Here is a 72,089-nt window from a genome sequence, read left to right as displayed (position 1 = left end):
AATAAATGTCATTCACCATATCAACAGACTAAAAGTTAAGAATCACATGATTATTTCAATAGATGCAGAAAAAGCGTTCGATAAAATACAGCATCCCTTCATGCTCAAAACACTAGAAAAAATTGGGGTAGTGGGATCATTCCTTAACATTGTGAATGCCACCTATGCTAAGCCCATGGCCAATATCATTCTAAATGGTGAAAAACTGAAAACATTCCCCCTAAAAACTGGAACAAGGCAGGGATGCCCTCTTTCACCACTTCTATTCAACATTGTTCTTGAGACTCTAGCCAGAGCAATTAGACAAACCAAAGAAATTAAAGGGATACGAATTGGAAAAGAGGAACTCAAACTATCCTTGTTCGCTGATGACATGATTATATATTTAGAGGAACCTGGAAATCCACCAGAAAACTCTTAGAACTCATAAGTGAATTCAGTAAAGTAGCAGGTTACAAGATCAATGTTCATAAATTCAATGCATTTCTATATGTAAGTGATGAATCTTCAGAAAGAGAAATTAGGAAACTACCCCATTCACAATAGCATCCAAAAAAAAAATAAAATACTTGGGAATCAATCTCACAAAAGAGGTGAAAGACCTCTACAATGAGAACTACAGAACACTAAAGAAAGAAATTAAAGAAAACCTTAGAAGATGGAAAGATCTCCCATGTTCATGGATAGGAAGAATTAATATTGTCAAAATGGACATACTACCAAAAGTGCTATACAGATTCAATGCAATTACAATTAAAATCCCAATGATGTACCTTACAGAAATAGAGCAAGCAATTATGAAATTCATCTGGAAGAATAAGAAACCCAGAATAGCTAAAGCAATCCTCAGTAGAAAGAGTGAAGCAGGGGGTATCGCCATACCAGATCTTCAACTCTATTACAAAGCAATAGTAACAAAAGTGGCATGGTATTGGTACCAAAATAGACAGGTAGATCAATGGTACAGAATAGAGGACACGGACACAAACCCAAATAAATACAATTTTCTCATACTAGACAAAGGGGCCAAAAATATGCAATGGAGAAAAGATAGCCTCTTCAACAAATGGTGCTGGGAAAACTGGAAAACCATAGCAACAGAATGAAATTAAACCCCTATCTCACCCTGCACAAAACTCAACTCACAATGGATCAAGGACCTTGGAATCAGACCAGAGACCCTGCATCTTATAGAAGAAAAAGTAGGTCCAAACCTTCAACTTGTTGGCTTAGGAGCAGACTTCCTTAACAGGACTCCCATAGCACAAGAAATAAAAGCAAAAATCAACAAGTGGGATAGATTCAAACTAAAAAGCTTTCTCTCAGCAAAGGAAACTATCAGTAATGTGAAGAGAGAACCTACAGAGTGGGAGAATATCTTTGCCACTCATACTTCAGATAGAGCACTAATATCCTGAATCTATAAAGAACTCAAAAAACTCTACACCAAGAATACAAATAATCCAATCAACAAATGGGCTAAGGAAATGAACAGACACTTCACAGAAGAAGATGTACAAGCAATCAACAGATATATGAAAAAATGTTGAACATCTCTAGTAATAAGAGAAATGCAAATCAAAACTACCCTACGATTTCATCTCACCCCAATTAGAATGGCGATTATCGAGAACATAAGCAACAATAGGTGTTGGCGAGGATGTGGGGAAAAAGGTACACTCATACATTGCTGGTGGGGTTGCAAACTAGTACAGCCACTCTGGAAAGCAGTATGGAGATTCCTCAGAAAGCTTGGAATGGAACCACCATTTGACCCAGCTATCCCACTCTTTGGCCTATACCCAAAGGACTTAAAATTAGCATACTACAGAGATACAGCCACATCAATGTTCATAGCTGCTCAATTCACTATAGCCAGATTGTGGAACCAACCCAGATGCCCTTCAGTTGATGAATGGATAAAGAAACTGTGGCATATATATACAATGGAATATTACCCCGCCATGAGGAATGACAAAATTATGGCATTCGCAGGCAAATGGATGAAATTGGAGGATATCATGCTAAGTGAGATAAGCCAATCTCAAAAAACTGAAGGACGAATGATCTCGCTGATAAGTGGATGAGAACATGTGGGGGGGGTAGGAGGGGTTAGTGTTAGGGTTAGGGTTAGGTTTAGGGTTAGGGGTAAGGAGGGTGGTAAGAATGGAGGAAGAAAGGAATGTATAGAGGGAAAAGAGGGGTGGGAGGGGAGGGGGGAAGGGAAAAAAATAACAGAATGAATCAAACAACATTGCCCTATGTAAATTTATGATTTTTAATTAAAATAAAAAAAATTGAAACTCTCAAAAAAAAAAAGAATGGAAATCAAAATGATAAAAATGCATACTTATTCTATCAAATTATCATTTCTTATCTTAAACTAATAAAACCTAGTTTTGTCCTGAGTGGAGGGAAATAGGCCTTATCATACATTGTTAATGAAACCATGAATTATTGCATGCTTATGATGGGTAATTTAGCATTATATGTCTGTAATGTTTTATATCAGTTCTGAAGAAGTATTGCTTCTGTCCCATTATCCCTCTTCTCTTCTTCTGGTACTCCAACTATATGTATGTTAGCCAGCATAATCGTAAAGAACACAGCCAAACAATTTACACTGCAAGATCTCAAAAACTACTTTAAAACTCTAGTAATAAAGACAGTGGGTTAAGAGTGCAAGTAAAGAAAAACCATGGTAGGCAGAGATCTTGTTGATGCCTCACAAAGATTCTTATTCACTGTTCACTGTTATTTAATCCAAACTGACCTAAATACTGCTGTGAAGGAACTTGGTTGTTATAACTTCAGTTACTAATCAGCTGACCTTAAAATAAGGAGATTATCTCAGATTATCCTAGTAGGCTCAATGTAATCACATGAACCCTTAAAAGCAAATGAAGACAGAGGAGTTAATCAGAGAGATGCAGCCAATTGGGAGAGAGGAAAGATTCTGAGAGGTGCTTGACTTGCTGTTATTGAAAAATGACCATATGGAAAACATGAAAAGAAATGCACAATGTCTAAGAGTAAAAACTGAACCCCAACTGACAGCCAGCAAGCACATGGCGACTTCAGTTCTGTACCACAAGGAACTGTATTCACCCAACATTCTGAATGACCTTGGAAGCAGATACAGCTCCAGTGCTTCCAGATAGGAGCCCAACCCAGCTGACACCTCGATTTTAGCCTTAAGCAGAGGACCCAGTGTACCCACTGCACCAATCTCTGACTTACAGAACCATGACAGTTAAAAAAATCTTGCTTCAAGCACTAGATTTGTGGTAATTTGTAATAGAAGCAATAGAAATATAAGTTTCAAACCAAGAGAAAAGAGTTATAAACAAATATATACATGTAAAGCAAAAGTGACATCACAGTAGAGTTGAAAAATGTTGTACTTTTCAATATCAGTGTTGGGTCAATTTGATTTCTGGTTTTTTTTTTTTTTTAAATGTGACTATACCACTCTTTATTTTATACACAAAATAAATTCCATATGGATTTCAGGTTTTATTGTGAAAGGAGCTAAAAATGTGTTTAGAGAAAAATATGGAGAATATCTTTGAAACTTAAAGAAACAAAATGTTCTTTGAATAGGACTCAAAGAGTGAAAACTACAATGGAAATTTTTGAAGTTTTGGACTATCTAAAGTTAAATTACTTTCCTTCATCAAAAGACACTAATAGGAAAGTGAAAAGATAGTCCATGGAGTAAGAAAAGATATTCAAAATGCATATGTCTGATGAAGGACTAATATTCCAAATATATAAGGAAATACTGCAAATCAATAAGAATAATAATCAGACAACCCAATAGAAATATGTACAAAAGACCTGCTTATGGTTTGGATAGGAAGTGTCTCCCAAAGGCTTATGCCCTTGAAGGCTTGGTCCCCAATGCAGCAAAGTCCAGAGATGGGGTTTTGGAAAAGTGATTGGATCATGAGGGCTCTGACTTCAACAGTGAATTAACCCAGAGATAGCTGAATGGATTACTGGGAGGTAGTGGAAACTGTAGGCAGGTAGACCATGATTAGAAGAAATAAGTCTAGGTTATTCATGGCACACCCCTGGGGACTATACCTTGTCCCTGGCTCCTTTGGCTTTCTCCTCCCCCCACCTTTCTCTCTCCCTCCTCCCTCCCTTTCTCCTTCCTTCCCTCCTTCCTTTCCAGTTGCCATGAGCTTAGCAGCTTTCTTGCTCCTCACACTTCCAACATGATGTTCTGCCTCACTTCAGGTCCAAAACAATGGAGCCAGCTGACCATGGACTGAAACCTCTGAAACTATGAGCCAAAATATATCTTTCCTTCTCTAAGTTGTTCTTGTCAAGTATTTAGGCCACAGAGACAAAAACCTGACTAACACAAAACTGAATGAACATTTTACAAAACAGGACATGTAAATGGCTTATAAATTTGTAAAATTTACTGAATTTCATTAGTTACCCGGGAAATGCAAATTAAAACACAGTGAGATGCCACTATACACCCACTATAATGACTAAAATGATAACAGATGTGAAGCAGCTGGAACTTTCAAATATTGCTAGTGCAAGTATAAATTGTTATAACTTTGAAAATTATTTAGCAATATCTACTGAAACTAAATATATGCATAGTCTGTCTCAGTAGTTCTACTCCTAACAATACATCCAACAGAAATGTAAATATTTGTCTACCAAAGGATATCTTTCTAGAATAGTCACAGTAGCACTATTGGTAATAGTTAAAACCTAGAAACCACACTTGTTTTCTAGTTATTTTTTTCTCAGCTCTGAAACTACTTTTATGTTCTCTGCTTTGTAATGCTGAGGTTAGAATTCTGCAAACCATACTTCTACTTTGCTAGATAAATCTATGTTAGATTCTACCAATGAGGGAAAGATAGGATGACTTAAAGAGAAAGAGCAAACTGAATTTCTTCCTGTTTTGCTCTGAGTTCTGTCATCTTTGCCCCAGAAGGGATTCTAATTTTTATCTACACTCTAAAAACCAGGCTGCTCATCCACCTTGGAGACATCAGCACCACCTAGGCCCCTTCAAGGTCCTGAAGCCTCAGCACATATTGAGCAGCAATCCCTCCTCAGAGGCCTTGATTCCAGCACTGAAGGACTCCTCCAAATGTCTAGGTTCTGACTGTTTCCACCTCTTCCCTTTATCAACAACCCCACAGGTGCTTCCTGAGCTCCCTTTTCTAATACTTTAATGTTCCCCTTTGCCTTTTAGTCCCCCACCACTTATTTAAACAGTTCTTTATATTAACTTCTGTCATTTAAAATAACTGGTATGCTTATAGTCCATCCACAATATAAAGTATGACATATGTTTAATGTGAAATTTTTTAAAAGGAAGAGAATAAATGATCTGTACCTGATGATACTACAGCATTTCATGAACAGTGATGAATGAAGGAAGCCAAACTAAAACAGTATATGATATATGATCCTATTAACATAAAATATAAAAACAAGTAAAGCTGGGCTGGGGTTGTATGTAGTTCAGTGGTACAGTACTTGCCTCGGACATGTGAGACACTGGGTTTGACACTCAGCACCACATAAAAATAAATAAATAAAATAAAGGAATTGTGTCCACCTACAAAAAAAAAAAGAAAGTAAAGCAGATGCATGATACTTAGAAGTGAGGAAAATATTACCTTTGGTGGAGAACAGAATGGTGGGAGGGTTTCTCAGAGTACAAGGGGTGCTTCTACAACACCAGTAACTTCTGTGTCTTGATATGGCTTTCATGACACAGGAATGTTCATTTTGCCAGAATTAATTAAGTTTTATAATTATAATGCGACTGCTTGTCTACATGTATAACATTCTTCCATAAAAGATTTAAACAATAATAGCTATCAGTTTTAAGGTAAAGTTTGTAGTCCTATTGAACATTATCAGTAGCTTCATTTATGACATGTTTTTATATATTCAAAAAAATTCAGGAATCATGAGTAACTTCTATATTTAAGGTTCAAATGTTTTAAAGTTTAAATACCATACAAAATAAGCACAGTACTTTCTTTTAAGTCTTTTTACTTAATGTGTCACAATGGTGTTCGTACTCTCATTTCATTTCTTTTATAAACTATAGTGTGCTGACTAAAACATCAGTCATGCCTTTATAGCACCCAGCCTGGTTTTATCACCATGGGTCTTTTTTTTTTTTTTTTTAATAAGGATATATGAAAACTGGAAATGATTTAAGAAATGAATCATAAAATATTCTTGAAAACCTGCCAATGCTTTAGATCTTCATTCCCTTTCAGAAGACAGTCCTTAAAATATGAGAACAATCTACAAAGTGCTTTCTTCTACTTTAGTTATAGCTTTTTATATTCATTTCCCACACTTCACCTGCTTGACTGTACTTGTTCCATCTTCAGTTTCCCAGATGCCATTCACACTACAGGGTTGGGCTGCCTGTTTTCTTTGGCAGTGAACTGATTTGCAGACTAGATGTCCCCACAGCATTTCCTGAAGAGTCACCCCTCAGTTTCTTCCCCAAGACCACATTCAAGTCCTGACCCTGTGTGATCTTCCTGCTCCTGCCTTCACATAAACTGTGTCCAAAAATGAAATTTTCATAGCCTGAACACACCTGTGAAATGAAAGTGCAGTTGAAGATACATCACCAGCATGCCTCAGGATGTAGTTCACATAAAATTTGGATGAGACCTATTAAATTCATTTATTCAGTTCTGAGAAATCTCCAGCATGTCCACAAAGCCACAATGCCAGTCGCCCTTCCAGGAACAGGTACTACGATGGAAACTCATGAGACCAAGATTTCAGCTTTAACTCTGCTACTTTCTTAGTATTTGATCTTGAATACATTATCTAATTGTTTTTGAACCTCAATTGCTTTATATGTAAAAACAGACTAAAACATTTCTGAGTTTTCAGAATTATCTAAAGAACATCAAATAAGTCTTATTAAGAAAACATGAGTTAAGCAGGGAAAGACATAGGCTTCCAGATAGAATAGTTAAGTCAACCTGTACCTATTTCTTCTTGTTTCTTAAATTCCATAACAATGAAGGAAAAAAAAAAAAGAACAATTAAAAGAAGATAAAGTATAAGGAAAAAAATGCATGCTATGGTTTGGATGTGAGGTGTCCCGCAAAAGCTCATATGTGAGACAATGCAAGAAGGTTTAGAGGAGAAATGATTGGATTATGAGAACCTTAACTCAATCATTGAATTAATCCCCTCATGGGAATTAACTGAGTGGTAATTAAGGCAGGTAGAGTGTGGCTGGAGGAGGTGGGCATTGGGGGTGTGGCTTTGGGGTATATATTTGTATCTGACCAGTGAGGTCTCTCTATTGCCTGATTATCATGTGAGTTTCCTTCTTCCACTTACACTCCTCTGCCATTATGTTGTGCCTCACCTCAAGCCCACAGAAATGGAGCCAGCGTTCTATGGACTGAGACCTTTGAAACCACAAACCCCCAAATAAACTTTACCTCCCCTAAAATTGTTCTGCTCAGGTCTTTTAGCTACCACACCACACGGACCAATGCACAACAGCAGAGAAGAAATATCTTAATAGAAGAAGATGTAACAGAAATAACTAAGCAATGTAACTTCAGTGTCCATGGAGAAATACTAGTAAAGCTAACTTCTCTAGGGGTGCAGGACCAGGATGTACAAGTTCCCATGAGAGGTGAAGGTGAGGCTCTAGCTAAAATCGGGGCCTCATTGAGTCTGTATGTTTATATATGAAGCAATTGGCAGTCTAGGTCTCCTTCCCACCTCGCCTCACCCACTGACAATCAGAGAAGCACTAAACTCATGAAACCAAAACAGAGCATGGTGGAATGGGAAGCTGAAAATAGAGGAGGCTAGTAAGTGAAAATTTAAATGTACTGAATGCTGAGACTCTCAGTTGCTTCTTTCTACCTTATTTTCAGAACAACAGCAACCATTCCTACATGCCTACTCCTTCCCTATTCATGCCACATGTAAATATATGCAAAACACTATTGAGAGTCATTGTGATATTTGGTAAAAAGAGAAAAAGGATCTTAGAAAACCTGGCAAATGACAAGATAAAAAAAATTGTTAACTGCAGAAAAAGTATGAGTCAGAGATATGGTTTAGTTCACAAGGTGGATTCAGTGCATAATATGTATACGGTCATAAAAATGCAAACATTTATTTAGCCAAAATAAGTGCAAACATTTCATTTAGTCTAAAATGAACTTGTAATTACATTATGAAGGAAGGAAAGTGGTGAGACATAGGAATGCCCTAGGTACTGCCATTTGTCCTTTGGCAATATCCTCACCCTTTTGGTTCTCTTAATCACAGAGACTGAAGTGCTAAAATGACCCCATTTTCCAAAAACTCTTTCTGTTACAGTTCTGGATGCCATTTAACTTACATCAAAACATGCACTCACTTGAAATGTGGAAGGCAGAAGTAAGGCAAAGGCCACTTCCTTGTGGCTGTGACTGCAAGGTATTTGAACAGATAAGAATGTTTGCAGAGGCAGAAATCACATTCCAAGGTGTATTCAGGACTTCATAGGGGTGGAGCGCTGGTTGAGGTGAAAGTGGCACCTTCTCACCCGACCTCTGCATCAACACTACTCTAACTGGTATGTTGCTGGACCAGTGCCTAAGTGCCTCAGGCCCTCTTCAAATATTGCCTATGGACACCAGCCCTAACAATTTGGTAACTGCCTAACTCTTTACACTGAGCCCTCAGAATGGTTACAGTTCCATAAATCAAACACTGACTGATACAGGAAAAAAAAACTAAGTTCCGAATGACAAATTGGGAAACAGATGTAGGAGCACATTTCTTAGAAATCTAGAGTTACCAGGGAAATAAGATAGCAGTGGAGGTAATTAATCTTGGTGAGCAGGCTTAGGGCTAGGTAAAGGTAAATTCAATTTATAAATTATAATGTACATGTCCTAAAAGCATAACTTAGATTTTTCCCTCATTATCTAATCCTGTTGTAATATTAAAGATAACATTACCAAAGGGCAGTATTAAACATTTATTCATAGGTCAATTCTCTGTAAGTTTTCTTGCATCTTTTTAATAGTATTAATACAGTCAAAAGAAGAAGTATATCTGATCATTTTACAATATACCTTGCCATACATGCCTTCATTGACCACTAAAAAAAAATAAATATCAGCTTTTCTCTTGCTTTTTCTCTCCTACTCATTCACTTTCTTTCTCCTCCTTGCTTTTCACACTCTCTCTAGTGCACGCCCTTTCTCTTTCCCTTTCTTTTCCTCTCATTTTCTCTCTTACCCTGCAGGGACACACTCTGTTTGCTTAATAAACTCCCTTATGTGATTAAAAAAAATAAAAATAAATACATAAATAAATAAATATCAGTATGTACTAATACAAGCAGAATGTCTTGATGTTTTCTTTTTAGTCCATATACTTATCCTCAAATTTCTGAAAAAAATTTCAGGAAGCTTATGTTTTTGTGATCACTTTTGGATCTGCTTCAACTGAGTGACCATTTTGCGCCTGCTGGTTCTTATCAGCCTGCACAGATTCACATAAGGAGCTCAGTATCTTTTCTTGCTTTTCTCCTTCCCCCTATAAAAACATGCATGTACACATTTTCACACAGGCTTTTGAAAGAAGTCTCCTTTGCTGAAGTTTTGGAATGATAGCGGGAATTTACTTTGCAGAAATATATACATATTAAAAAGAAAGTTTTAAATTCCTGCTCCCCTACAAATTCCTGTCATCATCTTCACAACTCAGCCTACAAATGCCTGCCATGCTGCTCAGGCTACTAGGTCTTCTCCCTCTTCTGGGTTGGATTCCTTATAGGGGGGGAAATACAAGTCAGATTTCCTTATACAGAAAAACTGAAATCATTCTGAACTTCTGTGCCAAATTCATCTCAGGGCCTCCCAGGACACAAAGAAACTTTGAAGTGATTACTATCAGGTCAGAAACAGCACATTTGCAGAACAAGACCAAAACTTTCTCCATTTTTGGTTCCAAGGTAGGTTGTTGGGAGAAAGGTTTTACTTGAAATTACATGAAGATTAATTTCTCAGTTATCAAAACAATAAAATAATAAAGGGAATTATACTGTGCTATATTTAAAAATATGAAGAGATCTGTAACAATCCCTTCTGGATGAAGTACTCAGGATAAGATGAAGTAAAGAAACCCAATCTTAAAAAATAAAATCCTTACTTGTGTGTGTGTGTGTGTGTGTGTGTGCATATGCATGCATTTCTGTGTATTTCTATTTAATCATGTCTTAATGTTATTAAATGTTTTTCCAGTTCAACAAACATGTCATTGGCAATATCTCTCAAATTTCTTATAGCTAATTTCCACATCAGTAATCATTGTATTATAATATAAACCTAATGTATTTTCACTTAGTAGGCTAGAATATGAAATGGAAAAAGGACTAATTTTCTTTTTTTTTTTTTTTTAGAGTATGCTTCTTCAATGTTTCTTGACCCACTCTTCTCATCAAAGATTGAGGTCAGCAGATGAAAAAAGCTGAAAACTGAAAGGTTAAACCCTCTGAATACCTGCTTATTAATTTCACTTATTAATGAGAAACATATAAATGAACTGGTACCTTTCAGGTTTTTGAAAACAGCTTTAACAATGAGACATAACATACATACATCATAAAATTTACCTGATGTTAGTTGATAATAATCTTTGGTACATTTATACACTTGTGTAACAACCACAATTCAGATTTGAAACACTTCCAGTACTTCCAAAAAGCCCCTGGTGATTGTTGGCACTTTTATTCCTACTCTCAACTCCAGGCTACAACCTATTTGGTTTTTTGTCTCTATAGATTTGCATTTTCTTAAGATTTCTTATCAATGAAATCATAAAATATAAACTCTCTTCTATGTCTGGCTTTTTTAACTTTATATAATGTTTCAGCTTTCACCCACATTGTAGTATGGATCAATAATTATTCCTGTTTATTATTGAAACTGTTTATTGTGTAGATAGATATGCCGCATTTTATCATTCATCAGCTAATGGACATCCTGGGTTGTTTCTATTTTAGAGCTATTATAGATAATTCTGCTATAAACATTCATGTGCAAATTTTTGTGTGGATACACATTTCCAATTTTCTTACATATATACCTAGAAGTGGAATTGCTGGGTCATACAGTAATTCTATATCTAACTTTTTGAAAAATTGCTGAAGTGTTTTACAAAGCAATTGCACCACATTTGCATTCCCGAAGGCACTATAGATTTCCAATTTCTACACATTTTTAAAACTTTGTATTGTCAGTCTTCTTATAGAACCATTTTAGTGAATATGTGATAATAGCTCATTGTGGTTTTATTTGCCCTTCTCTAATGATGCATGACATTGAGCACCTCATCTTGAGTTTATTAGCCATTTGTATACCTTTTGTGTGAAATGCCTGTTCATATTTTGTACATTTTTAATTGTATAGCTTGTCTTCTGATTATCGAGTTGAGTTATATAATCTAGATGCCAAAACTTTACTAGATATATTACTTGTAAATGTGTTCTTCCAAATTCAAGTATTTTTATTTTCTTAAGACTTCTTGGTTTTGAAATAAGAAAAGAATGATGGACTTAATATTATGTGAGAAAGTACTTAAACTAATAATTTGGATCTTTTAAATTCTCAAACTATATAGTTTCTAGGTAATAATACAAATGAAATTTGGGAACTGCAATTAAAATATTCTCTCTAGAAAATAAACTGCATCATAGGAAAAACTTTTTATAATAATACATTTTGATATAACAATAGTGGTTTACAGCTAACTGGCTTAGGAGATTTGCAACAGTTTCAGTTTCCATGATATAAATACTCTCCCATAGACAATCTCAAGATACTGTTCATTCAACAACCAGTTCACAAAGTGTCTGAATATTTGTCTGTGAACTCTACAGAGCCAGAGAAGCTGCTCTACCATACTACTGAAACCCATGATTACACTAGTAATATGAAGTCTTGAGTAATTTCTTTTAAAAAGATACTGCTTCAGATTTACAAAAAAGAAGGCACCAATTCAGAAAGATAGGTATAAAAATACATAAACAAGAAGCCCTACAAAGGATGAAAATGAAATAAAAAAAAAAAAAAACCTTATTCTCTGGAGCAGAAAATGGATGCTATTTGATAACAGTGGTATCACTATCCCTAATCCAGCAAACCTGTTGTGGTAACTATGGAGAGTTCATTCTGTGTGCTTAGAATGTGACAGGCCTTCCCAACTCCCTCCAGAAGCAAATACACCTCTGGTGTACTAGACCAGAGTACTATACCACCTTATCCCTTTGCTCCTCTTTTTTTTTTTTTTTCCCCTTTATTTTGAAATAGTTGTATTTACCCATATTTTTATTTACTTTCCACACTTTTATTGGTACATTATAATTGTACATAATGGTGGGATTTGTTGTTACAGTCATACTTGCACACAATATAACAATATAATTTGGCCAGTATTACTCCCCAGCACTTCCTCCCTCCTGCCCCTCCTCACAGCTCTTCCTTTACTCCTCTTGGTTTAGGTAAAAAGCAAATAATCCCATCCCTCCAGAGGCCTCCCTGGGGCATTTATGGGAAGGAGCAAGAGGCACTTCCTTTTCTCTGGGCTCACTAGGCATGAAGACTATATAAGCCTGGAGTTGTAGTTTTCTCAAGTGATGAATCACTCTTCACTCACTACTTAGCAGTCATGGGGTTTGGGAAGAAAAAATCAATTATACTCTCTTTTTTACAGGGGAAAACATTCCTCTTAGCTACAATGATTGAACCATAAGTAATTCAATCAAGCAATCACGGCAAAGGTCAGGACTTTCAATTAGTGATTAGGAAAAATGTCAACTTTCTTCCCCAGGAAGTGACCCGGTTGCCTCTGGCCACCATGGAAAAAATCATGGAAGATAAATCTATTACGGGGATCATGTCAAAGCCTGCAGAATCCCAGAGAAGGAAGCAGAACCCTGAAGAAGTCATTCTTAAGGATGATTCTACCTGTTCACTTTTTAAAATATGAACAAAAAAATGCTTTTTCTTTAACCAGTTTAAATTCGGTTTTTGCTGCATGAAAACCACTCTATTGTATTCCACTTAATTTCTGTACTGGTGTTGTTTGTTTTGTTTTAACTTTTCTATGTCCTTTGATACTGTCAAAATTTTGTGTTCCTTGTACTTAAACCATTTACTTCTCTTCCACTCTTCAAAGCCAACCAGTGGATCTGCAGTAGCAAGGATGGGCAGACATGAACTATTGTTCACATTGCTGGTGATCCAGGCTCATCTCTCCTTTTTCACCAGCAAAACTCTTCATGCAGGCCTGCATGACCAATTTTGGACTGCTAATCCTCACTCTAACCTTGCATGCCATGAGAATCCTTCATCTGTTAATTGTGCACTGACTCATTATGGGAAACTCTAACACCTCAGATGAGAGACACTGCCTTGGAGCCCAGGCCTGTGAATTGTCCAGGTTAAGCCCTTAGGACACATCTATCAATAGAGGAAATAAGAGAACTACAGAAGCACTTTCTACAGGTTCTTCCATTTTTATTCTGACAACTCCATTTTAATCTTTTTCAAAAACTCTATTGGGGATGGTATAAAATCTCAGAAATAACTATCTTCCAAATTAACAAGTGAATTACAACTCCAGCAGAGAACATGTGGAATGTAGCTTTTGAGGCACCTCTTTAAAAGCTCCCTCTTCCTGCTGATGGGCAGAATCAGTCTCTGGGACAGAAGTCCCCTGGGTTTCTCCTTTGCTAGCAAAGCAATAAACCTTCTTTTTCATTTTTCTAAAAAAAAAAAAAAAAAAAAAAAAAAGGCTATTGGTTCCCTAAACATTTGCATTTACTCAGGTTTAAATGCCACACAGTAATCCTAATTTTAATTCCAGAGAAACTGACTGAGTGCTCTGCCCAAATCCATAGTGGCAAGATCAGGCTTCGAATTCAACTTTCTAAAGTCCAGGAATGTTTGGTTACTTCCTGCAGCAATCAAAACAGTCTCATAATAGCCTTCATTGGATAATCCATGGAGTACTTTATATTTAATTCTGGAGGCAACATTTTAAGCAAAATATTGATATAATATACATTCTAAGAGTGAGGGATCCTCAAAGGTATTCTCAGGTGAGGAAAGTAGAGGAATTAAGAATGTTCTTTCTTGAGAAGAAAACTCTTAGAGAACAGATAACTGTATTAAATATTTAAATGTATTGATTGTATAAAAGAAACCAGATTTATTTCATGTGCTTCATAAGGAAGATTGGGAGCAATGACTAAAAGGAACAAAAAGTCAATCTGGGTTAAATGCATAAGAAAAGAGATTTCCAAAAATTAAAATTGTTCCTAAATGTAACAGATTGACTTGTGAGGTAGTGAACTCCCATCTGTAAAAAATTTCAAGGGGCAGTTAGACACCAAATTATGAGGGAAGTTGGAACCGGAATGGATCAGATAGATTACTTTAAATTCTCAGATCCTTTTTAAATTCTTGAGTATGTCTCAAGTGAAATACAATCAGTAAAATCTTAACTGATGCTTCTCAAACTTCAATTTGCCTAAGAATCACATGAAGAGCAAGTTAAAACACAATTCAGGGTCCCACAACCCAGAGATTCTAATTCAGTAAATCCAAGGAGGAAGAGCAAGAGTTTGCTTTAACAAACTCCCAAATGATGCTGATTCTGCTGATCCAAGGATCATGCTTTCAATATCCCTATAAATCATAATTATTTATTAGGTATTTGTGAAGAGATGAAGGAAAATTAAAAGGCTTTGGCAAGCAAAAAGGGAAATGAAAAATGATGTGTACTTGGCATTCACATAGGAAATAAAACAGTGTAATGACTACTTCGAAGGAAAAGAATCCTTCCAAAACATAGGCCACATCCACCCAACAGTATGAAAACATTTGGAGAGGAAATTAATTGGTACATATGGCTGTGGGTGTTCGTTTCTAACCATCAAAGGCTTTCTTTTAAACATTTGGTTAGTAATTCCTAGGAGGTGATTTCACTTAAACATCTATTTGGGACCCACTGAGTGAGATTCAGGTATCTCTTCTGCTGTATCTAAAGTCATCTTTAGAAAATCTTATTAGACCAGCAACAAAAACCAGGGTGAATTTTCTAGTTAGGAGTAAAGGACAGTTGTTTGGGAAAAATTGTGCAATTCAGTTTATGAATGTTTTCAACTTTGAAAGAGAGATCAGAGGCAATCATCTTAAAAATATAAGATCCCTAGTGGCAAGTTTAAAGGCAATCCCTATCCATTCCTCAAGGTTCCTATCAAATTGCACTCTCTCATTGAGTCTCTCCTGATGCCATGCCATCAGCAGACTATGAACTCCAAATCTTTATCTCACGTTCAGCTCTCTTAACATACTACTTACCATATTCTGACTTGTATATATATATATACATAGAAACATACAAGAAAGCTAGGGCTAAGGGAGGGTAACCAAGAAAGAACAAAGCTGGAAAGGGGCCTCTCCACAAGGCTAGGGAAGATTACCTTATTAAAAAAGATGCAGTTAGTGTCCATTAACCTGTGAATGACTAAACAAAATATAATGGAAGATAGTCAAACCTCCATATTCATAGATTCAACCAACTATGTATGGGTTCCACATCCATGGATTCAACCAACTGTGAATCAAAAATATCTGAGAAAAAATGCATCTGTACTGAACATGTACAGTTTTTGCTCTTGCCACTATTCCTGAAACCACAGTGTAACAACTGTTTATATACCATTTACATTATATTAGGTAATTTAAGTAATTAGAGATGATTTAAGGCATACAGGAGATATGCTTAAGTTATGCATATGCAAAAATTATGCCATTTTATAGTTTACATAATGAACTTAAGCACCTGAGGCTCTTGGTATCCAAGGGTAGAGGTCCTGGAACCAATTCCCCATGGACACCAAGTGACATCTATATCTATATGACCATTAAAAGGAATCAAGAGCTGATACATGCTACTGAATGCATAAACCTTACATTATTCAAACTGAAAGAAGTTACACACAAAAAGGCCACATACTGTGTGATTACATTAATATCAAATGTTCAAAACAGGAAATCTAAACAAAGAGTAGATTAGTGGTTGCCTGTGACTGGGGGTAAGAGAGAACAAGGAATGACTGCTAGTCTTCTTTCCTTATGAAGTATACTTACAGCCAACGAACTTGTAAAGAAGAAATAATTTTTTTTTTCTTGGAACAATTAGGACATAAGGAAAACTGGAACTCACTAATCTTTGACCTCAAGTCTGTCACATTCTTATAAAAATGCCTATTTACCTTCATTTGTTGTTATGAAATTTGAAAACTCATGAAAACAAATGATACAATGAACAGGCTATGGGGCAAAATAACCAGGGGAATAGATGCTGGTCAAATCACCTTGTCTTGCCCTGGGCTTCCAGTTTCTTATCTGTAAGACAGGAAATTTGGAATAGATGACCTCCAGTATCATCATTGTTCTATCATTTGCCCAGAGAGCTTTAGAATTAAAATTTCAAAGACCTTTAATATTATGAATTTTTTAAAATGGTAATAAGAATTATTTCCTGAAAAAAGTATTTACTAAAATGTGAGTGAAATGATATGTATTATCCTTTTGTTTTTTCTTGATAGAGACTGTGCCTTCTTATTACTAGGTTAAAGTATAATTCTGCATATGGTGTGTATTTAAATTACTATCATATTTGAATTTTTATATATTTTTAAGGATTCTTCACCCACTTAACAACTTAGTCCTTCTATTCTATACATACTTGTACATACTTTGATTACATAGATTTCATTTTTCTCTGAATAAAATTAAAATACTGGCAGCTAAAAAAAGCATGAGCTATTTCTGTCAGCCCTCTCCTGGGACTCTGCTCCCTAGTTAGGCAGTTATTTAAAATTGAGCAACTGCACTGTCTTTTTACCTAACAGTTATCATTTTGTAAGCTCCTGGCACTTTTCTTTTAAGAAACAACAGAAAATGAAGCAAACCTTCAAGTGGTCAGTACAGTCCCTTCAAACACAGCAGCAACTCTCCTATCTATATTTGGACTTAAGTATATATTTAGATTCTTCATCCTAGGGAGCTCAGTGCTTTGCACTCTGAAAGCATGTGTTCTTTTATTAGTCATTTTAAGAAGCCTTTTTTTTTTTTTTTCCCTTCCCACTTGTAAAAAAAGCATGGGGACTAAGAAAAAGAAGTAATTTGATTAAGAGCAGGAAGAAAGGATAACTGGTAAGAAAGAATCATGGTAAATCAAGTCCCTTGATTTTGTTATAGTATCTGTCTGCTCACAAAGCTCACCCTGTCTGCCTTCTGTGTACCCATGGCACATTACCGAGGGCTTATTTGACTCGACTGTGCATTTTTTTTTTTTTACTTAAATGTCTGTCTTTCTACTCTCCAAATTCTCCTACAATGGAAAGCGGTGTATATTCCTTGAACAGCTCTTTTTACAATGATTTCATAAAGTGGAATCTCAATACAATCCTTGAATTAGATTCACCTGTGAGATCACACCATTAAACCATAGGAAATGGTTATTTCCTTGGGTCAAAAACTAGCAAGAATTCTATGACCCCAGCTTACAGGAATTTTAGAAGCCCACTGCTCAGTGGTACCATTTTTCATTCTGGTAAACAGGTCCTCCAATCAAGCACCACAACTTCAAGGGCTTTTGTTAACATTTCATAGGGTTTGATTACATAATTTTCACTGCAGAGTTTTAAATTAATGAAAAGCATGTTAATTAGAAAAGCATTCTTCAAAATTAATTTCTTCCTGTCTTTTACAGATTTGATAGAAGAACATAACAGGGAATCAGGGACCGGGAACTTGTGAATGGAATGTTAGGGTGGAGCAATGGTGTTGGGCAGGCCCCCAAATGACTGTAGTTAGGTTCCCTTGCAGAGACTTCTGGAGGATATGTTATGTTTTCAGTGTGTACCAGGGCTGGGAAATGACTATGTTAGGGTTAGTCAAGGCCCAAAACACTGTGATTCAGTGTATAGACTCAAGGTCATAAACATTAACTTGTGTGCATGCTCCCTTTTATGTAACCTGTTGGCAGTGTGCCTTCTTTTGTTTGGCCTGCATATTAAAAGGGCCTATGGAAATGGGCTAAGAAAGGGGCTAAAACTGAACTGGCTGCGGCCAGAAGCTGAAGTTGGGGACTGGCTAATAGCCGAGGCCGAGGCTGTCACTGAATAAAGCATGTCTATTATGCTCACTGCATCTTGCATCCTCTTCCACCTGCTGAACCCCGAATCTGTTTACTGAGTCAGAGCCCCTGCATGACAAATGATTCTTAGTCTTTCCGGATGTTTTGGAACTTTTGAAAATCTGACAGAAAATATGGACACACTTTCCAGAAAAATGTTCACACACATAATCTTGCATATAATCCTGGCCTGTGAATAGATCTTTCCAACCCCACCAAGTCATCAATTAATAATTTCTAGCAGACCCAGAAGATGAAGAAAGTATTGAGCAATTGTCCAGTAATTCCAGCTATTCCCCAATTTTAGAACAAGAAAAAATGTGGTCTATTTTGGGATCTACCCAGTCCACAATTTACCAGATGGTTGCTACTCTGCCTGTGTAAACACAATTAACAGGAAGAGCGCATAATACATTGTCCAAAAAGACACTTTTGAGAGTGAAAAGGGCACTAACAATTATAACAAGACATTGGAACATGATCTATATAATGCCATTAAATATTTGAAAAGTTCATTTTTAAAATGTATCAGAAATTTCTTATCCAATAACTGTCCCATTTCTCTGCTTTGCCTAAGGGACTAACGTCCACCATCACAAAATTAATGATCACATTCTAACTTTTCTTTTAGACTTCAATTTGAAGTAAGCTAGTTAAATTCTGTGTCTCTCAGCTTCCTTATCAATATACCCAACGTGGACTAGATGCTTTCTATCAAGGTTGTTTCAAGTTCTGGCATCCTATAAATCCAATTTTAAAAGAAAGACTTTTATCAGAAACGTTTCTAAGCAAAAAAGTTACTAAGCCATAAGGTTACTTCTTATGGGGACGTGCTTTTAAAATCACAATATTTTTGTAAAAGACAAACAATTGATTAAAAGTCCCTCATAGTTTATAATCAAGGTTACAATTGGCAGTATAAATAATCAGTAATTTGTGTGTATGTGGTACTGGGGATTAAATTCAGTAGTATATTGCATCCGAGTTATATTCCCACTCCTTTTTACTGTATTTATTTAATTTTGAGACAGTGGCTAAGTTTTCAAGGCAGACTTGAACTTGTGATCCACAGGTGCACACCACTGTGTCCTGCTCAGTCTATGATTTTAAGGTGTGAATTTAACTATGCCAAACATCTCGAGTCTTTTCTCATGTCATTACCACCATTAAGTAGGTACCCTAGTCCCATTCTCTAGATAAGGAAAACTTGACTGGGGAACTTGACTGAGGTGCTAATAAATGACAAGACTGGGATCTTCATAGATGAAGTTTACACATTTACCAAGTACTATCTCCATTTTGAACTTGCCTGTCATTATATTTGTAACCCTAACATACTCCAAAATACCACATTTTCTAGACTTCATATGGGACGTCTCTTACATAACCACTTGTGATTATCATAATGAGTGATAGTAGTCACTAGCTTGGTTGAGATAGGGGGAAACTGTGTAGTCAATAAGTGTTAGTACATGTTGAAAATATTAAGTGTGCTGAAACTGATTAGGAATAGTTCATAGTGAACCATGCCTTAGAATATAAAACAGTTACATTTGTAGGGGCAGTCATGATACCTGAAAGAATGTTCAAAACAACAATCCAACAACTACACTTTGCATTTTTACACGTGATGCATAAAACCATCTGCTATAGCTTTTTAAATAAAACCTTAAAATAAAATTGCAAATATGTACACATATTACAGTTAATGTGAAATTGTCAATCACTTTCAGCCTCATGAAAATACATTAGCACAATATACTGGTACTACTATTGCTGCTTTAAAAGATATCACCTTATATTATCTAAATACTACCTTTGGGTGTGTAAGCGTGTGTGCCATATATGTGCACACGCCCATGTGTATGCACACTGCAGATTAAACCCAGAGTTTGTTGCATGCTAAGCAAGTGCTCTAACACTGAGCTATATTCCCAACCCTAAATACTACTTTGGAGAAAATCATAGACCTTTATGGATTTTTAAACCTAACTAATGATAAGTTTAAACATTTTAAACTTAAAACCTAATAATTAAAATTAGTGTGCAAGACCATAATGCTGACTTTCCTAGAGATACATATTTGGAAAAGTAAAGCAAAATTTGATAAAGTAAGCTAGACTTGGTGGTACACTCTTTTAATTGGGAGGCCGAGGCAGGAGGATCATGTGTTCAAGGCCAGCCTGAGCAACTTAGCAAGACCCTGTCACAAAATAAAAACTAAAAAAGACTGGAGATGTGGTAGGGCATCCCCAGTACCATGAGGGGAAAAAAAGCAAAGGATTTCATTAAACAGCCAACATGAATCACTTGACCAACACATCAATAAAAATCGTTGGATCCTGGTGCAAGTTTATACGCTCAGGACAATACAATAACCAGTTAACAAACATAAACAATTGTAGAATATCTGCCTGAAATTGCCCTCATATGAATCAGCCAAATTAGGCCTGAGACAAGACAGAATGAAGATGTTCTCCCAAAATAGAAGTCTCTGGAGATCCTAGAGATGTTCTATCAGCTTATTTTGACATTTTCTCAACTCTAAAATATTTATTCTTGGTTGGATAAATGTTCTATATTTCCTGTTAGACTTTAGAACAAGAGAACAAGGAGGATCTCTGGAATAAGTGTGTTACTAACTAGCAAAAACGCAATAATAATAATAATAGCAGAAGATGTAAATGTTAAATTAGTCTATTCAAATTAATTATTCTTGGTGATTTGAAAGTTATAAACTTCAGGAAATAATTTAGAAAAAACATTGATTTTGTGCTTCTTAACTTAAGATCATATAAATTATGACATTCATCTTCCCACAGAGTGAGAGGATGAATTTCCATTGGGAGATCATTGAAATTGTATCTAATGGCAAACCATTAGATAAATTGTTTCATGAAATACATCAAACTATAGGGTCCAAAACCAAGGGCAGTCTTTATCACAGGCCTGAAATCCTATTAAATCAAAGGCAAAACTTGAAAGTTGTTTCAGCACACCACCCCAAAATTTAAAACGAGCTGGGAACAGGAAAAACAGAGGGATGCTTCTTGAAGGCCGCCCACACAGTGGCTGTGTCCCTGATCTCAGGTCTGCCTGTGGAGATCAGCTTCCACTCAAGCATGAGGAGCACATGGTGCTTCTGGAAAATTGTGAATCAGCCAAATTCCCACCTACACCAGCTCCTCTCCTCAGAGGCCCCAACAACCCACAGAAACTAATGGACTCAAAGTGATGGCCAGAACCCCAGGGCCTGCCTGTCTTATAAATGGATCTTGAGGTACATTGCAAAGACTCAACAGAGTGGTTGAATGAGACACCACTGAATTTTGAAAAGTCAAAGCTGGAAAGGTGCATTCCATCAGGAGAGGAGACTTGAAGCATAAAGAAATGAGGTTGTCCTAATTATAAATGAAGAAAGCTAATATGAGAAATGAAATCCATTTCAGAGAAGTTAGAAAATGAAGAAAAATAATTGAGTAATATAAACCAAATTAAAGCCTTGTCTCTCCAGAATCATTAGTGAGTGAGCTATTACAATATGAAGAGTTTTCTGGAGAGTTAGGAGTTTATCTTTTAGCTAATACACACTTAAACCAAATTAAGGCATCTTGAATGCAAATCTCTCTAAAATCTATTACATGTTGCTTTGACTTTTTCAATATGATTATTCCTAAAGGCACATGTATAAACTCCAGTCCATGAACAGATGCTTAGTTGCATCGTTAGAAGCACATTAGAAATATAAAACTATAGAAAAAATATTCTTATTTTCTAAGAACAGGGGACCAAGGTCTGTGCTTTTTAAACCCTTCTCTGATTCATAGTAGGTTCCAGAAACCAAGAGTATAAGAGGAAGAATACAGGGGGCTGGGTTATGAATCAGTGGTAGAGTGCTTGCCTAGCACATGTGAGGCACTGGGTTCAATCCTCAGCACCACATATAAATAAATAAGTGAAGATAAGAATTCACCAAAAACTAAAGACATTTTTTAAAAGAGAGGAAGAATATTTGCCTAGGCATGACTATTTAAGTATCGTTATGTTTCATAGCTGTGCATGCATTCAACTTATATTTATTGAGCATCTAATATGTCCTATATCAAGCACTAGCTTAGTCTATTTGGAATGCTGTTAACAAAATATCATAGATTGGATGACATACAAACAACAGAAATTTATTTCACGTACACTTCTGGAAGCTTGGTAGTCCAAGCCGTAATCACCAGCAGATCCAATATCTGGTGAAGGCTTGCTTTTTTCTTTTTTTCTGACTCAGAGATAGTCATCTCTCTGTATCCTCACATGGCAGAGAGAATACAGTATCCCTGGTATATCTTTTATAAGGGCACTAATCTCATTCATGAGGTCTCTGCCCTCATGACTGAACCACTTCCCAAAGGCCCCCACCTACAGTACCATCATATTGGGGATTAGATTTCAACATATGAATTTTGAGGGGACACGAATAATCTGTAGTAAGCACCCAATAAGTACTTTGGCATATGAAGATAAATAAAATGTGGTTATCAGAGAGTCTGCATTCAAATAGAGGAACCAAATACCTAATTATAGTACAACGAGACCAATTCAGTATAGGATACAATGAGACTCTAATCTGGACAGAGGAATAACTTCTAACTTACTGTGAGTTTCTTGGAAGAGCTGACATCTGAGGTAAGTCCTAAAAGTTGAGATATTAGTAAAGCAACTTTAGAGAGAGAATGTGAAGGATGAAGAGGACAATGTTCCGAGTTCCCTTCAAATTATACACACAGTCTTAGGAGTTGATGGTAGAAAGAAGATAAAAGAAGGATAAGATTCAGAATTTATTTTGCAGTCAGTGGAAAGCTATGGAAATACAAAGCAATGAATGTCACCATCAGATTATCATTTCAGTCAAATGACTGGCTGAGTATGTAGCATATTAATTTAAGGAGGATAAGAAATGGACAGAAAGCTGGCACTGTGGTGCATGCCTGAAATCCCAGCAAATGCACAGGCTGAGGCAGGAGGATCACAAGTTGGAGGCCAGTCTAAGCAACTTAGCAAGACCCTATGTAAAAGAAATGAAAAGGACTGAAGATGTAGCTCGGTGGTAAAGCAAAGCATCCCTGGGGTCAATCCCCAGTGCCAAAAAAAAGAATAGAAATAAACTATGAGTTAGGAATACACAGAAGAATTTCAAGCAAGAAGTATTGATGGTCTGATAAAAGGCAGTGGAAATTGAACAAAAGGGAAGATAAATTTGAGGAATGGAGGCAAAAGGACAAAGTGATAGATTGGAAGGGAAAGGGGATTATAAAGGGTGAAAGGTGACAGAGAAAAGCAAAAAGAACAGAGCATTTGTCTAGTATACATGAATCCCAGGGTTCAATCCCCAGCAAAAAAAAAATAAAAAAAGAAAGAAAAGTGGGGGGGGGGGGGGGGGTGTCAAGGATGACAGCCCCCCTACCAGATTATCTTAGGTAAGTCATTTATCCTTTCTAAGTGTCATTAGTAAAATTGAAGCCTAGAGGGCCTCTAAGAGAACCTCTAACTCGAAAAACTTATGAATCTTTACAATGCTGATCATTATTCAGTGTTGACCTCAAAGTCTTTTGAAGTTTTCCCTTACACTAAGAGGCCCTAGGACTTCGGTTCAGGTACTATTCTAAAGAATGGCCAAGTTCTCTTTCTCTCTCTCTCTCTCTCTCTCTCTCTCTCTCTCTCTCTCTCTCTCTCTTTTAATGGTACACAGCAACAGATTTATTTTATTGTTTGTTAACACTTTTTATTTTGCAAATAAAAAATGATACATACATATATACATATATATGTATATGTATATTTTTGTACCATAGGCAATCTCTTAGGTATCCCATTATGGTTTTAATGTGGCTCTCTTTAACAAGAAATAAAGCTTATTTTTTCATGTGCTTATTAGCCATGTGATTATCCTCTTCAGTGAAATACCTGTTTATGGGTTTTGTTAATTTTTAATTGCATTTTATGATGATTGTTGAGTTTTCCAGTCTTTGTATATTTGGGGTTTTTTGTTGTTGTTGTTTTGTTTTTTTGGTCAAGTTTTCTCTCGATGCTAACTTGTCAACTATAATAGCAGTTGCTCACAGCATGCCTGCCTATAGCAATACTCTTTTGTAATTATATCAGAATGAATTCTCCTGTTATATATAACTAAAAAGAACCAATAAGAAAAGGTGTCAGAAGCACATGTTAAAAAAAAAAAAATTCTCCCCTCTTCTGAATTTGCAATTTCAGATGTAGATATAGAGTACTTTCTCTCTCTTTTGAACTAGAGAGCACTTCACCTGTGAAGTCTCTATGAGACTTTCCTCATTCCACACTGTTTTACTCTTAGATGTAAATGGCTTTATGTGTCCTATGGGAATTTTAAAAACTAAAAATAAGAAAAGCCCCTTAACACTCTTTGTGCATAAATCTCCCCACATTATGCCTTGCATACACCACTTAAACCATTTTGTACCAGTGTCCCAGATATCATATTTGCCCAATGTCCCATTTATATGATAACTTATGCACATAAAATATAACTTATTGTCCCAGTGTCTTATTTATAGGACAATCTATTTTCATTCTTATTGATAATAAAGGACATACATATAAGCTATAGATTATGATTTCCAACCTATTTTAGTATACCTATGTCAATTTGATTGAAATATTTACAGTATTGAAAAGCTGGAACTGAAGAGGTTAAACAATATTTCATGTCTGTCTCCACCAAGATTGTTAGAATTGTGTCTAAATCATGAATACACAAACCACCTGTGAAGATCTGAGGAACATTTTCTTTTCCTGAGTAGATGAAAAAGTTTAGGCAATTCAACAGTCACTCAGAGGGCCTTAGCTTAGTTCCTTGTTCTTAGCTGTTCTAGGAAGCAGAAATATGGAAGAACAAGACATTGTTAAAGCTTGAAAAACCAAAGATAACTCAACTTGAGAAAAGAGTCAACTATCAAAGAAAATAAATATAAGTCGTCCTCCACATTTTCATATGACGGATTTTGGGAAATCTATGTGACAGTCATATATGTACATTCTCAGAAAGCTAAAAACTATAAAATCCTTTAGATAATCTTACAGGTCTAACTTAGCAATTTGTCTAACAATTTGTATCAATTCTTTGTTATCTTCCCAGATAATTAAACCACATGGCTAAGCAAATTAAATAGTGCATTGTTGATGAAAAATTGTGCCATTAGGGACATCCCTAATAATTTTGACCTTTGCACAACTGTGATGAAGTTTATGAGGCTTGCATCTCTTATATATGTTTCAAAAGAGTTTTTTTTCTAGTACATTGCCTTTTGTATCTATAAATATTTATAACAGAATTCAATAGCTAAATTGTCACAATTGTTCTGAAAAAGAAAGCAATAAGGCCCCTTCTAATGGTTCAGAATAATCATTCTGCACCTGCTGAATACAATAGTACCCATTTTATTTAGAAGTGTCAATGATGTGGAAAGTGTAAGTTGGACAAAATTTCAGAAATTGAGAATTAAGTACTAACTAGAATTTAAATATTTAAAAAGACAAGAAATCAGAGTTTTGATTTTGTTTTTCAGTTGTTTAAGAGATATTATATAAATGGGTTTCAGAGCAGAAAGGAGTTGGTTAATCTTCACTGATGACCTAAAATTTGCTTTCAGGGTCTTCATGTCCCTATTTTGTACCTAAACTCTGTCCTCCATGAGTTCTGAAAAAAGCTGAGCCATCATGGGCTTACTGCTCCTTCTGTGTATTAATTAAATTTCAGAAAATATCTATTTGCTTTTATTTATGATAATATTGAAAATTTCCAAAGATACCTTTAATAAGAAATTAAGAAAAGCAAGGGCCTTCAAAATAAGCATAGAAATAGTGTGAATTTTATAGGGTAAGGACTTTCAGCTTAAGCCAAATCAAAATTTAGTTATAGCTAAATAAGTTCCAACATTGATTATGTATCTATCATATACTTAGCATTTGTAAAATGTAAGAATAGTGAATTTCTTCCCTCCAGAAATTCACAGTCTTATTGGAGCAAGGGATATAAAAACAAAGTTATTATAAGATAATCAATGACATGACAAAAGTTTATACTCATTACTACTTTTCTTTTTTTTCCAGTTTACTATTTTATTGACAATGAATTTTCTAAGCCAAAAAATAATCTATTTTATGCTGCCTTGCTTCCACACAGTATTTCTTCTTTTTTTTAACTTATTTTTATTGTAAACAAATGAGATACATCTTGTTTCTCTGTTTGTACATGAAGTAGAGGCATACCATTTGTGTAATCATACATTTACCTAGGGTAATAGTTTTTGATTCATTCTGTTATTTTTTCCTTCCCCTCACCCCTCTCACCCCTCTTTTCCCTCTATACAGTCCCTCTTTCCTCTATTCTTGCCCCCCTCCAACCCCCCATTATGTATCATCATCTGCCTATCAGCGAGATCATTCGTCCTTTGGTTTTTTGAGATTGGCTTATCTCACTTAGCATGATATTCTCCAATTTCATCCATTTGCCTACAAATGCCATAATTTTATTATTCTTTATGGCTGAGTATCATTACTACTTTTCTAACAGGATTGATGAAGTACTTTATATCAATCTACTTTATTTTCTCCCTCCTTTTAGCTTTGACAGATTTATCAGCCAATTGTTTACTCGGGTTTGCTCTTCACGCCTGAAGTTTGCCTTTTTTGCCACTCATACCTAGATCAGAATTGGCAAATGCGTGTGTCTTAGTCCATTTGTGTTGTTATAATAAAATACCTGAGACTTGGTAATTCACAAATAATATAAATTTATCTCTCACAGTTCTGAAGCTAGAAAACCTAAGATCAAGGCCCAACAGGTTCATCTTCTGGTGACGGTTTAGTTTCTGCTCCCAAGATGGTAAAATCAAACACTATGTCCTCACATAGCAGAAAAAATGGAAGGACAAAGGGGGAGGAATGCTGTGTCCTCACATGGCAGAAGAGAAGAAAATGATCTTAGTCCCTTAAACCCTTTTATAAGAGCTCTAATCCCATCCATGAGGGCTCTGCTCTCTTGACCTCCTGTCCTATAAACCTTACCTTCTAATACTATTGCGTTTGTCATTGAGTTTCAACATATGAATTGATGTGGGCAGGGGGATGACATCTCCAGATCATAGTAATACTGCACTGTTCTGTCACTCATATCTCCCAGGTTGTGACAGTCATTTTTCCTAGTAAGTTCTCCCAAGTCTTCTTCTATACCAGAGAGCCACTGCCAGTAATTGGCACATGAGATGAAACCCATCTGCCTCCCTGGATCTAGGCTTACATCCGCTAGAACTGTGCTGGAAGATGCTATTTGGGGTCTGATTTCTTGCCCAGCTAGAAATACACATTTCTTAATTTCTGTTCCAGTGTTTTACATTCTCTTTTAAGCCAACTACTAATTTATTTCCTATGAGTGGAAATTGAAGATCCAAGCTCATTAGCAGAACAGAGATAACTAAGTTTTCCCTTATGCAATGAAAAATCAAGCTGACCTCATGTTATCAGTTTCACTCACATAATATTTGTGCTGATATATTTTGAGTGTAAATTTGAGTACCAATAATATTCTGTATTTTGCAAATATGGAAAGTGAGAATTAGAGAGAGCCGAGACTGGAAATCAGGCAGAATCAAGACTTAAAATTGGTAACCACTACACCATACCATCTCTGCTTCTTCGGATCCTACTAAATATTCACAAGGAAAAGTAGCACTCTTTTCAGAATTTCTTAATTTGTCTTCATGCATGCTATTTTTAAAAATCATTGAGAGTTACAGACATAGGAGACCCACATACTGGAAAACAAATACAGCAAATATTAACGAGGTAATCTAGGTAGTAGTTCTATAGATGTTTATTATACTATTCTTGCTACTTTTCTGAAGGTGTGAAAGTTTTCAAAGTAAAAATTTGAATGCAGAAGTGTTACAGACCTACTTTTCACTGAGGAAAAGGGGGTGATTTCATTAGTCTTAAAAGTATAGATTCTTTAGAATTAAATGCAACAATTTATATCCAAAAAACTTTAAAAGATCCTTTTCTCTTGGCAGTGTAGGGGAGGATGGAGAAAATAACCTTAGATAATTTGATTATGAGTGAAAAGGAAGACACAGCATGAGAAAATTGCCTCTATCCCTTTGCTTTTAAGAATTAACCTCTCTAATCAGAACAACTTGTCTAAGTGGAATAAATGTTAGGACAATAATCAAGACCAAAGGTTAGAACTGGAAGGAAAGTCAAATAGAAATCACAGAATTTTAAAACAGGAAGAGGCTTTTCAAATTGCCTAGTTCAACCTGCTAATTAACTGATGATAAAAGTCAGAAACAGAAACTTTAAATGAACTACCCAAGCTTCTGCAGGCAGACAGTAGTAGAACTATTCATTGCTCTGTATCATTCTTACTTCTTTAGTAAGTGATGAAAAGCCAACCTAACTTATGAGGGGCAAAAAGGAGGGTGCAGTCTTATGATGATAGATTTACTGGCTACCATAACTTTAAAAAAGCATACAGGGATAGCTGTAAGTTTTTGGAGTAGCCATCCAAAAAAGTTCACTCCTCAATCTTGTATTCTGTTGAACTGACTTCATTCTTAGGCTTTATGAGGTGGTCAACCTGCAATAAAATAAATCCAACATTTATCCATAAGTAACAATTGAAATTTTTGTCTACAAGTGTAGACAAAAATACCTTTTAAAAAAATTCCAAGGACTGTTTTGAGAGGAAAAAATATATTAATCTTTCCTCTTATACTTCAGGAATGAATTAGGACCAATGAGCAAAATAGAGATACAGATTTAATTCAGTAGATGGAAAGACTTTCTAACAATTATTGTGATTCAATAGTTGAACAGGGGGTATCATGAAGTAGTGAGTGGCCCACATTTGGACAGCTTCAAGCAGGAGGAGGGTAATCGTGTGTCAGAAATGTTGTAAAAGGGACTGCTACATTGGGTGGGAGTTTGTGCTAAACTGCCTCTTAAGATTCCTTTCCAAGTCTATGATTCTAAATTATTGAGACCAGCATAAATAAAAGATCCAAACCCATTCAAGAACTAAATTATTCAACAAAAGGTAATAGAACTTTCAGCTATGAAGTTGAATCAACCAGACTTTGGGTGGCAGCAATCCCATTTTATAAAGAAAATAGATACAGATCTATTAAAATGATTTATTTTTAAATTACATTACAATTAATTTTGGAAGGAAACACATTGCCCATAATCGTGTTGTTCAAGAAACCATTTCAAACATTTGTATTCCAAATTTGATCTACTTGCTCATACAATTTTACATGTGTAAGATATAATCCCTAAGCTGAGCAAAGCTGTCACGTTACTCTTTTTTCTGCCTAGACCCCGGGAAACAGGATAAAGGAGTGGCTCTGCTACTTTTATTCTGTACTTTTTACTTAACATTATATTAAAAATTTTATCATGTTAATTCAAAATTTTGTTACCATTGAAAGACCGTACACATTTATGTTGGTATTCTACAGTCTACTGAACCATCTCGGTACTGAAGCACATTAGACTACTTCCAGTTTTTCACTATAATCTACCTTGAAAATCTTTATATGAACAATTTTTCCTTCTTTTTCTAATTTTTTAATTGACAAATAATAATTATACATATTTATGGGGCACAATGTCATATTTGAATGTATGTATACATTGTGAAATGATAGTCAAGTTAATTAGCATATATGTCACCACCCATATTTATCTTTTTTTAACAATGAGAGGATTTTAAATCTACTCTTTGGGTAATTTTGAAGTATATACTACATTATTATTTAATTATGGTCACTACACTGCAAAAGATCTGGAAAACTTATTCCCCTGATTAACTGAAATTTTGTACCCTTTGACCAATCTTCTCCCATATCCCAACCCATACCCTTTTGAACTATTTCCTAGGTCTGAGGTTAGTGAGCCAAAGGATATGGATGTCTTTACAGTGCAGAATATGTCCTGTAAAAAGAATGCTATCAATTTGCAGAACTACTAGCAATGGCAGGTTTTAACTTTTTCTCTATTGTGCACATTAGGTTTTATTCAACATTTTAAAAATTGTTATCAGATACTGAGTGGTTGTTTATAATTGTTTACATTTCCATTTTTCTCTACTAGTGAGTCTGAATAGCCTTCTCAATGATTTTTTTTTAAATGAAAACAACTCTTAATCTACTTTCCTACTGTAAGGAGAGAGAACTCAGAAGTGCATCTGAGTTCCCACTTCTGAAGGTTCTGCTAAATAGGAATCCTTCTTCTTGCAACTTTTTAATTCCTGAGAAAACAGAGGTAAATACAAAAATCAAAACTAAATAACATACAATATGAGACCAACATGCTATAGTTGTCTAGGTAATAGCAGTCTTATATTTCCCATGGAAACTTGCTGATAGCTTTATATATGTTATTTACCTCATAGAGCCAGCAAAAACGTCCCACCCCTCCCACAAGATGTGCTCAAAAGTGTAAGATCTGGAATGTTATCTGAATAATGTCTTTTGTTTAAAGTGCTATTATTAGAGTTGTTTAAAGAGATGGTTTTTAGATCTCCAGGAAAAAAAGCAAAAATTCTGTGAACAAAAGAATGCCTGTCCCAAACCAAACACAGTCACTAAAGGTAGACAGTACTAAGAAAAAGAGATTCTGACTTCAGTTCTAAGTGGGGATCAGATGACTCTGGTGAAAATTCTTGGCTTTAGCCAAGTGAAGCTGACTAGAATTAGATTAAAATGGAATCTCCTTGAAAGTAGGAACCTAGATATGAGCCTAGTACCTAGTTCGATGAATATCTGCTGAAACACTGAATGAACACACTTGTCAATGAATCAAGAAGGCTGAATTGACAAAACACTAGCAGTATATTCTAAAGGAGTTTTTTTTTTAATTCATCCCCTAAGCTGAAAGCTAAGCAGTGTATTGATCTTTTCACTTGCTCATTTCTATATATTCTGTGGCTTCTGAGTCCCCATGTACAAATTTCTGTTCATTCTTCACTTGATTGAGAGTGCATAGCCTTTTCACTTACCAAGTTTATTAGCTAGCTTTTTGTTGTTATGACAAATACCTGAGAAAAACAACTTAAAAGAGAAAACCTTTATTTTGGCTCAGTTTCAGAGGTGTCAGTCAATGGTTGGCCAGCTCCATTGCTTTGGCCTGAGATGAGGTAGAACATCACAGAAAGGCATGCCAGAGGAAAGCTGCTCACTTCATGACAGCCTGGAAGGAGAGAGAGAGAGAGAAACAGACTACAGATAAGAAATGCCCTTCCAAAGCATACCTCCAGTGATCTGCTTATTCCAACTAGGACTCACCACCTAAAGTTTCTACCACTTCCCACTTATGTCATCAAGTAATTAATCCATCAATAGATTAATGAAGCTAGAGCCTTCATGATCTAATCACTTTCCAAAAGTTTCATCTCTGAACATTACTGCCTTGGGGATCAAGCCTTCAACACCTGAACATTTGGGTAACACTCTAGTTCCAAACAATAACACCAAACTAAGGGATACAAGCAAAAGGAGAGCTTCAAAATGTGCCTTTTAAAATATATATATATACATTTTTTAAAGATGTTGATAGACCTTTATTCAAAGTGTGCCTTAAGTTCACAGGGTTGGTAATAAAGAGTTAATATTCTCTGCATATATATATATATATATATATAAACATTTTCATACATATATACACATATATATATCTAAAGTTCTATTTTTTTTTTAAAAAAAAAAGGTCACTTTTTATAAGAAAAAATAGTCAAACCAAAATTGCAAAAATGAAAATGTTGCCAGTAGAGAAAAGGTATGAGGCCCATCAGGGATGTTTCTGAGTTCTCATTATGACATTTGTTTCTGATTTTACATATATATATATATATATATATATGTTATATATATGTTAAATATATATATATATAAATATGTTAAATACTATCCTTTAGGGTTCAAAAGGTTTTTAACAAAGGAATTAATTTAAACTCATTTTCTTTCTAAATTGTGATGTCCAAAAGCATGTATTCTAGGCCCTAGGGAGATTTGTATGTGTAAGAAAAACTAAGAGGATTTGAGAGAGACTATATGTGAGAAAGAAATCATACATGTGAGATCATGTGTGTATGAAACAATGTAAGTGAGCTATGTGTGTGTGAGAGAGAGTATGAGGGAGTCTCTGACTACCAAAAACAGAAAATATGTCTTCAAAATAAGACTATGAGTTCCTGCCTATTTTAACTCCTTGTCAGGGCCTGAAAACATTTTAATAGAAAATCCCAAATAACTTTCATTCTCCTCCCTATCTACACAAATTTACTTTCCATTGTCAGCCTGATAGTTTATATATAGTCCCATCATTTCCTCAACGTACAGATAAGAGATACATGCAAAAAAAAAACTGGTATTTTATTTAAATGTCCCTCAATTTCCCTTTAACAAAATGGACAGGGGTAGTAAGAGAAAGAATTATAAATTGGACATATCCCCTTACCACCACTGAGACATATTCTTACTCATTGATAGAAATACACAGAAGTATCATCAAAGGATCCCAAGTCTCCACCAAAGACCACACACCAGGGAACACTCAACAGAGAAAAAAAGACACAGTCCTTCAGAAAGATACTAGAAGAGGAGGCAAAAGGAAAGAAAGACAGAGAAATGTGCATTCCTTGCAAAGGATGGACAGCTGTCCTAAACAGGCAGCCAGCAGCATAACCAGCACATTCAGTGCCAGGGAAGAACAGAGGCTCCCTGCTAGAGTGTAAATGGGTGTATGTGTATGTCTCTGCCACACACAATCCCACTCTCACCCACAAAAGTACTCTCTTGCATACACACACCGTCTCTTTCACACGCATAGTTCCCCTCTCACACTTAAGTATCTCAGTTTCTCACTTTCTCCCTCATACCCACAATTCATTCTCTCTCCCTCTCTCTCTCTCTCTCTCTCACACACACACACACACACAAATTTCTCTCATACGCAATCTGTCATACACATACAGTCTTTATTATATACAATCTTTCATCTGTTATGTACAGATAGTCTCTCATTCGCATACACAAAATCACACGCAGGCTCACATACACACAATTTCTCTCAGACACAATCTCTCTCATACACTCACCGACTCTCATAATATACAATTTCCCTCAATCTGTTACATACTGTTATAGTCACACACACTCAAACCCTCTCATAGACTCATACTATCACACACACTCACGCACACGCGCCGCCTTGGCCCCGCCCCCGCCTTGGCCCCGCCCCGGAGGGCTCCTCCCGGCGGCGGGGCGGGGCGAGCCGGTGACAGGAGGGGCCGGGCTGTTACTGTACTTTGGGCGCCCAGGCCGGCAGGCGCGCTTCGCAGTCTCCTGTCAGCGGCAAGCGCTGCCGATTAGGGCGACCCTGGGGCGGCAGCCACCGCCTCGTGCGACGCGGCGTGGCCCTCCGGCTGCCGTCCCGGGCGGCGGGAGTTGGCGGCGGGATGTGTTCGGCCGGGGAACTGCTGCGGGGCGGCGGCAGCGGGGAGCGCGACGAGGACGGGGACGCGCTGGCGGAGCTGGCGGCGGCTGGGACGGAGCGGGAGCCCGGAGCGAGCCCGCGGCGGCGCGGGCGGCAGCCCCAAGAGGAGAGCGAGCAGGTGAGCGCGGAGAGGGGCGGCGCGGTCGGGCCCCGAGCTGCACCCAGCGGCGGAGGGAAGTGGCCCGGCAGGCGGGCGGCGCCTGGGCTCTCCCCGCGCGGGGCGCTGGGGGCCGCGGCGTCCCGGGAAGCCGGCGGAGGAGCGGTTGGACGGCGCGCGGGGCGGGGCTGCGGGCTCGCGCGTGTGTGGCTGCAAGTGCCGGCCACCGGGCGCGTGTCTGGCGGGGCCGCTCGGCCCTCCCGCTGCCGTCGGGCGGACGGTTTGTCCGGCGCCCTGCGGAAATGCCCTCCCGGCTGTCACTTGCTTGAAAGCCCTGTCTGTGGACAGTCTTCAACTTGGAGTCAGTGCCCCTGAGCCTGGCTTAGGGGACTGCTCCCCTCGTGCCCTCCATCTTGCATTTCTGAACACACACCTAACGTCTGGGTGAGGTGTGGGTGTAGTTCTCACCATAGGCCGTCAGTGTATGAAGGCATGTGTAGGAGCCACTATTACAATAGATGTCTTGACAGGGACTCTCCCAGACCAAGTTCTTTATAAGAACACAGATGACATCTAAACTTCATTTCAAAAATGAAAAAGCAGCAAAATTGCTTTCACTGGGTACCAAAGAGGCCAGACATAAGGGAAAGGAGAATGAGCTTTCAGAGTTGGATCTTATTAGATAGAGTGTGATCAGGGACATCTTAATATCAAATACCTTAGTCGAGAAGTTTAAGAAATTGAATTACATGTCAGAAGAATTTTCATCGGCAAATACAATAATTAGACCTTCAGAATACTTGAGATAAGCTGGTCTTCAGAATCACATTAAGAGGCAGGAATTCAATTGATCATTGACCTTTACTGTAGCCTGTACTGTTGGGTCAGTTAATACCTATCGCTTCTCATCCCTTTCCATTTGTCCTTTTTGTTACATTTCACAAACTCCATCACTAAATGCATTAATAGATAAACTAACTTCTATTATTTCAGTATGTTACTTAGGAAACAGTATGTGGCACATAAAATAAGCCTTAGTGGGTTTCATCATCATGTGGATTTTAATTGTTTATATGTGTGACAATATAGGAGATGGTGACTGAAGCAAATAATTGGTTGCTAGATCTTCCTGATTCCCTTCCTGGTAGTTTTCCCGTTAACTGTACCATGCATGACTCAATAGATAAAGGTCTTGGTTTCCTCTTACCTTAGTTGCTCAACTGGAAAGGTGAAGAAAACAGCTATAAGTACTCTCTTGGGAAAAGAGGTGCATTTGAGAGAGGTTTCAAAGTAAATTTTCAGATGACTTGAAGAAGTATATAAAATAATTCACTTAAGCTTCTATGAACTTTATCACTAACTCTGATGTTACCAAAATTACTTATGGTAAAAAGAAAAAGGAGGAAACAAACAAACCACCACAACGAAAAAAGAATGAAACATTTGTACTAGAAAACAAATATTCCTTTGTATACCAGCTTCCTTCATTGCACGTAATGAAATTTCATTTTCTTGTACTGCTTCAGAATTGTTACTTTTATCATTTTACCTCATTATTTATGTACTCCAGGCCTACGTACAGAATAATTGAAAATATGCATTTCTTACTACATCAGCATCGAAGAACTTCTTACCAATAAACCAAAAACAAGCAAAAAAAAAGTACAACCCAACCCATTGATGTAAGAAGCAAGCTTTTGTGATAAATTATTATCATGAAGCCTTGTTTTCTAGCTTTTTTCACATCCTACAAATGAAATTTAAAAATTTTTACACTACCATGTAATTATGGGAGAGATAATGTTACTCACCTTAAGATATTTTAGGGAGAATTAAATGAAGTTTACAACTATAAAACAGCCCAAGGAGAAATTTTAGTTTTTCTTTAGGGAGATGTTTTCTTGTTCATTTTATTTGTTTATTTTGTTGATTTTTATAGACACAAGGACCCCAAAGTATAAATGTAATACTTTTGAAAAATTGGTTCCTAAGCTAGTGATTTAGAACTTACACTGAACTTTTCCATAAAAACAATGATATAAACAGAAACAGAACCAAAACTAATTAGCTGGAAATGAAGCAGAGGCCATCTTCCTGCTTGTTCTTTCTGCTTAGCACGCTCACTTGGTGTTCCAGAGTCTTATTATCCTTATGGATATTAAGAGGAAATTGAAGGCAGCAGCCTGCAGAGGCTTCTCCTTATCTTGATCAATGCCATGGTGATGTGCTCTTGAATTCAGTAACCCCAGAGACACCTGACTTGTGCTCCTTCAGTCTTTGTCAGCACCTAATTTTCTGTGTTAAATCCCTTTCTGTTTCTGTTTCCTTCACACAGAGTTTTCTTTCCTAATAATTTGATGAAGCAGATTTCTTCCTTGGGCTTATTTCCCAGACTAAAGGCTCCTCTGCATACATCCTTTTTCCTTCACTGATTTTCTTTCCACTCCTTCCTGAAAGGCTCATTCTCTTCTCTCAACTGGGAAGTCTTTTGCATATGCTTTGACTATACAAAACCTACCTTTGGCTCATTGTTATTATAATACCAGTTCAAAAGTTATTGTATTTTGGAACTTATTTCATGTAATTACTGAAATACTGGCATTAATATCAGTGATTTATTAATAACTAATATATTGTCAGCCTCACTCCTTATAAATTATCCTTAGCTGTTACTCCATTTGAGAAAAAACTAAGTAAATTTCCTCTGTTCTCCTGGCCTGAATCCTAGAGATAGGATGATTGACAAAGGAGATCTAGTGAAAATCAAGTATCCTAAGAAAGGAGACTTTGCAAGAAGGGGGCTGTGTCAGGTTTAAAGTAGAGGTCCGACCTCTAAGAGAGAAAAAGGAACAATTTCAGAGGATGTTGAGGGAACAGGACATAGCTATTCTGTGTGTTGATAATCATGTGCATGAGAGATAATCCAAGTATGTTCATGACAGTCAGTGCCAGGGTGACTTTATGTAAGAGGGCCTGTGACCTTCTGCATAGCTGGAATGCTAAACATCTCCAGGGTTTTTATTATGTCTATAGTATTTGTTTAGATGTGGCACACAGTACAGTTCAAAACTTGAAAAACCTAAGCTGTCCATACTGACATAGAGCATGGGGCATCCCATCATCTCTAGATTGACTTTAGAATCATTAACTCTAGTTTTAGGGTCTTTAAGATAAGTAAGATGTACTTTAGAAAATCAAAATCAGAAATATCTAAAGGAGAAAAGTATTTGAAATCCCATTCTGGGTAATATTTTGATATCAAATATTCGGTATTACTATATTCATATATCAGTGTATTTGCACATGTATTTTAACATGTTTTAATATAAGTAGAATGTTTTATCTTTAATGAAGATAAATGTTACATGTTATAAAAATTGTGTAAAAACTATTTTTAGGGCTATCTGATAGTATGTTCTCTTAACAGTGTACACTTCATATAGTTTCCTTTATAAATAATTATTTCTTGTACAAACAACGTGTATGAAAATCTTCACTTATAAATCCTCACACCTCTATCTTAAAACAGATTCCTAGAAGAAAGAACTAGGTCAGTAAGTAAAATGCACTGAAGCCTTTTGAAACACCCTAAAGAACAGCATTTAAGAGTATACGCGCCAATGTGTACTTCCAGCACTGCTACATGAGAGTACCCTTGGAATGTATATGTGCCAGCAGTGAATAATATAATATGAGTTCATCTTTGCTATTTTAGTAAGCACAAATTCTTATTGTTGTAAGATATTACCAGAGAGGTTTGCTAAACCATTCATATGTTTATTATGCATTTGTATTCCTTTTTTTAATCATGTTCTTTGATCATTTTTCTTTTGCCATTATTATAAGGATATTAATATCTTATTTCACATTGATTATAAATATCTACCTTGATTGATATTTACTTTGTATTTTTATGATGATTTTTTAAACTTAGAAATGCTTCAGATTTTTGTTAGTCAAAGGTATTTCCTTATTTTGGTAATTTCCCATATATATACACATACACATTATACATGTATGCACCAATCTATTGAAATATTTTGTTTAGAAATTCTAATACTACAACGAATTAAATAGCCACCTATATTTTCTTTTATATGTGTACATTTGTGGGGTTTCTTGCTCTTTATATTTGATCTCTTTAGAATTATTTTATGTACTGTGTAAGGTTTAATGCAAATTTTTTTCTAATCATTGAATAATCCATTTTCTCCCTTGCTTTACTATTCTTTATAATAATGTGCATATGTATTTATATTTATAGTAATATACATTTATATATAGTAATATATATATATATTCACACACATATATACATGTATACATTTCATGTGTACGTATATACTAAAGCCTTATAAGCTTTTTTATTTTTGTTTGTGTTATAAGAAGGATTCTTTCTGAATTCTTTTATTAATTCTAACACTAATAAATACTAATAACTTTTAGACTTGACTCACATCTTCTAGTTATATAATCATCTTGTCTGTAGGTATGAATGATTTCGCTTCCTTTCAAATGATACTGTCTGTAGGTATGAATGATTTCGCTTCCTTTCAAATGATACTGTCCTATTTCTATTTTTTGCCTTTTGCTATGCTTGGAATTTTCCAAACAACAATGTTGTTTCATAGATATTTAAGTAAATAAATGAAGAAACCTCTATAACAGCATTTAATCAAGTTTTCAATTAGATGACCATTCCAAAATGAGAGGCAGCCTGTGTGTTCTGTTTATGTGTCATTAGAAATATGACTAACTATACCAATTTTATATCCAAAAATCTAGGTTTACACTTACTAACTTTAGATGAGTTAATAACCCTCTTCTTTGAGCTTGATTTTTGTATGCATAAAGAGAATCACAATTATATCAACCTCATAAGATTATTGGGAGGATCTCATGAGTTAATAATTTACAAAAATTTATGGTAGAGCAGTCTCTAAAATTTTTGTTGGCTAGCAACAAATATTAACTGTTGTACCTAATCTTTAAGCAGAACTGTAACTGAAATGAAATAACACTCGCTCCTTTAAGTTTATCGTTATCGTCTCTTGTTAAATACAGATTTTGGTGCTGTTGGTCTAAGTTCTGAAATTTTGCATCTCTAACAAACTCCCAAGTCATCCCAGTGCTGTGCCCACAGACCATTCTTTAGAGGATAGATAAGCAAACCAATACAGTATTTACCACATTTTCCTATCAGCATACTATCAGTACTAGATATATCTAAGGAAATTTAATTTTTTTTAGAAGTATGTATTTGAACTCTTTGTAAGGTATAAGACTCCAACAGGCCAAGTGATTTGATCTAGGTCCTACAATTAATGTGTACCAGAGCAGACCAGAACCTAGGTCTCTAAACTACAAAGCCAGATCTTATGTGCAAAATGTCAATAGGAAACTAGTTTCTGAAATCTGTTGCTGTCCCTTAGATTGTGTGGTTCAAAACTAAATATTTGCTTATTCCTAATTCCTTTCACATCCTTTTAAAGTGATTTTAAATAATACTATAAAAAGTGCTATGAACTGAAGATGAGTTCTACACTAATTTAATTTCCTCTTGTTCCTGAGGACATCTAGTCAGAGTGATACAGGAAATAATTTTGCATAATAGGCATCTTTTGTTCATTTTTATATCATTATTTAGAATGTAATCTCTAAATCAGTAGTTCTCAAATGAGGGTGATTTTGCCTCCAAGGGACAATTGGTAATGTCTGGGAAATTTTTTTATTGTTGAGACTTTAGGGGGTGCTACTGTCATCTAATAGAAAGAAGTTCAGAGATACTGTTAAACATTCTATAATGCACAGAATAGTCCTTTACAACAAAGTATGTCTGACTCGAAGTATCAGTAGGTACCAAAGTTGTGAAACTACTCAAAATATGTGTTAGAATGCCTTGAGTTGTCGCATTTACAGCAGAACAATCCACAATAGCCAAACTATGAAACCAGCCTAGGTGTCCATCAAAGGATAAGGAAAATGTGGTGTATATAAACAATGGAGTTTAGCTGGGTGTGGTGATGCACACCTGTAATCCCAGTGGCTCTGGAGGCTGGGGCAGGAGGATTGTGAATTCAAAGCCCCAAGCAACATGGTCAAAACCTGTCTAAATAATATATTTTTTAAGAAGGACTGGAGATGTGGCTGTTTTAAATACCCTGGGTTCAATCCCTGGTGCAAAAAAAAAGTTTTATTAAGCCATAAAGAAAAATAAAATTATGTCATTTGCAGGAAGATGGATGGAACTTGAGAATATTATGTTAAGCAAAATAAGCCAAACTTAGAAGGTTAGGGGTCAGTATGTGGAAGCTAGAAAGAAAAAAGGAATAGAAAGATTGTGGGGGTGGACTTCTCATGAAAATCTAAGGAAGATCAGTAGAAGGGAAGAAAGGGACTGGGAGAGGGAGGAAGTAAGTGAAAAGGGAAGTACTGAGGAGTGATATTGGCCAAATTATATTATTATATTGTGTGCATGTATGAGTATGTAACAGCAAATCCCACCATTGAATCTAAAAATTAGATAAATTTAAGTATTTCCTAATTCTCTAAGAAAAAAATAAACCTGTCCACCTAAGTTAATATTGTTTCTTATGTAGACCTTTTGGTGATTTTCCCCACTTTGGGGTCACTGATCCTAAAAGTATACCCTCCTACTTCTGTGTAATTTTTTTCTCGATTTCCCATTCAAGAGAAGTGATAAAGCAAAATCAAAGGGAAAACCTAAAAGTACCATGATATTAGTCTTGCCCTAGGAGGTATAAGTAGAAACTATTCTTATTTGAACCTTTTCTAAGCCTTATTTTTTTGTTTTGTTTTGTTTTTTTTCCTTTTCTCTGGAGTCACAATCTTATCTTGTGATTCTGGCCTCCTATCTTCAAATACCTTAAGAGTTCCTACCAGTTATTTTTTGGTTAATTAAGTATATTTGTGTGCGTTTAAAGAAATTGATAAAACATTTGAAAAGTAGTTTCATCTGAGCAAAGAAACTGAGCTTCCAATTAACTTGATACAAAACATACTTTCTATTCTCTGATTTAATTTTTTCCCTATGTCCAATGGCTTTTCTTTTCTTTCTTTCTTTTTCCATTTAACCTCATTGGCATGTGTGCCTATTCTTGGCATAGGAAGAGGAACTGATTGACCTTATTTGTTCCTGTTTTCTAATAACAACAGCTTCAGCCTATCAGAGATATAATCAAAAAGAAAGCATAGTGCACAAGTTTTGAACTTCATGGAAATGAAGGATAAAATTATTAGTAGTACTAACTAAACATAATGTTAATTTCCACTTAGGAAATTAATTCCTTTGATAATTTTGTCTAGTGTATGTTTTGGAGAATTTTTTATTCTCATCCAATTAATTAAAAAATGATATTTGGGGCTGGGGTTGTGACTCAGTGGTAGAGTGCTTGCCTATCACATGTGAGGTACTTGGTTCGATCCTCAGTATCACATAAAAATAAATAAATGAATAAAACAAAGGTATTGTGTCCATCTATAACAAACAAAATGGTTTTTGTTTTCTATCCTCATTGAAATTTTACTTAGATATGTACACAGAATGTAAGTTTGCAAATTCCATTGGTCTGATTTAGAATTTCTTATTCTATGGTTTTCAAAGATAACAGCATGTAGCAGAAACTAAATTTTCACTACTACAAATTGAGAATTGAAAAGGAATGTCATTTTTCAGCAAAGGCATTTGATTTTGACTACTTTCAATAGACAAGCCCCCTCCCTCATCTTGAGGGTAGCATCTAGCATACTATCTGCACATACAAGGTAGTCAGTAATGTCATCAGATATTATTTTACAAAAAAGAAGTCAATTTTAGGAAAAGTACAAAGTGTATAAATTTTTAACCTGCAACTTGAATTAATAAAGAGGCTTAAATTAGTTATATTCTTCACTTCATGGCTTAGCTATCATTAGTTCGTGCAAAAACTTTCTCTAATTTATTTCTTTGTCACATAACCATTCCCTTCCACTATAATAGGCAGCTGTGTTAATATATTTGATAGATGTCACCCAAATTAGGCACATCTTTGTGAATACCTGGTTGTTCATTTCTGTATGTTTTACAATCTATGATGATTTAAAAATATTGAAAACTATTAATTAAAATGAAAAATGAATAAAGTTTTGTATTTTTCAGTTTATACTAATTTCAAAAACTAAGATCTAGATGTTATTCTCATTGATTTTTATGAATCCCCTCAAAAAATATTTTTTTCCTTTATTGGTCTATGTAGTTTAGTGTGAAATAAGTTTAAGAGAATGCTCTAATTAAATGAAAAATAACAGGTTGTATATATGATAAACTAGTTATATTTGGTGCTATGAATAGATAAAGTTTTATATAGTTAGTAAATTTATATATATATATAATCATATTTTACATTTTGTAAAAAGTGAAAACTACCAAAAGGTAGTGTCCAATGAGCAAGAAAAGGTGTCCATCCTCACTAGAAATAAAAGGAATGTAATTAAAACAATTACAAATGAGTTTTCACCTATAAAGCTGACAAGATTAAAACGATAAGTTGTGTAGGTTTAGAGAAATAAGGTATATGATAAGAATATGTTAAAAGTTAAAAATATAAAAGGGTTCATTCTTTCTGGAGGGAAATTTGGTGTCAAATCTTGTGATGAGGAACTATTATTGCCCAGACTTTAAAATGTACAAACTACAGCACAAGGAGGTTAAGTAACATAGTGAAAACACATCCATAATCTGAAACTCTGAAATCCTCCAAAATCTAAAACTTTTTGAGATCTGACATGCTGAACATGAAAAATTCTACAACTGACCCAAAGTGATAGGTTGTAGTTGAAACACAAGTACACTAAAAATACTATATAAACACTACTAATGTTTATAAGATATATATGAATAATAAGTGACTTTTGTATTTATAGTTGGCCCCCATCCCTATGATATCTCTTTATATATATATGTATATATATGCAAATACTCCAAAATCTGAAATCCAAAAAGGTTCTGGTCCCAAGCATGTTGGATAAGGGATACCATTAAATTAGTGGAGTGCAACAGGAGAGAGGATAGGGTAGGATAGAACAGAACAGAACAGAAATGGTTACAGTGCACTACAAGTAGTTTTTTGTGTTTTTTTTTGGGGGGGGGGGGGCACTGGGCATTAAATCTAGGAGTGCTTAACTACTAAGCCACATCCCCAGCCCTTTTAATTTTTTATTTTGGACAGGACCTTGCTCAGTTGCTGAGGCTGGCTTTGAACTTGAGATCTTCCTGCCTCAGCCTCCTGAACCACTGGGATTGCAGGCACACTTGTCTAAAATAAATTTCTTATCATGGATCACAGTCATGCACTAGCCCTACCAGCTTGATCTCTCTCAGAACCTCTGCCTGTAATTCTTCCCTAGATCTTTCCTTAGCAGATCTTCACATTATCAGCCTAACAGTTTCTCAGATATCCCAGGTCTGACTATTCTATGAAAAGAACCTTAAATTCCTCCATTCCGCAGCCCTGTTTTATTTCCTCACTATTTGAAATTATCGTGTTTGTTCTTAGCTTGTTTATTCTCTGCCTCTTCCCACCTCCCCTCTACAGGCACACTCATAAGACAATCTCCATGAGAACAGAGATTACATTATATGGCAAATACTTCAGAAAATTATTTTGGCATCTCTAAGATAGTATGCAGTCTGTCAAAACTTCTATCCAAAAAAACACTGCTGTTAAAAACTGAATTAAGGTTCTTGCCAAAACAGTGTCTCTTCCTAGACAAAATTACTGTGACAAATTTGTTTTAAAGAGGGAGAAACTTGGACTGCAGGTGTAATAGAAACATAATATCTTATCAGAATCAACAGAAATGAGACTAGTGGTGGTGTGCACTGAGCTTAAATGATCCTTGTAAAATATTTGTTAAAAAAGTATATATGTATGCATATATGTTTATTATAGTCCTTGATATGCTGTGTTTAAAAACCACCACAATAAAAAGGTAAAAACTAGTGTAAGAGCTGGAAATATTAATTAGTATATAATTGGCCTAGGTTTGAGATTTTATTTTTCTTGAGTATAGAATAATAAGAAACTCAGTGTATGAGACCCACAGTTAGTAGAAAGATAGGAAATAAAATCTATAGCTAACAAAAGTTAAAATTCAGATCAGCCATATTTGTGGCAATGTTGAAACATAATTTTCAAAAAGAGATAAAATTATGGTTCTCTTTAAATATAAAATGAATACATATAAAAGATTTTATTTAACTCATCATTAAATGAAGCCAGCAAATATTAGTCATTTTAAAGATAAAATCAAAGAACCAAAAACATTTATGAAGAAAAGATAGGTTGAGCCGGGCCGGGCACAGTGGGTGCACCTGTAATCCCAGCAGCTGAGGCAGGAGGATGGCAGGTTCAAAACCAGCCTCAGCAACTTAGTAAGACACTAAGTAACTTACTTAGTTACCATGTTTCAAAATAAAGACCATGTTTCAAAATAAAAAGGGACTGGGGAATGTCACTCAGTGATTAAGCACCCCTGGGTTCAATCCCCAGTACCAAAAACAAAACAAAGATATATTGAAATGTGTTTTCAAATGGACATGAAACTGGATTTTTCTACAGGCAGAAGGAGGGAAGTCAACTGAACTTCCACTGTAACAATTTATTTGCATGTCTATAGATAAGAATAATTTTGCATTGCTATCAATTATCTGTAATTTGTAGATTTTTAAAATAGCACAGATACAGTTTGACGTAGAGACACCCAGTATTTTTTTTTTCTTTTTTGCTTATTCCAAATCAAGTAATGGAGAAAGATGATTTACAAAATTTGCTTTACATTGTAAATTAATTTGTGAATAACAAGGATATTTGATCTCTCCCTTTATGTTGTGTTTGGGCTGCTGTAAAATTCAATTCTATTCTGACCTTTTCCCATGTTACTATTGAATATGCACATTCTATGTAATTGTGAAATGCATTATTTATATGTACAAGAAAAGCAAAGATTGATTTCATTTTTACATTCGTTCCATTGAGTTTATATCACTAAATAGTCCTACAAAACAAATTTTGATTAGCATAACATTACTGCCCTCCAAATTCCATATTTATCTCTAAAGTTTTTTGTTTGTTTGTTTGTTCGTTTGGGAAGGGGGGCATTTTTGTTTGTTTGGGTTTTGGTTTTAGGGTTTTTTTGTTACTAGAGATTGAACCCAGAGGCACTAAGCCACCCTAGCCCTTTTTTATTTTTTATTTTGAACCAGGGTCTCACTAATAAATTGCATAGGCCCTCACTTAGTTGCTGAGGCTTGCCTTGCTTTGCTATCCTTCTGTTTTAACCTCCTGAACCACTGGGATTACAGGCATGAACCACTGCACCCAGCTTCCAGTTCCCTATATTTTATTACTATTTTATTCATTTGTTCCTACTGTAAACAAATTAAAATCCTTCATGGAAAGATCAAAGGAAAAAGTAAATTATGGACTTATTGCAGTAGCAAATTTCATCTTTCAAAAAGTTTGTTTCTTAAGAAGGATTATATAACCATACCTTACAGAGAATTTTGTTTAAATACTTTTCTTTGTTTTTAATACCTGGTTTAGCTTTTTTGTACTGAGGGATTTAGAGGTTTGAGTTTTTGGTGTAAGGGAGTAAGAATGAGAAAGAGAATGTAAGTTATTTAGAGTGACGGACATTTCCAAAAAAGACATTTTCCAATAAACTGTAAGGCAGTCTTACAGTTTATTGGAATGAGATCCGGATTTGTTGTCAAATGCTACTGCTTTCAAATCCTGGCTGGTTAGCTGACTGGTTCTGAGGAAGTCTTCTATAGGCTATTAGACCTCTAGAATCTAATATCACCCAACTTATTGCATCTTTGGGAGGAGCAATTTTTTGGAATACATGGGATTAATGAGTTTATTTATCAAATAGCTAATAAGCAAAGAAAGGTGGGACGAGTTAAACTACAAGGATCAAATTAAAACTATAACAATTTTATCCAAAGAGATTAAAAATATTTCAACAGTAATTTTCTCTTGGCCAGGGTATGATTTAAAATTTGAGCATCATCAGCATATAAACTATGTAAGTATTAATAAAATCATTAGTACAGAAATTGGGCTGGGGATATAGCTCAGTTGGTAGAGTGCTTGCCTCACACGCATGAGGCCCTGGTTCAATCCCCAGCACCACAAAAATGATGTTGGAAAATGTTTAAAAAAAAAAAAAAAAAAAGAAATGAAATTTGTATCAAAAGAAAGTATAAACAGATAAGATCAGCTGAAAATTAACCCCTCAGTTCTTACACATAGTCTGAAAAGGGAATTAACCAGAAAAAGTAGAACAAAGAGGATGAGAGAGGTGAAGACATCAAGAATCACTAAAAAAGTCAGTTGCACTTCAGGTGGTATCATTCACTGAAGCAGGGAATCCTGGATAAAACATAAATTTAGGGCAAATGATTTGAATTCAGTACTGGGCATATTGAATTTAAGATTTCTATAAAACATTCACATGTCATAAGTATGGTTCCATTTGATTAGAAAGAAATAGTGCAGCAGTGTTTAAATACGGGGATTGTGCACATATCTTTCATATTAAGCAGCTTAGTGGCAAGGAGTATAGATTTTTTTTCTTTTGTGTACCCTAAAAGTCTTACCTTGCTTGTAGTAGGTAATCAATTATTATTTTTTGAATTGAACTAAATTAAAGGATTTATTTTTGCAAGCCTGCATGTTCTGTGAATCAAGAATTATGAATTATCAAATTTAGAGTTTAGTAATTAAAGACAAATGGTGCTTGGAGAGGAACGTGACACACACCAAGAACCATAGTGTGGTTTCCTGAAACTAAGGAGTCATCAATCAGTCAGATCTCTGCAGACTTGCCACAATTAGGGCACAACATGCTTGCATAAAATGAAGGTGCAAAACTTGCTTAGAGCAGAGGATCATAACTTTGAAATGTAAGTAACTGTTTTAGACTTTACCATAGTAAGCAGAACACTTAATCATTTTCACTACATCACCATTCACCTGAAATTAAAACTAATGGACTCTGTTATAAAATTATGTGGCTTTCTGTAAGATACACTATTTTTCAAAGAATTTCTTCTGTGAGATATGTCATAAACCCTCTTATTTTTTTGTATCTACATGACCAGATTCCTGCAGATTATTTGGTTCTATAAATAATGAAAAACTGTTAAACTCTTTTCCTCACTTAGTCCAAATGATTGATAATTTAATAGACATTTCATTTAATAAGAATTGCACAGCAGTGGTTATTTTAGAACCGGCAAGAAAAAAATTAGCCAAGTCACTAAATTTAACAAAAAGACCAGTATACAATACAAGAAGCTTTGTACAGGACACAATAAACAACTCCCAAACATCTAAATGAATGTTTCAAAACATTTGAAAAATTGTTAGATTCATGAGTACTGTTAACTTTTCTTTGAGACAAAATCACACTTATAGATCTTAGTAAGATATTGGTGAGGAAAAAAAATTTAAAAAGAAAGTGATGAGAAATTAATTTTAAAGGAAGCAATTTTACAAGCATATTTTGTATATTTGCATACTTCAATTAGACATACCAACATGTTTAATTCTTCAAATATAGAAAAGATATATAACAGCATAAACAAATAGTTCTTTTAAAGTTTCATAAAGCTATATACTTCCTTGCTTTCAGTACAAACTTAAAACTCCTATCCTAGAATTTAATTTAAAAGAAGGGTGTTCACAAAATCTAAACATTGATGATATTTTTCAATTAATTAGGGTATAACATCTAGAACAACTGCAGCAGTGTTAGATTCAATGCATTTAGGGGCTATTCCTCAGTCTGATACCTCTGGTTTTACAGCATCTTTGCTTTTTTTGACTTTGTCCTAAAAGGAAGTTTGGCTTGCCTGATATCAAGTGTTCCAGTTCCAATCAGGATCTCTTTTTCTTCTTTTGCTTCAGGAATTAAAAGGTATAAAATGCAGTATAAAATCCATTTTTATTCTTAAATGTGTGTGTGTGTGTGTGTGTGTGTGTGTATAGGGGGTGGCGGGAGAGAGATTGACTTAATATTATAAATAAACCTTAAAAAGAAATAGCAACACTTCCAGGAAGGAGAAGATAAGAGAGTAAAAGAGGTTTGGAACAATAAACATGAGGAATTGGATAGACTGTTATTGAGAGGCAACTGAAAGAATTAGGGAATTGAAAAGAGAATCAGGAACATAAGACAATAATATTTTACAACAAGGCATCTAAGCTCAATTTTTACCGATGATATATATTCTAAAAAAAGAAACAGGGAAATTGGAAGCTGTTGAAAGGGAATGGGGAAGAACATGGGGCTGTGAACTAATAGTTGAAATGATGGACTATGGGATCTAAATTTCAAGGAGAAAATAAAAGACAAAAGAGCTAAGTACATAATCAACCTAGAAGCTTTCAAAATTCACAACAGCTTCTTTCTTAGTATATATTTTCTTTTCTATAGGATACAGTGTGACTCTTTAAATTTTTATTTGTTCTTTATAGTTATACCTGATGGTAGAATCTATTTTGATATATTTATACAAACGTGAAATATATATCTTAACTCTAATTAGGATCCCAGTCTTGTGGATGTACACGATATTGAGATTCATTGTAGTATATATTTTCATATATTCCCTTTCTATATAATACTGTGTCTTATTGGTGTTTCACAAATATGAGATTCTTGCCCTTTTTAAAGAAGGTAGCAAGACCTTTTTCAAAAAAACCTGTCTTTTGAGAAGTTGAGTGGGATGATGGAACAAAATTCCATTTATTTTTTTGGAGACTTAAGTATAAAATTCCTTGTTGACTGCCACCCAACTTAGTTCTTTTATTCATCTTCTTCCATTTTGTCTCTTCATAACTATATTCATTTTAAAACTATGTTATCTATAAAAGCAGCCTTGGAGTACATTCTGCTCATGTTAGAAGTTCTTTGTTCTTTGTCATTATTAAACATATTACTCCAAAGGCAAGAAAATTTGGGGGAGGTGGTTATGTTCTGGCCCAAAAATAAAATACATTTTCTCTCTCTAGTGGATATAACTAGAAAACTATTGGGGGAAATCCACCTCTGAAATTTCTGTGTGCTTAGTCTTTTTCAAACTTCTGTTGCTTTGCTTTGCTTCTGAGAAGCAGGGATGGGATTAAAGGTTAGAAGTTGATTTTTTTTTTTTATTTTTAAGAAAATAAGGAAAATTTTAAATCCCGTTCAAATCTGAGTATCACAATTGAGACTAGGTGCTATACTGTATGGCAAGCCAAATACAAACCACAGGACCATTTTTTAAATTATTTTAGCTGAATAAAATAAAACAAGACAAGTATAACTGAACTGCTGTTAAAAATTGATATTTTAAAGCAAACAATGTGAATAATCACAAGATTAGTTTACTATTTATAAGAAAGCATATAGCATAGGGCTTTAGAATATGGGGTTTAGAACAGATTTCCCAAATGTATGTCTTCCCTCCACAGATTATGAGGTAATCTTGACTAAATTACATATTATATCCTCAGATCAGACTGTAATCAGTTTCTTTTGTTTTGAAGATCAATGTACATAAAACATTGCCTCATACATATTAGATATTTAACAAATATTAACTTTTTATTAATATTACAAAATTAAATACTTCATTTAAACATTTATTTATTTATTTATTGATTTAAGGTTTACATATTTCAAAGCCTATCTACAAAGGGCCAACTTTTGAGATGAAGGGGAATAGGAAGAGAGAAATGAGTCTTTTCAAGTGACTAAATGCTGAAGTAAAAATGCTTTTGACAACCACAAATTCAGTTTGTGGTATATCAGTACTGTAAACAGCTGTCCTATTATAACAATACAAAAGCAGTTGACTACATAGTATTATCCATATTATTTTTTCAAAACATCATCTCACTAAATATTTGAAAGCATAGCATTAAAGTTTTTGCTAGCTCTCTTAGATTCATTTTTGGTCAAATTGAACCAAAAGCATTTTGTGGCTCTTAAACACTTATCACATTTTGATTTGAAATATATTTAATTATATATAAAGGTTGACTGGTAGGATGTAGTCATTTATCTAATACATTATTGGCAGGAGGAAAATTGAGTTTAATTGGTTCTATAAAATAGAAGTGTCTTTAAAGCAAAAGAGTTATAAATGTTGTGCTGAGTATGAGTGATTTTATTTGTTTAAATGTTTTTATTTGTGCTTGTGTATGTCAGTATGCATATTTTTTATTTTTATCTTCTGGGCTACAAAAGATTTAATGTGGAGAGTGGAAAGGAGATCTTTTTAATACAGAGCACTCTTGATTTGCTTCTAACTGTTCCACATTTTTATAACTTTTCTGGAGGGTTATAAATACTTACAGAAAGTATTATAATTATGCCGATTGTTTTTAAAAGATAGATTTGGTTATAATATTTAATGTACTGGCCACAATTAAAGGAAAAATAGGGCTTTTCTGAGATTTGAATTTCTTATTAACTTTCCTTAGGCTTAATGAAAAAAAAATGAGTTAATTACAACCTGAAGTATTTGGAAGACTGCTGAACAAAGAAGCAAGATTGCTTACTTAGTGGGGAAATAATAAGGAAGAAGAAAAAGGAAACCATTGGTTTTTATTCATTTAAACTTTAAGCATAATTCAATATTTAAAGCCACTTTTAAAAATGTTAGAACATCTAATTAAATGGGTCCTCAAAAGTCAACTTTAATACCCAGAGGTTGATGACCATAGGACATATAAAGAATAATAATCTTCAAAGAACTTGAAGTTGCAGAACCGATTCCAGAAAACTAGCTGTCAGTCTTCTAGCATCCTCTGGTTCAGCCTTAAAAACCTATCTTTAGTTCACATTAAAAATAATGTCCAGAAATAACCAAAGCAGGACTTCCAGAATAGTAAAGTAAGGAATTCAGCAAACTCTCAACCCAGTAAATCAATGATTAAGTGATAAAAACTTTTAAGTAAAACAGTCTTCTAAAGTCTCTGGAATCATTCTAAGGGCATACAGCAAATGGAGACGCATGCGTACAAAGAAACTATTAAATATAAGAACAGTGAATATTGGGTATTTGAGCCACAACCCACTCCATTACTTGCCCTCACAGTGCTATGTTATAGAAGGTCCACTCCAAGAAATACGGGGTCTACTCTGCTCCCAACTCACCATCTAGGGCTACAGTTTCACCCTGGAGAGGTAGGCCACTTATATTTCTCATCCCTTCCTTCCCTCCCAGCTCCATTTACAGAAGTTCTATTCCAGTAGGCAGACCAAAAGGACCATCTTTCTTTACCCAACCTGCCTACACTTTAGGCACAGCTAGCCGGGAACACTCAATTCCAGTGTTCCCTACTACAACTCACTATACAGCAGAGTTTCCATACCTGAAAGCAGGCCAAGAAGAGCAAGAACTGCTCTGCTGTCCAACTCCAGTACCTAATACTCACAGTGTTGTCATTGTAGGGCAAGTGCATTACTGCCCTCAACCAGTACAAATGGTGCAGGAGCTCTGCCCAGGAGGAAGAACAGGTAAAAGAGGTGAAGAACCTCATAGACATTCCTGACTTCACTTGGAAATGGGATTGGAGAAATCCATGCCTCATTTTGTTGCAAACAATACAGATCCTTGTGAAAAACAATTAAAAGGAGGCTGATAACTTTATAATATGTCAAAATAACAGAGCAGCAAGAAATTTTAGAGAGAGAACCAGGTGGAGTCAGCCAAGAAAACCCCTCTTAGGTCAGAGCAACTCAGACTGGGGAAAGCAGGGTTCATGTGCTTGGCTGCACCCACTCAGGAGCAATCATAGCAGGATGTGGGGTAAACTTGAAAGCTTTCTGCATGCTGCATATAGACCCCTAAACAGAACAAAAGCCTCAATGGCACAGGAGCTTAAATTCAACCTCTGACATAGATTGAACAATAAGCTACTCTGACCCAGGGATAAGTATTAGGAAACCACAGTTTAAAATAATATCAGTCATTTCTGGCAGTCTGAAAAACTGTGTACATGCCAAAGCAGTACCCTCTCAGGAGCAGTCAGAGTGAGAACCTTCATGGTACTTATACCCTGGATGAGTGTGGGACAAACAAGTAAAATATCTCAACTGTGATAGCAGCCTCCAAGCTACCCCATACATCCAGTGATAAAAGAATAAAAATATAACTGACTAAAGGGTTCTACACATATCCTTTAACCAGCAAACAGATGGCCAAAGGTAACATCTGCTCACTCCCTACTGGGTAAATGAGGCAAAAAGATGAAACTAAGATGGATGTGAGACAGATGTAAGGGATATCATCAGAGGCTGCATACTGCAGGAGAAATAGACTTTACAGAATTATTCCAGCCAAATCATAAAAAAACTACTATATTACTCTAATTGATCTTTTAAATTAAATGAAAATTTTAGAATTGAAAGTAACTCAAATGAAATTATTTCAGTTGGCAGAAGAAAAAGAAATCAGTGACGTTGAAAATAAGTCAATAGAGGTACACAATCTTAACAACAGAGAAATAGAGCCAGACACAATGACCCAAGCCTATAATCCTAACATTGCAGGAGACTGTGGCAGGGAGAATCATGAATTCAAGACCAGCCTGGTCAACATAGCAAGACCCCCATCCCCCTCAAAAAAAAGGAAAAATAGAGAAGAAATATGAGACTTGACTTAAGTACATCAACATACAAATAATGGAATAAGGGAACCATCAAAAGGAGAGAAAAAGATGCAGAAAAGATATAATAGTTGAAAATTTCTCAAATTTGATGAAAAATTTTATACAACCAAGTAATTCAACAAAATCCAAGAAGGAAAAATGTGAGGATATCCACACCCAAGTACGTCCTAGTTAGAATATTGATAGACCGAAAATCTTGAAAGCAGCTAGGGAAAAACAACTCATCACATGTAAGGGAATCCCAATAAGATTAATAGCTGACTTCTCATCAGAATGAATGAGGGGGAAGTAAAAAAAAAAAAGAGATTGAGAAAAAACAGAAGTCAGTAAACTACAATCCCAGTGAAGTTGAAAAACGTTCAACAGGAGTAGTTGAATAAACAAATTGAAAATGCAGCAAGAAGATTTTGAGTTGTTCATTTATTCATTCAGTAAGCCTCAGTTCACAAGTTGCTATGCTATCCACAAATATATATTTAGTATGCATCCTGGAATTTTTACTATAACAAATTCACCTTCCTTATCATGACTTCCATAGGCTCACCTAATTAAGGCTGGCATTGCTGTATAAGGAAAGCCAACCAGAAGTTACAAGGAAAATCAAACCTATTTCTATTCTGCATTCTTTTGTCTTGTCTGAATTTACAACAGCCATTTACCCAGGTTATTCTTGTGTAGTTTTTAAGAACAACATTTACAAAGCCATATCTAAAAATTTCCACTTGCCTAGCTACCATTAATTGTTTAATATTAATGCATTCTTCAAATTCATTATTACTAGTAACCAAATTAATGAGGAAGTAGTGAACACTACAGTTAAGCACATGAACTTTGGAATTAACTAACAATACTCATTGTAATAAATGAAGATTAAGTGACATAATGAATGTAAAATATTTAAAACATTACCTAATAATAAGTATTAGACTAATGGTAACCTAATATTTTTATCATCATTATCATCTTCCATAGTCAGACTCTTAGATTCAAGTGACAAAAATTCATCTCCTACTAGAGCTTACAAAATAGGAAGTTATTGGCTCATGTTATTAAAAAGATCAGAAATAGATGTGCTAACTGAATCTAAGTATACCAAACTATTTCAACAGGACTCTTGTCTCTATTCGTTCCTTGGCTTTTTTTATATTGACTTCATGCTTAACTAGCTTTCCCCTCGTGGTAATAAAATGTCCTATATCTTACTAGCTAACTAACTATGATTTTTTAAGTGTATCTTTTTCAATAGCTGCAGAAAAGTTTCGGGTAGTTTTCACTTGTCTTTCATGGGTTACATGGTCCTTAACTAACCATGTGTCCAGGAAAATGAAATTTTCTGATTGTCCAGGCCTTCAGCTGGTATATGAGAATATCTTCATCCAACACATTTACCCACAGTGAGTAAGGAAATGATTTCCCCAAAGGAAAATCAAGGTATTATTTATAGAGGAAGGTGGAATAAATAATAGGCAAGCCAAAGCAGCAGATTCCCAATATTGCCTATGTGGTACCATATAGTAATACAAAAAATGTTGTGATTTTGCTCACAGGAAAACAGTTGAAAGTGAATCTTAAATTGTCATCCAACTCAGGAAAAGCAGTAGTTTGTGTTCTTCTATAAGTGAATAAACAAAGGTTCTACCATATTAATGTGCACAGATTGTTCTGTTGGTAAGGATGTTGCATAAAAAGTATACCATCTCAATTTCTATATAATTAAATAGTTATAACACTTGAAGAAAAATACAACTGAATTTAATTATCATGAGAAAAAAGTATGGCTAAGGTATTAATTATTCCAGGCAGGGTGGTACAATAGAAACAATAGAAATAAAAATCACAAGACATTAATTCTACCAAATATAGTAATAAGAGTATTCACGCAATAAGTACTTGTGGTATCTGGTATATGTTTTCTGATGCTTATTGTCATAGTAACTATGAGGTCGATAATACTATGCTCTTTTTATAAATGAGGAACCTGAGGGGCAGTGGTTATTTATATTTGCCCTATATAACACAGCTGATAACTGCAGGATTTCATTCAGTCCTTTTTGCTTCCAAAGCAAAAAGGTTTGTTTGTTAAAGGGCTGTGTGACTTAATCTTTATTTCATGTTTCTAAAGTAAGAGACTTTGATTTAATTGTCTCTAAGCATTCTTCTCAAAAATCCCATGATTATTTAAGGGCTCACCTTTAATTTGTCATCTTTAATTTTTAAATGTCTGTTAAGAACTATTTCTAATCAGTTAGAATACCCTTTTATTTTTATGTCTATATTCAATCATGGACAAAAAAAAAAAAAAAAAAGAATATCACTCTTTCGGTGAGAACACTTTTAAATGTGCATGTCACAGTCAATACTCTGTGTAACCATGAAGGAAGCTGTCAAATTGACAAATGTTCTTCCACTGGGGTCTCACAAAGAATAAAATTTGGCAGAGACACAAAGTAATGTTAGAACAGGAGAAGAAAGCTCCATCTGCATTTCAGCTCTGGGGTACTATTTTATGTGTGAAATGTTATGGATTTGTATATTTGTGTGTGTGTGTGTGTGTGTATGTGTTGCCTTATTGCAATTGTGCCAAGCATAGCTCATCTTTCTTGGAGTCTTTTTTTTTTTTTTACTTGACATTCAATCTAAATTCTTATAAATACTTAAGCTATGAAAATACACTTACCTGCTACAATTAGCTTACCTCATTTAAATTATATACAAGTTCAAAATAAAAATTGGAGTTTTTCTGTTTGATAAACTTTTAAACTGAATAAAAATATAAAGCAAAAATGATACTGATATTCAATTTGCTGTGTTAAATGTACTCATTCTGTATGAAATCAAAATGTGAAAAAATAGAGAATGTGTTACCATAGTTTTCTTTTTTTCAGAAATGAAATATGTAAAATTTATCTGAAAACTGAACAGCATTAGGCAGATATTACCTATTAATAATATAACAACAACAAGAGGGAGTACAGTGTGGGAATTCATGGTGTGGGCCTAGAGTAAGAATATCTCTATTCATATTACAGATTCAGTTAGTATAAGTCAATGTCCACACCTTTTATTTCTTTGAAATTTTATAATTTTCTTACCTATAAATAGAAATAATAATGCCTTAGGATAATCAAACAAGATAATGCATGTAAAGTGCTATACCTGGTACCTAGTAAGTACTCAGTGTTTGCATTTCAACTATACCATTAATAATACTACCTCTACTAATATTATTCAATTACAAACATCTGAGAAAAATTAAGGGACTCCAAAATCCTTCTGTTTCTGTTAGTCACTGCTCTTAAGATATAGTGATATGGGAATGAAACTGAGCATGTACATTTTAGCTACCTGCAATTTTATCTTGTAATTTAGTCTAGAATTTCTAAATACTTGAAAAAATTTATAACTGGCTCATGAGAAAGTAAAATGAATATTGATGTTACATTTAAGTTTTGACTGTATTTTTGCTTAAAGTTATTATTATAGAATATTTGTTTTTCATTCAGCAACTGGTTATTACAATCCTGCACAGGCTGTGCACAGTGTACTAAGTCTCATAGTAAAATATATAATATATATAAAACATGGCTCCTGCCTTTAATGACCTTAATAAATTCAAAACTAGAGATGGTAAATAATAAATAAATAAATAAATTTATAATTAAATACTGTGGTAGACAGAATAATGGTCTCCCCAAAGATGTCCAAACCCTAATCCTCTGAACCTATGAATATGATACCTTAACATGGCAAGGGGACTTTTACTTGTGTGACTAAGTTGAAGGACCTTGAGATAGGGAAAGTGTCCTGGATTATCCACATGCACCACCTAATCACATGGGTTCTTAAAAACAGAGAACCTTTCCCTGTGGTAGTCACAAGGAAATGTCAGTTGCAAAAGAAGAGTCAGATGCAGCATTGTTGGCTTTAAATTTGGAGAGAGGGGTCAGGAGCCAAGGAATGCAGGTAGCCTCTAGCAGCTGGAAAAGATAGATAAATATATTCTTTCCTAGAGCCTCTGCTAACATGACATCTAAAATACAGACTATAAAATAATACATTTGTGTAGTTTTAAACCACTAAATTTGCTAATAATTTACAGATTTCAAAGGAAATCAGTAGTCAACAAAGATTGATATGCCCCTACCTCATGGAACTTATAATACAATTAGAAAAACATTCATCAAATAATCACACACATTTGCATTAAATGATAATTCATTGAAAGAACATTATATAATGCTGTGAGATAGAGGTAAAGCTTAAACTGAGAATAAAGGAAGAACATGCCTTAATTAAGCAAAGAAGAAAGTAAAGAGTGTGCTAAGCAGAGAAAACAGCTTGTGCAAATCCACATGACAAGCAACAGTATGGCCTATCCAAGAAGCTCAAAGAAGGGCCCTGTGAGTGGAACACAAGACAGAGGGAGACTGATGTCAGAATGTGGCCAGAGCCTCAGATAAAAGCCAGAGTAAGCATGGCCTCATAGATCATGTTAAAGATTTTTAGCTTTATCTTAAAAGCAGGTGGAGATACATGATTGGATTTGCAGTTTGATGCGATCATTCTGGCTGCAGTGTGGTTTACATGTTATGAGGGAGCTAATGGATGTGTGCTAGAGCAGCATTAGGAAACTATTGAAATAGTTAAGGTAGTAGATTGTTTCAGGATTATAGCAGTAGATGGAATAGTCCATATATTTTAGGGATATTTAGAAGGTTAAAAAAAAAAGATGGTGGTGAGCAGGATGTGGAACATAGAGAAGAAACAGGAACTTCTATTATATGCTCTTCTGATATCTGCATAAGACAGACTAGTAAAAGCTGATACTTGTTGGAGTAGTTTTATGTCACCACAGGTATTTCATTCTGTCTGACCATATCCACTACTCAAGTGATAATTTTTTAACACAATGTTCTTGATTTCTTATCTTTGTAATTATTCTAGTAAACTATACCAATTTGTCATTTTTATAAATGTTTAAGAAATATAAAAATGTACCAACTGATGGAAAGAAAGGAGGATCAAACTCAGTGATCAGAACCTTGCAGGTCTTTATCTCAATTATTATTTTGACAGTGGAATGCTGGTACTAGGTGCTAGCAAAGCTTATAAGAACCAATTGTTTATTTTTCAGTAACTTTGCAAATTGTTAATAACTTGAAATTGGCCACAGTGAGAGTATTTGCACAGAAATTGGAAAACACTGTAGAATTGGCAAATTTTACGTACCTCCTCCCTCTCCCAACAAAGCCTATTGTTAGACATTTACCAGCACTCAAGTGTTTGTGTATTGTAAAACTGATGTGTGAAGGATACAAAAAATAATAATAATAATAGTACTGAGATTGACTGTAGTCTCATAGGTGTAAGTATACTGCCCATTTTCTTGCCCATGTTTTCCAGTGTCATCTTGGAATCAAACTACCTGTTCAGATTCATTTATTTTTCTTTTTTTTTTTTATTTTTATAGACTGCATTTTGATTCTTTATACACAAATGGGGTACAACTTTTCGTTTCTATGGTTGTGCATGATGTAGATTCATACCATTCATGCAATCATACATGTACATAGGGTAATGATGTCTGTCTCATTCCACCATCTTTCACATTCCCTCCCCCTCCTCCCCCTCATTTCCCTCTACATAATATAAAGTTCCTCCATTCTTCTCTCACCCCCCACCCCCATTATATATCATCATCCACTTATGGGGAAAACGTTCGGCCTTTGGTTTTTTGGGATTGGCTTATTTTACTTAGCATGATATTCTTCAGTTCCATTCATTTATCTGCAAATGCCATAATATTATTCTTCTTTATGACTCAATAATATTCCATTGTGTATATGTACCACAGTTTATTTATCCATTCATCTGTTGAAGGGCATCTAGATTGGCTCCACAGTCTAGCTATTGTGAATTGATCTGCTATAAACATTGATGTGGCTGTTTTACTGTAGTATGTCAATTTTAATTTCTTTGGGTATAGACCAAGGAGTGGGATAACTGGGTCAAAAGGTGGGTCCATTCCAAGTTTTCGAAGATTCTCCACACTGCTTTCCAGAGTGGCTGCACCAATTTGCAACTCCACCAGCAATTTAACTGTTCAGATTTATTGCTGGATCTTTTGATGTTCTATAGAACTTCATTTGTAAAGATGCATTACTTTTAGGCATTCTAAATTCTAATTTTACCCTTCTCCATTAGATTGTCCAAATGAAGAAGTGCTACAGTGAGGTGGCAAATTTTAAGTAATTATTTAATCTGGAGTTCATTGTGCTCTTTTCTCTAATTTTGTGTGTACTTGAATATTTTTTATAATTAGAAGAAGCAGCAGCAGCAGTAGCAGCAGCAGCTACAATAGCCAGAACTTGTCCAAATTTGTCCTTACTGGGTCTTCTACTTCTAGTCTTAATTCCACCAAGTGTTTTTTATATTCTTTTTTTTTAATTTGTTCTTTTTACTTATACATGACAATGAAATATATTTTGACATATTTATACAAGCATGTAACACATCTTAATTTAAATAGTACAGTCTTGTGATTGTACCTGATTTGGAAATTCACTGTGGTATATTCATATATGTATGTAGGAAAATTAAGTCAAATTTATACCATTGCATTTCCTATTTCTGTCCCCCTCCCTTCCCTTCATTCCCCTTTTTCTTATCCAATGAACTTCTATACTTCCCCTCCCTATCTTCCTGTGTTGTATTAGTCAGGGTTCTCTATAGAAGAGCAGAATCAACAGGAAGTATGATTATAAAAAAGGGACTCACTAGAGTGACTTACACAACCAGAAGCTGGGTAGTCCACAATGGCTGTCTACAGGCTAGAGAGCTGGAAGAACCAGTAGCTGCACAGTTCAAGAGGCAGAAGCCCCAGAACAAGAAGGATTAGTGCTACCCTAGTCCGAGACCAAGGTTTCTGGAAACTACCTGGAGAATCATTGGCAGAGTTCACTTTGGAAGAGTGAAGAAGCGAGAGTCACATATCCTTAGAGGATTAAAGCAGTGATCAAGAACCTGTTCAAGAAGAGGCGAGCTTGCATCTGCATCTGCTTCCTTGTTCTTCCAACTTTTATTCCATCCAAGCCACCATCCTATTGGACAGTGCTACCCACTCCGGGGGAAGATCTCCACTTCAGTTCACTATCCCACATTCCAGTCATTCCTAGACATGCCCTCATCGACACACCCAGAAGCCTCTTAATCATCGGTATCTCTTAATCCAATCAAGTTGACAATTCAAATTAACCATTAGACATATTATGGTTTAGCATCCACATATCAGAGAAAACATTTGGCCTTTGGTTTTGGGGGACTGGCTTATTTCACTTCTCATGATATTCTCCAGTTCTATCCATTTACTGGCAAATGCCATAATTTCATTCTTTAAGGCTGAGTAATATTCCCATTATATATATATATATATATATATATACAACATTTTGTTTATCCATTCATCTGTTGAAGGTCACCTAGGTTGGTTCCATAGCTTACCTATTGTGAATTGAGCTGCTGTAAACATTGATTTGGCTGTGGCTCTGTAATATGCTGATTTTAAGTCCTTTTTTTTTTTTTTTTTTTTTGGGGGGGGGTGTATACCAAGGAATGGGATGACTGTATCAAAGGAAGGTCTGATTTTAAGTTTTCTGAGGAATCCCCATACTACTTCTAGAGTGCTTGTACCCATTTGCAGTCCCACCAGCAATGTATGAGTGTACCCTTTTCCCCACATCCTCACCAACATTTATTGTTACTTGTATTCTTGATAATTGCCATTCTGACTGGCATGAGATAAAATTTCGTATTTCCCTTTGTTGAACATTTTTTCATAAATTTGTTGACTGAGCATATTTCTTCTGTAAAGTGCCTGTTCAGTTCTTTTGCCTGTTTATTAATTGGATTACTTGGTGTTAAATTTTTTGAGTTTTTTAAATATCCTGGAGATTAATGCTCTATCTGAGATGCACTACCAAATGTTTTTATAAGAGCTGTCTCCTCACCTGGCTTGTAGGAGTTAACGACCCTCTGCTTTGATTTAAGTGTTGAAACACCTACTTCCTCCCCTGAAAAAAAAAAAAAAAAAAAGCACAAACATCTGTTCATTTCATTTGTTTTACAGAGAATTTAAAGTAAATCTTCAAAGAATACCTATCATATCAGATGAGGGTACTTTCTTTGTACTAAAACCACAAAAATACTGGGAAAAAAAAGTGTTAAAGAGCTTCAGTAACAACCAAAAAAAAAAACCCAGAGTACAATGTGCAGGTAGATTACAAGAAATCAAAGGAGTTTTAAAAAAAGGAACTTGAATTGAAAAGTAAATAAAAAAGAAGCCAGAAATAATATCAATAATGCTAAATATTTGAGGAGTAGAGAGAAAGATGAGGGACCAAAAGAATTACAAGCTAAAGACTCTTCAGATTCTCCCCTAAAGAAAAGAAAGTCTTAATATCGGGAAAGTACAAATTATCTTATTGTAGTATATTATCATGGAGCACATAAAAGTACAGAAAGGGGCTGGGGTTGTGATTCAGTGGTAGTGTGCTCACCTGGCATACGTGAGGCCCTGGGGTCAATCCTCAGTACCACATAAAAATAAAATAAAGGTCTTGTGTCCACCTACATCTTAAAAAAAATATATATATATATATTTTTTTTTTTCATAATAGGTAAGTTATGGAACCAACCTAGGTGACCTTCAACAGATAAATGGATAAACAAAATGTGGTATATATATATATATATATAATATATATTATATATATATATATATATATATATATATACACCACATATATTCCATAGCTTACCTATTGTGAATTGAGCTGCTGTAAACATTGATTTGGCTGTGTCTCTATAGTATTCTGATTTTAAGTCCTTTGGGTAATTTTATAGCACATTGTTTTTCCCACTCTCTTTCTAATGAAAATTAAAATCAATTCCTGTAGTGCTTTGCATTTTACAAAACTTACTAGTATATGGAAAAGCCCACTTCTTAAGTCATATTGAAAATCACTTTGTCAGACTACTTCTAACAAAAAATTTTTCCATTCTCTCCTCCCTTAAAGATTTTTTTTTTTTTTTTTTTTTTGGTACTGGGGGTTGAACCCAAGGGCACTCAACCACTGACCCTCATCCCCAACCCTATTTTGTATTTTATGTAGAGACAGGGTCTCACTAAGTTTCTTAGTACCCTGCCATCGCTGAGACTGGCTTTGAACTCGAGATCCTAGTGCCTTAGCCTCCCGAGCCTCTGTAATACAGGCATGCACCACCACGCCTTGCCTAAAGATGTATTTTTAAGCTCTAATATAGAATAGAAAATAAGACATTATAAAGCCTTTACTTATTTATTTATTCATTTTTGGTGCCAGGAATTAAACCCAGGGTACTTAACCACTGAACCACATCCCCAGCCCTTTTTATTTTTATTTGTTATTTGAAATAGGGCCCTGCTAAGTTGCTGAGACTGGCTTTGAACTCAAAATCCTCCTACCTCAGCCTCCCAAGCCACTGGGATTACAGGCGTGTGCTCAGCAAGCCCTCATGTTTAAAATGAAAATAAATATTTTTAGTTATTTATGGATAGAAGACTAAAATGATCCAAATAAAGGAATGTAAATTTGATGCAGGTGTGAAAAACACCTTAAGACTCCTCAAATTCATTAGCACTTTGTGGCAGCTTCTTGTCCAAGTTAAGAAGTACTACAGTAAGGTGGCAAATTTTAGGAAGTATTAAATCTGATTTGGGACTGGGGATATAGCTCAGTTCATAAAGTGCTTGCCTGTCAAGCCCAAGGCCCTGGGTTCAATCCCCAGCACCCCCCGCAAAAAAATAATAATAATAACAATAATTTGATTGATATGTATGTAGGAATTCATTGTGCCCTTTTCTCTAATTTTGTGTGTACTTGAAGATTTTTTTAATTAAAAAAAGAAGCAAACTGCAATAACCAGTTTTTCCCATAGCAAATCCCTTCTTCCTTCTCCGCCTATACAGTGTTGACTTGGTTCCTCTATTAGCAGAACTGCTTTTAACAGGGAACCAGAAATTTTTGCAGAATTCTGAAGGGTAGGTATATTAGTCAGTTTTTCACTACCTAAGAAAATACCTAAAACACCTTCTTGTTTTAATAGTTAGCTTTACTTTCATTTGACCTGCACAGAATATTTATGAGAAACCTTCCTTGTTTTTAAGTGAAATGCTGTGTCCACAGGTTTTTTAAAATATGAGTAATTCTCCATTTTACATCTACTGTGAATACTACAAACAGTGTTTGGTAATAATTTGAATCATGCCTCCTCAAAATCTTAGCTTTAATGTTATTATTACATCACCTACATGACATGGTTTTTCTTTTATGATTGCACTAGAGTCTGCTGAGGAGATTGAAAGCATACCAATTATTTTAACAAAGATAATAAGTGATTTTTAAATAGGTGTTCAAGAAAAAGAAAAACCAGAAAGAAAACACCAAGGTAATGATCTTCAAAGAATGGTCACCACACCACATCTTAAGCATCACCTGGAAATTTGTTTGAAGTGCAAATTCTTAGACTCCAGGCCTCATCCCCAACTTACTGAATCAAAAACCCTGATCATGTGCCCAGTAATCTATGCTTTAACAAGCCATCCAAGGGACTCTAATGAATGCTAAAGTTTAAAAATCACTGCACTAAAGTTTCATAGTGATAGCAACAGCAGTCAGAAGCAACCACCACTCCTAGAACTGGAGCAGTGAAGAAAAGAGATAAAATTACTAAAACTGAGAAGATTGAACAAAGACCTCCATGAAGCTAAAACTCAGACTTCTGAAAACAGGTCATTGCTTACCAGACAAGTGTCTATGAGTTCAGAAAACGGATACCATAGATATGGGAACCAGATATCTGAGGAAGAGGTAACGTTGTGTTGGAACTGATATCTAAAGAATGCACATTGGCATAGATTCTTTAATTACTGAGAAACTTCCAATTGCAATCAGAAAATTGCAATCAGTTGCTGCTACAGAAAGAATTCACCACTGCCAGAGCTAAGAACTGTCACTAGAAAGAGACTAACAGGATCAAGAAACCCATCCAAAGCAAACAAGAGAGGAAATCTCTTTTTTCTTCATCACCTTTGCAGTGTTGCTTCAGTTCCTGTTATTGGTGGAGCCTAACAGGGAACCAGAAATTTTTTGCAAAATTCCAAGGGTGGGTATATTAGTCAGTTTTTCATTACCATAAGAAAATGCCTAAGACAGGCTAACTTTATAAAAAAAAGAAGTTTTGCTCACATTTTTGGATGCTAAATGGCATGGTTCAGATCTGGTGGATTGCTTCACAGGAGCACATTCTGGAAGAAGAAATTAAGGGGGAGCAGGAAGCCAGAGAAATCTGTATGGGGACAGACTCAGGCTTTTTATAACAGTCCTCTTGTAAGAACTAACCAGGATTCCACAAGAAGTACTGTAATTCCTTTTGAGGGCATACCCCTAGCTGACATAATGACCTCCACTGGTCCCCATGTTAAAAGTTTCTCTTCCCAACATCACACTGAAGACCAAGCTCTCAACATGAACCTTTGAGGTGACAGTGTGCAAACCTTGAAGTAGATTTGAAGCTAAGAGACAGTAGTTTAAACTGGCATGATGGCCTTAATTGTAATGAAATTGGGAAATAATAGAAACAGTATTTGTGTATGTATAATTGAGTATACCTGAACATTTTCTGGGACACTGACTTCTAGATAGACTTTTGGCCTCATTGTATAAAATTAATCCTATTTTAAAACTAGTTGTTTCTCCCAATGAGATTAATGAAAAGCATCGAGGACCTTTTTAACATTTGGAGAGGAAACTATGCAAGGGCTTACTCCAAAGTCTGCCTAGCGGAAACTAAGACTGAAAGATCACAGCAATAATGACTGAGGATTGCTCCTGTCAGCTGAGCCCAGTCGATGTCAAAGGAATGTACTAAAAAGAAGCTTAACAGGACAAAGTAATTAGGAACCCCCTCCCTCATAAAACAGGGAGTAACTGAAGAGGTCATTATGAAAGTATGATCACTAACAAAAGAAATACAAACAAGATTCTTCATTTATGCAGTCATCTTTGTGTAGTTCCAGGAAACTAAAAAAAATGAATGGAAATGAGTCATCCTTTTCCTTAGTTTTATAAATCAGTGTTGTGGTAGTTGGGGGTTCAGTTTGTGATTATTCCACAGAAATCAATGAATTAGTATCTTCTATATTCTTGAAAGGTGGGTACAGACACAGCATTGTATATGCCAATTAAAAGGAACACTCCCATTGTATTGAATTAATGTGTATTTATAGAATGATTATCAGACTATGCCTACTATTTTTGAGAGGTAAAGAACTATGAAATAGTTGTTACTCTTTAAAGTCATTTATGTAGTTCCCATTTTATGTTCATGTTTTGTTTTGTCCTTTTTTTTTTTTTTAAGGATATTGAAGAATCACAAAACCACACTGGTGATTCTGTTGGAGATGACTACAAAAAGATGGGAACACTTTTTGGTGAATTGAACAAAAGCCTCCTCAACATGGGCTTCACAAGGATGTATTTTGGAGAACGAATTGTGGAACCAGTAATAGTCATTTTCTTTTGGCTTATGCTGTGGTTCCTTGGCCTACAAGCCCTTGGACTAGTTGCTGTTCTTTGCCTTGTCATTATTTATGTGCAACAGTAAAACTTGGCCAAATGAATTGTTAGTGACATTTGGTAGCCATGTATGTAATTGATGAAGTTATACATTTGGAAGCCAAAAAGGTTTGACTTGTTTCAGGTTGTGTGCTGGCTGTTTTGTAAGTATGTTGTTTAAAGCTAACCTCAACTCTTGATTATAACAAGGTTAAATATATATTTTGAATATAAATTAGCTTATTCAAAACTCTTTTTTCATGACTGTGATCTGTTCCCACATTTAGACACCTCTAGCCCCGTGCCAAATTTTAAATAATACCACCAGTGAGCAGGGAAAATAACAGGATATGGAGTTCAAATCAAGCAATATAGTTACTATAAAGAGTTCCAATAAAACATTTAAAGGAAAAAGGAATAAACAAGCTAAAAATAAGTTTTAATTGGAAAACTGCTCTACCCCCACCTCTATCAAATAATCTCCCTATTGTTTGGGAATTAGTTGTATTTCTATTGTCCCTGGTTGGCCCAAACCAAGGTAAATGGTAGGTATCCTATACTACCTGAATATTGTGGTGAAAATGCATAAAGCTAGCACATTTTCTGAAAACTAAAAAGTATATGTTTATTGTTCCTGGGGAAAGTCCTCAGTTAAATAGAAGTTTTTTATAATGCAACAGTTGCGCCTGGAATTTCTCCAGTATATCATTTGAAGTTTTAGACAATTTTGGTGCTAATTACTTTTTGTGAGTTTTTTTTAAGTGTTTCACAAACCAGGCCTATAGTTGGCTATACCCTATGGTAAAGCATATTTTCTTGTATATAACAACAAGTTGCATATTTTTCCTAGAGAGACATTTTCAGTGCATTCTTTTCAATAATTTATAATTTTATAGTTCTTTTATAACAATTATTCTGAGATTTAAAACAATGTGTTTCCTAACTTGGCATGGATTTTCTCCCCCAGAAGATGGTTCTATATTTTACTATTGTTATAAGAAAAAAAATGGATTAATTTTCCTTGATGTCTATATTAGAAAGTATCATATTAAAATCAGATGCTTAAATTGGGGAATTAACAACCAATTCTAATATTCTTCCAAGGCTAAAGCCTCGTCAGTACTTGGCTACCCATGTTATTAGTGTATCTTAATTCAGTACTGTGGGATTTAATATTTAAATAAGCATTTCTTTAAGTACATTTTGGAAGTGGAAATGACTTTGATGGTATTTTGGATTTTGTTAGAGAACCTAAAATACTTTCATAGAATCTAATATGCTTTCATCTCAAAGACTATTTGAACAAGGGAGAGGTAGTTAAGATAATTATTTAGGAATTCCAGTTAAGAAGGAAAACAGGACTTAGGGACATTTTTATCTTTGGTAGGGCAATAACTAAAGCATGTAGAGTGTTTAATATTCCATTTTGTAAAGTTTTTACCCAATCCAGTTTTTAAAATGATTCTGTGAATTCTCAGTGTCTTCCATTCTGAAACAGAAAATAATGAAAAACATTTAACTAAGATTTCTTAAGTCAGATAATACTAAACAAAAATACCTGTCAGGGGCACTAAAGTGTATTGTACATTTGTATAAATACAGGCCTTTTTAAACTGACTTTTAAAAAACAGAAGACTTTGTATATTTCATTGTGTTTTTATTGGGTTTGCAATATTTTTATAGTAACCTTTATGAACTCAGTGTAAGTGCAAGTTGTTTGAAAAGGTGTTTTCATTTGTGTACAGTAGAATTGTAAGATTTTCCAATAAAAGTTAGGGGATTTTGTATATCTGCATAAAATATTAATAATAATCTTTTCTAATATTACCAGGGATTTTAATTTCTGTTTACAATACAAAAAGACATAGTCTACATAATAACAGATATGGTTCCACCAGTACCTACTGTTGAAAATATATAAAAGGAAGTTCTAATAGTTATTATTTAGTATACTGTCAATACTATGCATCTGCATACTGGTGTTAATAGGGTATTATTAAATTATATAAAGAAATAAGAACTATTTTGCTGCTCTTCTTTATTCATATGTTATTGGTTAGGGTAGTGTGCCATCAAGTCTTTTGGTTTGATATGGGAAAAAACTACTTATTTGATGGAGATAAAATATTTTCTTTTGTGAAATATTAGAATATAGATTGTGCCAATATCCTAAAATGAAACTGGTAAAATTTCTTTGGTTCATGGTATAAAAAACTGGATTGAAAATTATTCTCAGTGATTTCAATGGCAAATATAAGCCATTTATAGAAACTTTTATTGCTTATGAATAAAGAAATAGAAGTTACAATGCTAAGGCCATTAGATTATTAATGTATACATCACTATACTGTCAATTCAAATAAAAGGTCAAAATCCACAAATAACTATGACTATATACAAGAGTAAATCAATTATCCTTAAAGTAAGAGATGAATATTTTGTAGAATTCGGTCCTTTCATATCTTGCTGTCTTATACAAGGTATTTCCTGTATCTCTTCACCAGTTACATCATTCTTAGTCCAGGTGTGTGCTGGAGCCAGCTTGCACTAGCTTGCAGGAGCCAAGTGTATATTTTTTCTTTTCTGCCTTCAATGACATCAAGTTGGTAGCTTAAATTGGCTGTGGTGGGAGTATTTATATCATAAAAATTGGCAAACACTACAAATCAAGGCTTTTTTCTTCTGAGATGCCAGTTGTTAAAAATACATCAGCATACCACTGATTAGTCACCCTAGGAGGCCATGTTCCCATTTCCTCTCCTTCACACAAGAAAGGAAAGAAAAAAGATATGTTTTATGAAACAAAAGAGAGTGCATAGGTAAAGCCCAATGACCCATCCAAAACTGTATCTAGATCTTTCCCATGTGAGGATTAGGCGCCATAGTTATCTTCTGAAACACATTTCTATTAATCACATTTCAATCAGAGAACATCTGGGTTGTCACTGCAAACCCATGAAAGACTATCCAGGCAATCAGAAAAAGATAAGCTACAGAACAGTTGGAGCACAAACCACGGAGTAAGTAAAGTTCTGTTGTGATATAAATTCAAAATAGAACTAGGCATTGATCAATCAAGGGATGTTTGGTGCATAGGTTATATTTTAAGTTATTTTACAAATCTTCATTTCAGGTTATTTACAATTATTTCATTATTGGTTTACGTCTTTACAAGGTAAAGGAAGAAGGAGAAAAAAGTCAAGTAAAACCTTCATACCTGTTAGAACCTCTAGTAATAAATTTAGCCAAGAGGAATATAAGCTAATGTATAAATTAAGGCTTCAGAATTATTGGTGGATATGGGGTCTTTCATAACTCCTATTTTTATGGGCATATTTATATGCCCAACACTTAATTTTTGGTGTTCCTGGGGGGTCAATCAATAGCCTGCTCTCTCATCACTCCACACATCACCTAGAACAATGTCACCACTCCCATGATTTCAGTTCCATTTACATACTAACAATTCCTGATCTGTATCTCCAATTCAGAGCATTGGACAGAATTTAAAAATTCATCTATTCAATTGCTTGCCCAATATTTGCACCTGGTTATCCCATAATATCTGAAATTAAGCATGTCCAAACAAGGAGCTCAGCATCCCTCCAAATCTTTTCTGCTTATTATTCTTTTCTCGGCAAATGACATATTCCTCTCCTCTGTGTTCAGATAGGAATTATAGCTGGCGTTTAACTCCTGTTTCTTCTACACTCCCCACATATCACCAAGTCTTCTCTACTTTATTTCTAAAACATGATTTAACCTTTCTATTTCATTCCCAGCATCACTAACCTCATCCATACCACCAGCATCTTACCTGGAATGCTATTTTAGAATCCTAATTGGGCTTCCTGCCTTCATTTTCCATTGTATAATTACAGTAATATTTCTAAAATATAACTGATCTTCTTGATCTAAATGTTTTAATGGCATCTTGTTGCCATTATGATAAACTTCTTATTCCTTAGTTTATTTTACAGACCCTTCATGAAATGTTTATTTTTTGAAAGAGACATGCTTTCTTACTTCCCAAATTTTGTACATACTTTACCTTCTTTCTTTAACCTCTCCTCACCAGACTGACCTACACCTGCACAGCCTCAACTTGGACATCATGTTCTCCAAGAAAATTCTGACTCCTTAAATCTAGTTTTAGTTTCTCTCTATGCATTTGCTTCCTCATTATGCAGAATCCAGTACTTCCTCCATTAGGCAGTAGGCTTCATGAGGGCAGAGAACACATCTGTCATGTCCACAATTACATTGTGAGTGCCCAACACAACACTTGGCATATAAAATGTGCTCAAAATATTTGTCAAATAAATAAACCAACTTTGTTCACCCATGTTTTCATGTTCTTCCCATTGTCCATTATAACAAAGAAGATCTATAGTTGGTTGTACTTTAGAGTTCTTTGACTCCAAAATATAGTTTTTGTGCAGAGTGGTCTGATGTATACATTATAATGTTTTAAAGTTTATTCACTTTTGACAGAAGAATATTACTGTTTGCATACTATACACTTGCATTTTTTAGGAGAAAACATATTGTCATTGTTGGGCTAGGTCAAGTCACTATTTCTCAGAAAGAGTGTTTTACAATACATGTGATCACTGATGCTACTAAAATTTCTATTTTTGCAGTATTTTTCAGTAGACCTTTATCTACCAAATTTTAATTAAAAAAAAAAAAAAACTCGTAAGCTGTAAACAGGGATTCTTAAGTATTTAAACTTGGTATTTTAGGTTCCAGAATACACTGTTGCACTATAGCCCAATAGCCCAGACCATACATGTTAAATAACATATATATAAAGTACTTTGTTATTCTTCCTAATAAATAAGACTCTTTTACAAGCCTATATTCTGAGTATCTCTTCTGACTACTTATAGCATGTCCTAATGTGTTAATTGCTGTCACATCAAGTTTGAAATGGTCAAAACAACAGCACACCTGAGCTTGACTAGATAAGTGTACTTTCCTCATCTCCACTGCTAAAGTAGAAAGCCGAGGCCTGATGTGTGTAGATGACTTCTTAGGCAACAGAGAATTAGGAAAATCAAGAAAGATCAAGATCAGCATCTGCCTCCAAGCTTTATGTTGCCTTGACCATTGTGTAAGTTAGAATTATTGAGTGAACTCTGAGAAAACATGCTAAAATCCACTGATATACCTACAAAATTCAAGTTATCTTTCCAGCAATTAAAGTTTTGCCACTTAATCTTTCTTCAACTTAATTAGTTGAAAATTTCCCTGACAATTGTCCAAACTACCACAGAAAATAGTGATGTTCATCCTCAGACTGAGCCTTTTTATTATTGACTTACCCCTATAATACAAGAGTTTAGTTGATTATATAGTTTTAATGTGAAATTTCTTTAAATGGAAGAAATTAAACATTTATATACAGTATTACTTAACACTATAATTGACTTAAAATCTTAATTATTTTTCTAGAAGTAGAGGGTTATTCATATTTGAGAATGTGTGCTGTCTACTGAATGCCCTTCTCTGGTATGTCATAATTGCTTCTGTTAGTTGTTTTCACAACTAACAGGAATATTAAAAATGTAATATGCAATATTAAAAATAGCAATGATTTTATTATTTGATGCACTTTTCTATTTTAAGAGGAACAGATTATGCTTATAAATGTGACATAAAGGTTAAGATGAAACAATTACAAAAGGGAAACACACTCCCTGGATATTGGTTTAAAAGATGAACTAAAATGAATTGTTCTTGCATAAAACATGGTTAATATGATAACTTTTTATATTAGGCGAAGCAGTTGTTTACTTGTAGAACCAGTGGCTTTCAAAGGTTTTCTGTTTGTATGCTTTAAGTGAATTCTTATGTGAATACCTGATAGGTGCTTCTCAACTTACCATGGTATATCCTAACAAATTCAATGTAAATTCAAAATATCTTATGCAAGAGAAAAATGACTTAGTACACTTACCCTACAGAACATCATGGTTTAGCAACACAGTACACTATAGAGTTGATTGTTCACCCTCATAATTGCGTGACTAAGAACTGTGGCTCACTGCCAGCGCCTAACATCTCATGAGAGTGTCTTGCTGCGTAGCACTAGCCCAGGAAAAGATCACAAAGTACTATTTCTACTGAATTCATATTGCTCTTGCACAATTGTAAAGTTGAAAAATATGTTGATCATGTTAAGTCAGAGACCACGTATATTCACATAAATGATAAAAGTGGAACTTTGAATTTGCAGTAGGTCAAGTACTCTGGGAAGCAGACTCAAGAAATTAGCATGCAGGAACTTATTGGGGAGTGCTCTGGAATCAGCAGCTGAAGACAGTGAAGGCAGAGTTGGGCAAAGGGAGTTAAACATCCAGTCACAGCAGGCCTCTGAGACCCTATGAAGTGCTCTGAAACGCCCCTGGTCCTTCAAGGTTGTTGCATGCTGGGAGAAGGCAGCTCTTCTCAGCCAAAAGCAATTTTCACAAAGAGCCAACAGCTGGAGGTTGTCACCTAGCCACCACCTCCCAGCGGCTATCAAAGTAAAGACTTCAATTCAGAAGGGAGGATCTGAGTAGCACAACACAGCATCTACTCTAATCTCCATTCTTTTCTCATCTCATCCTCTGTGGTACCTGAGTCCTTTCCATAAACCCTACTCTTCAGAGTACAATATGAAAGTGACTAATTTAAACCATTAACTCATTCAAGATGACTAAAAATAAATTGAGGGCTACAGCTTTTCTACTGTGTTGCCTAGCTTCTCTTCTGAGGGTCAGT

At 35.1% G+C, this 72,089-nt stretch overlaps 1 protein-coding gene across 1 annotated transcript; it reads left to right on the top strand.

Annotated features, from left to right (window-relative positions):
* The first annotated feature begins 33,629 nt into the window (after positions 1-33,629).
* On the top strand, positions 33,630-71,352 carry FAM241A (family with sequence similarity 241 member A). The gene is made up of 2 exons (XM_079154665.1): positions 33,630-33,961; positions 65,125-71,352. Exons 1-2 carry the CDS (start codon positions 33,806-33,808, stop codon positions 65,368-65,370), a joined length of 402 nt encoding a protein of 133 aa, XP_079010791.1. The 5' UTR covers positions 33,630-33,805; the 3' UTR covers positions 65,371-71,352.
* The last annotated feature ends 737 nt before the right edge of the window (positions 71,353-72,089 follow it).

This window comes from Sciurus vulgaris, assembly GCF_902686455.1.
Source record: "Sciurus vulgaris genome assembly, chromosome: 9".
Taxonomy (NCBI): Eukaryota; Metazoa; Chordata; class Mammalia; order Rodentia; family Sciuridae; genus Sciurus; species Sciurus vulgaris.
The sequence above is the reverse complement of the archived record's forward strand: the minus strand, read 5'-3'. Positions and strand labels throughout refer to the sequence as shown.

What these genes read in the sequence shown, in the direction of transcription:
- FAM241A (XM_079154665.1), top strand. Translation starts at nt 33,806, where the DNA reads ATGTGTTCGGCCGGGGAACTGCTGCGGGGCGGCGGCAGCGGGGAGCGC. An exon ending in CCCAAGAGGAGAGCGAGCAG is followed by an intron (nt 33,962 to 65,124) that starts GTGAGCGCGGAG and finishes TTTTTTTTTAAG; the next exon opens with GATATTGAAGAATCACAAAA.